General features: G+C 48.5%; 1 protein-coding gene and 1 pseudogene across 2 annotated transcripts in view; both read left to right on the forward strand.

Moving 5' to 3' along the window:
• Nucleotides 1-13,734: 13,734 nt before the first annotated feature.
• On the forward strand, nt 13,735-51,757 carry LOC136472028 (uncharacterized; annotated as a pseudogene).
• Nucleotides 51,758-69,289: 17,532 nt separating this feature from the next.
• The window catches only part of LOC136476378 (5'-3' exoribonuclease 3-like), an 8,453-nt gene continuing 5,653 nt past the window's right edge, over nt 69,290-72,089 (forward strand). Inside the window, exons 1-7 of one of the 2 annotated variants that reach the window (XM_066474194.1) lie at nt 69,290-69,649; nt 70,527-70,629; nt 70,830-70,906; nt 71,031-71,222; nt 71,380-71,499; nt 71,590-71,652; nt 71,973-72,089. The exon at nt 71,973-72,089 is cut by the window's right edge and continues 30 nt beyond it. In XM_066474194.1, coding sequence (XP_066330291.1) covers nt 69,446-69,649; nt 70,527-70,629; nt 70,830-70,906; nt 71,031-71,222; nt 71,380-71,499; nt 71,590-71,652; nt 71,973-72,089 — 876 coding nt within the window. In that variant the 5' untranslated portion in view covers nt 69,290-69,445. The remainder of the gene's footprint in view (nt 69,650-70,526; nt 70,630-70,829; nt 70,907-71,030; nt 71,223-71,379; nt 71,500-71,589; nt 71,653-71,972) is intronic. The other variant, XM_066474195.1, reaches the window with a different exon arrangement.

The raw sequence follows: 72,089 nt of genomic DNA on the forward strand, positions 1-72,089 counted from the left end.
CGGCAGCTGCCAGCGTGGCAGACGTCGTCTGACCGCCTAACAGACGACAAGTCATGACGAAAAAGGGGCTATATCAATGACGAAAATAGATCATCATAGAAAGAATACACTTCTATGACGACAGCCATTTCGTCATAGAACAAATGCACATCTATGACGAAAATAGATGTTTCGTCACGGTAGGTAAAATATGACGCGCATTCAATGACGAATACCATATCGTCACAAATTCGTCATAAAATAATATATGTGACGATTTTGGAGTCTTCAGTGACGAAAGAAGAGCATCATTGATGTACACATCCCTAGTAGTGGTAGTCGTATTAAAGGAAGTCTGTTCGCAAAATAGGGGAATCTATCATGCGTTTTGGCTTCTGTATATTCTGATTCTGCGCCCCCTTCTTGTCAACTGTTGTCTTGGTGAGAGTAGTTCTATGTGGTTGTCCGAGTAGGTGCTCTGCTTCTGGCCTTTCTTGGTTGCTCGACTCTATTGTTTTGACTGAGGTTTCTTCGGCTCTTTCCGTTGTGACTTCCACTTGGTCTAAGTCTTTCGAAAGCGGACTTGCTTTGATTTTGATCTTCCTGTTCATGAGATGTTGCCCTTCCATTATGCGTTTTAAGGACTGTTGATTGGAGAAAATCTCGAAGCTATTCTTGTTTTTCATTGGGATATGAGGTCGCCCTGAGTTCTTCTAGTGCTTCTTGGATCTTATCGTAGGGTGTATTCGCTGCTCGTCCTTCTTCGACCTCTCATTCTGATTTCCTTCTATTGTACTCGGCTAGGTCTAATTTATATTTGATCCAAGTGTCCTTTCGCTGTTTAGCACGGCGTTGACGTCCTTATTTCAATTTGTTCTTTTTTTCTCTCGCTTGCCTCTGACTCTCAGTCTCACCATCGTGCCCCTAGATAAATGGTGATATGTTGGCTTCGGACTCATCTGAAGACCTTACGTCAGGTACTTCCGGAGGGATCAATGGTGATCTAGGACGGCGAATCATGAATACTTCTCTAGTGTGAGTTGCTCTGTCATCGTTGTTGATTTCTATACTATCAGAGCTGTTGATAACTTCAGTAGAGGTTTCAAAGTCATAGATCGAATCTCTTTCTTGGTAGGGTAGAATTGCTGTTGTCATATCATTGACTAGTTGGGTGCCATCATTCTCAGGAACGGTACCTGGCCAGTGAATGATGTAGTCTTGAGATGTTATGGTTAAAACGAGACCTTCCTGGGCTCCCTTCAGTGGCATTCTAAGCATGGGATAAGTGGATCCTTCGGGCCATATCTGATAAGATGTTGCCAAGTTGTGGAATCCAAACGGAAGAGGACCCGACTTCTTTGAAGTACTTTCAGTGAACTCCGAGTAGTATTCTTGATATGTTGACGTCATGTTCTGGAGCTTTGTCAGAAAAGAACTCAGTTTTCTGAAAGAACTCGGATAAGACTTCGTCTCGGAAGCGGGACTTGAGTTCGAATCGGATGCGTGAAGTCGCGGAATCCGAGTTGGAATGGAAATCGCGAGCTGCGCGAATCTTCTAACAAGCGACCTGTCGTTGTCGTCGACTGAAAGAGTCCTGATGATGATCTGAATCTTTGAGGAGACGGCCTTGGAGCTTGCCATCATCGCCCGCCTCACAGATCTATGAACCAAAGATGAAGGTTGATCCCTTCGAGAAGATCATGTTGTCGAGGTCCATCGAGCTCTCGGATGCAAAATCACCAAAAGCCCCTACCTGGAGCGCCAGCTGTTGATGTTTGACCACCGATAGCCTACCACAGGGGTCCCCGGGATAGTATGTTCGGGCTTCAGCGTATGTAGAACTCGATGCTTAACGCAAGAGACAGTCAATTTATCATGGTTTGGACCCTCGATCTTTGATCGAGTAATAGCCCTACGTCCAGTCGGCGTTAGCCTTTGCGTTGATTGATTATTAAGTGTTGTGTTGTACAATTATTGTCTTGAACTCCCGATCTAAGGAGCCCTACCCTCCTTTATATAGTCAGGAGGCCAGAGTCCTAGTCGGTTTACAATGAGGGTTCCTAGTAGGATTACAGAGTAGTACTGCTACTAAGATTATAGGAGAAGAATCCTAATTAGACTAGGTCTTCTCCCTTCCTTGCGGGGTATCCCGTGGGTCCTGCACCGACACCTAGCAAACCTTGTTCGAGCTGGTCATGCACTAGAGCGGCAAACCCACCATCGCGCCGCCGTGTTGTGCCCCATCGGGCGCCATAGCCATGGGCAAGCTTGTGCGAGGCCCTTAGCAGATCAAACCGTAGATTAGCAGTGTTCGCAGTGGTATGGCGAGCATGAGGGTGACCTCCCTGTGGCCTAAGAGCTCACCGACGGCCACCTCCGACGAGTCGGAGCGCCGTCGGGCCGCCATGATTGGTGACGAGCTCACCAGAGTGCCCGTTTCGCGCAATCAGTAGCTGTGATGGGTGCGGGAGTCGAAGGGGAACACGTCGGGACCAACCTCGTCGCCGGTGAGGAAACGACGGTCAACGCCGTGCACCTGCGGCTACGCGCGGGAGCACTGTACACTTGACTGCGGCCCCGCATGTTAGTCACAGAGAGTGGCTGGGGCTGAGTGAAAAATGTTTTCAATCGATTTTATCTTTTTTCAGAAATGTTTAAAAGTGCAGTTTCTTGCTAAATTCATAACTTAATATGAAATTTTGTGTGTAGCCTTGTTATGTTATGCTCTATCATGGAAAAATATTAAATGACCATTTTCAGTAGTTTTTATATGCTTTAAAATTACCTCTTTTAATTAATAAATGGACCTTGCATGATTTTTATAAATAAAAATATTAATCCTATGATCATGAAACTTATAGTGTAAATGATATGTGTTAATATCTACATTCACAAAAAGTTTGGTACTGTTTGATAATCCTAACTTAGTTAATTAATTTAAGTGTTTATAAATGTCTTTCCATGTTTAATAAATATTAAAATGAATTAGGATAAATCATAAAATGACTTTGGTGTATTTTGGAGTTGATTGTAGACCTTGGAACGCCAAACTTCTATTGTTCCTTGGTAACTTAATTCTTTTCTTGATGTACATGTAATCCACTTGTTTTTATAATAAATAAATGGTTAATTAAATGCTTAATTAGTAGATGCATGTATATAAGCCTTGATTGCTCCTTGTATGCAATAGTTGAGTGAGTGGTTATGATTTGTATATGCTTTTCATGTTAATTTCTTGCTAGATCATGTTAGTGTAATCCTTTTTCATGGTAGATAACTAATTAACTTGTTAGTTAATAAATAAAATGGTTTACTCAAATAATTAATTAGTGAATGCATGTGATCAAGGCATGTAAGGATCCTTGCTTGCCCTCATGTCTGAACGTATGTAATGTTAGTTAAATACATTGCCTTGCTTGACTAGTATAATGTGGTAAGTATTGCTTTCATGATAACCACTGATCACATTTGTTAGTTAAATAAATAAAAGTGTTTTACAAGTAATAACCTTAGTTGTACCGTGAAGGAAAGTTGTATTCAACTTTCTTAGATTAGTTTAAGTTCTGCTATGCACTTGTGTCTTTCATCATGCATCATGTCATGCATTCCATCATGTTAAGCAAAGCATCATTTATTACGTATAGTGCTTACGAGAGTGAGAAGGTTCGGGTTGATCAAGTTTCGGAGAAGGTCCATCCATCAGTGGTGTTGGTGCCCAGTCTAACTCATGAGATCCTCTGTGGAACTAACTTTCTCTACAACGCAGGCAATCCTCGATGCATACCACCCTTCTATAGTATTTACAAATCTTTATCACACTTTACGTCTTGTGAAATGTGCATTAACTAATTAGGAGTTGGTTGAATACCGTTGTTGCATGATTACCTTGATAATACAGGTATCCTTAGTTCTACCTGCTAGTAAGTATAGGTCGATACCTTTTATGCTTAGTAATACTTAGATTCCGATAGAAGTCAAATGATGGTTTCATCGTTCGTGGGAATAGGTTTTACCTTGTTCTTCTCGGCTTTAGTTTTGGATCGTGGGAATACCATGATGGTAATAATAATTAAATCGAGATTGGGCAGGACACGATGTTAAGGTAAGTATGGGCAGACAGGTTCGTCTAGCTATGCTCGTCCCACCTATGTCGATTGAGGATCGTACCGTTGTAGGCCACCATGTGGTCGAGACCTTACAGTACTGGCCACATACTCTAGTAAGCTTGATACCTTAGCTATTCCATTATGGGAAAAGACAACTGCGCACCAGGAGTGTGGAGATGGTGAGAGTAGCGTGTACACATCCTGTGTAACCACCAGGAGTGGCACAAGGAGGTGGAGTACTGGGCTCTCAGGTAGCACAGACCAGTTCATGTTTTGGAGGATCCCAGTGAGGGTTGATATATGTAGGTTTGGGTTCAGACCTAGACCTGCATATGTCGTGTGGTAAGAAAACCCTAGCTGGGCCTAGTCGATTTGAATCGTCATGCTCCTCGGTGATGGAGACTCGATCCTCTGACATGCATCGTAGTTAATCAATGGAACATGGTTACTTGTGGAAATGAGATGAGAAGAGATGGGATGATTAATGAAGTGCTTGAGCTAGAATAGGTGCTAAGTGGATACTGATCATGACTTAATACACAGCTAAAAGATTGAAAGTAAGGACCCACTTGTAGTGAGCATTTCTGTAAAAGTAATTCTTGCTTCAAACTTTTCTTTAATCCAGCATGCCCTTGGAGTCTTTTCTTTTAGTCGGGTAAGACTTGTTGAGTACCCTCAAGTACTTAGGGTTTGTTTACCCCTATTGTAGGTTATGACTTGAGCTGCTAATTGAGGTCATGTCGCTGGGCTCGACATGATCTGGCCACCTCTTCTATCTTTAGATGCTTCACCTAAGTTGCTTCCACAGTCTACTCATCTTTTGGAACTTAGTTAAAGATGTTACTTAAATATGTTTTGTAAACTAATGTTATAATTCTTTCGCACTCTAATGTAAGTTATTTTTTACCAAATGTTGTGGCAAGTCCATGTTGATCCTGTATGAGTTGTAAAGTGTGGATGATTCAGGATTCCTCGAGGACACCCGACAGACTACCTGAGTTATCTGGCTCTCATGTGCAATAGTCAGAGGTCTTAAGGACAATGACAGGCGCATGTGGGCCATATAATTAGGGTGGTTCTGCCACAAATATTGAAATTAGTACCGAGGTTTGTGATGAGGCCTACAGAGTAATTGCAGTTCATTTAGAATAGAATTTGATTTTCCTTATTGGGGAGGACAAATCACTGCTTGCATATGACATGAATCGCAGTACCGTTCATGTCCTCCCTGCCTGGGCCATCGGCTATCCTAGAAGTATCTAGAAACTATTATGTATGAGAGGCGGACCTCTCTTTCTTATGTTCCCTTGTTCATGGAGTCATTAGCAGAGCAGTAAAGGTGCATATGTTGTATTTTGTTGTAATTACATCGTGCCTTTGTTCAGGTAGGTAGTTGTTTTGATTCTATATATAGGACAATTTGAGCTTCATAACTAAAGGAATGGTGTGTTGAATATTATTAATTATGCTGCTTTGTGCAGGTAGAGTCTGAGTGCTTTTGAACAATTTTCTTGCATTGTCTAGGAGGAAGAAGAGGGGTTCCATGGTGCATTGCCTACCAATTCGAAGGATACACTAATTATATTAATTTTTGCCTAGCAAGCAGGAGTGCCACATAGGAGGAGCACAGCTACGTCATTTTGTTATGTAAGTCTACAGAGATCATTCCCTTTAGTTTGCAATCTATGTACCGCTTGTGTTAGGACATCAGTTGAGAAAGATATTATGATAAGCGTACATTGTTATTGTAAGAACATGGTTTATGAATGCAATGATTATATCTATATGCTTTGTGTTCAGTAAGCTATTAAGGGTCGTTTATTGTTTTGTTATCACCACCGCCGTTAATGGTGCAAACGTACAACATCGTCGCTATACGTATTATGCGGCAGGGATAAAAGTGTATCATCGCCAAACCGTTTAGTAACCAGATACTGACTAAACGATCATCAAAGGTGGATCACAGTGCAAGGTGACGGTGACCATGACCTTTGTACTGATGGTTCATACGCTGAAGCGACGGTGATGTTTACCTCTATAGACGTCTTGGCCGTCGAAGCGATAGTGAAGCTGCACCGTAGCCAGTCGAGTCGAAGTACAAAGCGACAGTACTGGTGACCACTACACCAGCGGTCAATGTGCCCACATGACGGTGATGATAGCCTCCACACAGGCAAATCGTTTGCCAATGCAGCGGTGTTAGTGTATACCCACAGACGGGTCATGCTCTAATGCGACGGAAGTAAGGACCTTATCATAGATGGATCATAAGCCAATACGGCGGTGTAGTGTACACCGCAGTCGGTCTCAGATTCCGACGGTGATGCCTATGACCATCACTGCCGACAGCTTACTGCCGAGGCTAAAATACGGCTGCGATGGGGGTTACGACGTGGCTATGAAAGGTCCGAGTGTAGTAGTGGAAGCTCCGCTTCCTCTTTTCTTGTGTATGAATGAATGATCAATGGACTCCTCCCTTGCTTATATAGCCTCCTTAGGTTAGTTTGAGGGGGATATTTCTTGGAACCTCGTATGCCACCGCCTTTGCATGTCACCAGAGCACCGCCATTCGAAGCTGTGGTCAAGAGGAGCCAGGGGCGGTGCACCCGCTCCCAGGGTGCGGTCGCACCCTGGTCAACCCGCCTCGCCACCGCCTTTGCGTGGTGGATCCCTGGTTGGGCCTGGGCTGCTCCTTGGGTGGTTTCGGGCTTGGGTTATTTGAGTATAGGTGGGCCTTTTCATTATTCCTTTATGCAGTTCAGCATTACACCTTGTCAGAATGAGCCTTTTTGGTATATTTTTATTGTATTCATGTTTAAGTCCTGCAAAAATATAAATCTCCAAATACATGTTGAATTCGGTTAATAGTAAATGCCTATGTGCATGAGATTGCTAATTTCTCCTCTTTTACACCTAAATTAACGGTAAGAAATGTGATTTAAGGGCCACCAATAGTGCCCATGAACAATAAATTAAACACTTACTTAATCAAGTATACCTTAATTAATAACTAAACTCAAATGCTTAATTAAATATAAGAATAAAGAACAAGAGTTATCATACAAGAAACCACATCCACCCACCATGGATAAATTTATAATTGGATGGAAGCGCCACCCAAGGGACACCTAGTAATCCTAAGAGAAGAGTTCGATCCACAATGAGGTACAAGTTACAACTCAGGGGGTGTCTCTTTATTAAATAGTGTGTCACTAGTCGAAACTGGCCCTGGCTAATCCATTTGGTACTAATAACTGATGTGCTAGCTGCTGCCCGTTCTGGGCTGCAAGGGAGCAGCTCGGCCCTTCTCGGCCATGAGCGGGCGGCCACACGGCCCTGCGTGCCTGGACGTTGGGCTTGTCGGCCTGGGCTTTGTTCCCGTGCGTGTGGTCTGGGCTGCTGGGTACAAGGCCCGCCATCTCCCCATGGCATGGCGTGGTCAACTAGCCTGCCTGCTATCCCGCGCAGACGAGCAGAGGTTTGCTGCTGGTTACGTACTTGATGGTGCTGAGTACTGACCGCTGATTCCTAAATGCAAATTCGTGAATGCAGCTGCTGATTTCTACGTGAGTACAGCTGCTGCCCGCTGCCATGCATGGCCCATGTACGACTTAGAGTATTTATTTTTGCAAAATAATATCTCTCCCATACGAATTCCAAGTACAGCAAATTATCATCGAGCTCTTCGTAACGGTGTACTTAATATATTCAACTGAGACTATTTGTGATAATAACATATTTATATTATTTCCCACATCCGTTTGCACTAAATTTGCATATTTCATATAGTGCCATTTCCAGCATATTTTTTTGGCATGTCCTGCAAAATATTTGGAAACATCAAAACTCGTGAAATTCATTTAATATTAGCCTAGTTTGCTACGATGTATTATTTAAACAAGGCCATTATTTAATATGTTGGGGGTCAGAAATATGTGTATAATAACCGCCAACACAGGTCTGACGATACTAGCTTCCACGCTGGTGAGTAGGACAAGTGGGGAGCATGAGTGGGCACATCGGTGACAATAGCTTGCACGACGGCGAGTGCGTGTTGCAATAGCTGTCTTGGTGGTGAGTGGCGGCTTGCACACTGGTGAGTAACGGTCGTCTCGCCATTGAGGACGAACAACCATCATCGGTGCAGTGATGACCTGGAGCGGCGCTGGGGAACAACAGCGGTAAGGAGGAGAGGGGCAAGGAGTAGGCTCGCCTGGTAACTAAAACGAGGAGCCATGGGAACGGAAATTTGGTCCAAAATTTCCAATCCCGTCGATGAATGCAGTGCACACCAACGATGCAGATTGGGTACAATCGTACAGCCAGTCAGTATCAAACGACGATGTTATCATATTCACCGAAGTATCATACAGTGTTCACCAATGAGGCGCACAAATTCAACTTCTAGCATGCACTCCAATTGAAAGAAGGACGCGCCTCTGAACCTCTATTTTGTCTCATCTCTGAAACTGAAGGACACGCCTTTTCTCTGAACCTGAAGAAGCACCCAGTGGTCCAGATTGCATACTGCCGAACCGTCCTTGTTCCTCCTCCAATAATTGCCTTGGTATTCTTGAGATTAATTTACAAGAACCAGATGTATAAGATCCCGAATCACTTGATGAACCTGTAGAGTAGAGTAGAGAGTCGCAGCCATGGTCGAGCCCCTCAGCGGCGATGATTTGACCGAACCCCTTCGTGTTTGCGATGCCAGTGTCTAAGCGAAGAACAAGAGCAAGGCGATGCCCTGGGAGCCCAAGTGGGCTGGTCGTGATACCCAACGTCGTGAAGCCCCGCGGCGAGTAAGGCAATGGTCCGCCACACTGGGAGGCAGTTCAAGTGCGGGTACAAACCCGCAGCGTTTTATCAACCCAAACCACACCCAAAAAAAACCCTGAGCCTTGTATCATAATCCTCACTATGGGTGTATTTGGTTGCATTTCTCTAGCAAGCCTGGCTAGAAAAATAAGCTAGGCTTGAGATAGCCTGTCCAAGTCAATGCAACCTAGCACTGTTTGGTTGTCATGTGCTAACTAAGCCTGCATAAGCTAGTTTTTGTTTGGTTGTCTGGATTATTTGGCGCTGTTACCTCTTCTCTACCATGGTGACCTTACCTCCATCACCTTCATCTTCTCTGTCCATCTCGTCGCAAAATTCATCCATCAGAACAAGCAGGGACGCCGGTGGTGTCCTCGTCGAACGCTCCAATGCCCGCCCACGAGGCTGCGAAGGAGGAGGACCAGATGCGGGCCCCCGCCAACGACAGCTCCCGCGCCTACATATCTAGGCGGCGGTTGGTCGGAGGCGAGGTGGATGAGCATCCGCCCCTACAGATCTGGGCGGCAGTTGGCCAGAGGCAGTTCGCGTCGACGACGCCGGCGGGTGGCACATCCTCAGAGGCAGCGGCGACCATCGTCGTCGAACGCTTCGCTGGCCGAGAGTAGCATTGCTCCTTGGTCATCCACAGCAGGGACGCTGGCAGTGTCCTCGCCGGAGCCGAGGCAGGCTGGTGTTGTGGCGGCCGGGGAAGTCTAACGATGGGTGGTGGAGTTCGAGGGATCAGGTGTGGCTTCTTTCTTCGAGGCCGAGGGAGGAAGCAGAGAGGCAAGCGGTGTCTCCTACGTGGAGATCAGGGCTGCAGCGGAGCTCTGCTAATGGCGGGCGGTGGCGATTGGAGCGGTGGGTGCGGCAGCTCCGGTGGCGTGGTCATGCGAAAGGCTCCTAGGCGGCGACCAACGCGGTAGAGGAAAAGCACGAATCAGGGAACGATCGCGGATCCATGGACGGAGGTCAGCGGAGTAGAGGTGGAGCGCGAACCCCGAGGCGGCGGCCGGCGCTGTAGAGATGGAGCACGAGGCGGTGGCCGATGGGGTGGAGGCGGAGCGCGAACGAAGAGGCAGGCGAACCGCGATCGAATAGCACGGAGGTGAGCGGAGTCGCTCCTATCGCTTGTACAAGCCAGGCTCCGCTAAAACGAACGGATCGAGCGTTTCCAGGTGGCCTGGCTAAGGGATGGTCGGTGCACTAGTTGGGCCTGGCTAGGGGCCCAAAACAAGCAAACAAACAACAATGAACTACATTCCTAGAGCCTGGCTAAACAGTTAGCCACCCAACCAAACACACCCTATGTTCCTTTCTGTGTAAGCAGTGTGGTACTGAATTCAGAAGCAGCAGCGAGTGTTTGCATGCACATATGGCCCGGATCATTTCGACAAGGCCCATGCACCAAACAAAGACACGCTCTGTTGGCTACGACAAGGCCCATTTGAAGGAGAATATAATTGGTGGAGATTGTGTTATATTGCATTGGGCCTCATGGGCTAATTATATAGAGTACATAGGACTAACACCTCACGTGGTTAGACAATGTGGTACTATTCCTAGTTACTCTAACATCCCCCCGCAGTCACAGCGGGAGCGCCGCAGACGGTGAGACTGGAGAAGAAGCTGAAGCTAACATCCTCTGCAGTCATAACAGTCGATGCGGCTCATATGATGTGGCTGGAGAAGAAGCCGATGACGAGGTAGCCGAGCATGAGGGCGCAATAGCCGTGGTCGAAGAAGCTGTGCTGAAGATGGCCGAGGTCGACGTAGTTGTGGTCGGATTGCCATGTCGATGGAGCTGCAGGCGCGCGAGGGGCGCCATGATGATGACGGAGACGCGTCGGCCACCGCTTCCGCACCGCGCGCCCCTGGGGAGAAATCGATCTCCGCCGGGGGCAGCGCCACCTCTTTAGGCTCTGGATCCTATTGATCCTGCGCCCTCTTCATCGTCGTCAAGCGGCAGATCAGGTCTTCTCGCGGCGCGCGGCGCCCTCTCTGCGCTCGCCGTGGAGGATGCTGGGCGTCGCCCCATCCCGCGCCGCTGTGGTGGTGGCCTGGGCAGATCGACCCCAACACCGCGCCGCCATGGTGGCGGCCGGCCAATCTGCATCATCCTCGTGCGACCTCGCGTGACCGCGACCCGCTGTGCGCCCCCCCCCCGTCCAACTCCGGCAGCTCGTGCCGCGAGCCGGGACGAGCCGCACTGAGGTGCACTGTTGCTGGGGTACACCTGATCCGTTGCAGCTGTATCTTTTTGGTTTGCCCAATCACTGATCGGGATTGAGTCGCCCATCGCCAGTGGTGGAACAGATGCTGAGGTAATTGCCACTGATCGCTCTGATACCATGAAGGAGAATATAATTGGTGGAGATTGTGTTATATTGCATTGGGCCTCATGGGCTGATTATATAGAGTACATAGGACTAACACCTCATGTGGTTAGCCAATGTGGTACTATTCCTAGTTACTCTAACACCATTCACTTCCTTCTCTCTTTTTTTTAAATTTTCCTGCTTTTTTTTGTTGATTGTTGATATGGGATGAGCATACAACACCAAATAGACCATTCCACTTGAGAAATTTAGAGTACTTTGCACTGATATGATTAGTTCTGTTATGGTAGATCGAGTTTTAAAAAACCCATAGGTTTACGAGTTTAGGTACTACACCCTCAAACCTACACCCGCAAATCCACTGGGTCTGGCTTTTTGCCCATTAATACACACATGGGTAGGGAAATTGACCCATGTCCTTGTCCTAATAGAGTAAAAACCCATTAGATTTCGGGTATCGGACACCCATTGCCATCTCTATATGCGGACGGCGATCCGTCGCTGACTACAATCTAACATCGTGCAGGTTGACTTTAGAGAATATCGTTCCGTGGTGATTCCAGATTCAGATCTAGTGATTTGGAATTTTGGACCTTTATTTCTGGTGATGGTTTGGGGAGTGGGGAGGAGACGGAGCGTGGGCGGAAGAGACAAAGCTGGAGCTAGCGCTTGGTATTTCAGCAACATCGCAAGCAGGCTGGCAGGTCCAATTCCACTGAACAAGAATAGTTATAAACTTTAAAGCTAAATTTCCAAACAAACAAATAGTATAAAATTAGCTCTAAACTTTAGCCCATCTTACATTAAAACTTTAGAGTTCAAAAGTGAGCTAAAGTGTTCTAAAGTTTTTAGAGCTCTAAAGTTTAGAAAATGGGATCTAAACAGGCTTAAAGGAACATTGTTGTCTTTTTTTTTAATAATATATGGTGTTACTCTTTTGTTTATTTTCACGTGGGACTCGAATAACTCATCCTTTACCGGTATCATGTTCAAGATAGGTATTACTGGTGCCCCTAAATTACTGCTAGCATTTAAATAAATTGTGAAAATCTACTTTCCGACGTAGGTTTCATTATATTTTCTCATTTCAAAAACTATTTACATCTTTAGTTCTTTAAATTTAAATTAAAGTAACGGTAGTGGCAGTAGGCGGATGGGTCGCACACGTCAAGAGATTGGAGCAGAATAAATCTTGGAGCGGCATGACCTTGTGTCATAAAGTATATGTCTCGTTACAACGCACGCACATTTTTGCTAGTGCAACTAAAAAATAGTAACTAAATATAACCTACACCTAAAATACTAACTAAAATTTCTGACAATCATTAAAACTAAAAATACGGCACATGCAACTAGATGTGCACTTAGAAATCGAGGGTAGACCCTAAACACAAGTTTCTAAATGTAATCGATCTACTTAAATTGCTTTGCATATCTACTGATTCAAATTTTAATTCAAACCCTAACTAGCATGGCTATTCTTCAAATAAACCATGGAAGAGGAAAGGAGAGGGAACATACATTACCCTAGGGTGGGGGAACCTTTGGGTCGACCTCCACAAAACCCTGGCTGCGGAAATGGCCAACGACTAGTGGTGGCAGGTGGGAGACGTGGCTGGGCACTCAGGGCCAAAGAAGGAAGATGCGCTGGGGAGAGGGAGAGGAGCCCACGCGTGGCTCTGTATGCCACTATGTTGCTCCAGATGGGGTGGCACGCTAGAGGCTACGCCAGATGCGTCGCGCCAAGGAAATTGGCGCAACCAAACGGATTATTTTTAAAAATGATTTCCACAAAGATTATTTTTAGAAATTCTTTTAAAAAGGATGAAAAATAAAAAAAATCTCAGTCTTCACAATCAAGCCTCCTAGAACCTGGCTCAGGCCCTATTTGGATACATGTAGATAGTAGTTATCTGCTAATAATTATCTCTTTTGGATCCAAACAGGTATAGATAATAGACTAGCTAATTGTTAGCTAGACCTCTAGATAAGAACTATATCTCTCTAATTGGACCAAATCAGATAATAGCTTCTAATAGGTGGAGAAATAATAGAAATCCCCTTCCTCCTCCCGTCCTCCACGCGCTCCTCCTTCGGCACTAAGCCTCCTAGCCCCCGTCTTGATCTCCACCACCACCGCCGCCGCGTGCACCAGTGGGCTAGCAGTAGCACCAGCGTGAGCTGTGGATCCAGATAGCTATTTAATAATTAGCTGGATACTGGCTAATATAGTTAGCTAGTTAATAATTAGCTAGCTAATATTAGCTAAGAGCTATTGGCCAACTAGTTGTTAGCAACTAATGGATCCAAACATGCTCTCAGACTACCCACTATCACTGCGGAGTGGGGACCTACCACTGTGCCGAATAATGGCTCTAGGTCCCACGATATAAAAGGCGCTGGTGGGGATACAGTCACACCACATCTCCTAGCCTCCTAGGACTCCGATCCACCCACTTTCCAAACCAGGCCACAGCCGAAACCCCTCGATCATGCTACCACCGACCAAACCCAACAACCCCTCCATCACCGCCGGCTTGTCCACGGATGAGGCTGCCGATGCCGACGAAGACTACCTCTACTTCCTCCACCATGTCCACCTTGACAGCGACGCCTACAAGGTCGTGATACCATCCAAGGACGGCGCCTTTCCTCCCGAGATCATCAGGTACGAGCAACCCCTCCCCGATCACAATGCCGGGGTCCCCATTGCGGGCTCTGAATGCGGGGGGCAAAGGGCTCCTCCCCCATCGGAGAACTCTTTGGCCACGAGTGAGGCTGCCCCGCGCGGCGTGAAGCGCAAGGCTCCATATGTGAGCCCCAACCGCGAGGTCTGTAGCACTGCTGCCCCCATGGAAGAGAACACGCCAACGCCGGTGGCGGAACCCGCGTGGTATGACTCACCTATCATTGACGAAGACTACCGCTTCTTCCTCCGGCATGCAAGCATGGTGAACGACAAATTGGTGTTCAAGACAGGGAACTGTTCAATTACTATTGGGGACCATAGCGATGCTGAGGAGGACGATGCCACCGAGGAGGAAGGGGAAGGGGAAGAGGATGATGAAGAAGAAGAGGACAACCTTCCTGCGTCAGGGCAGTCAGGGGAGGGGAGTATTCGTACGGAGGAGGCCATTCCTGCATCAGAGACACAGGACGGTGTTGACATGGATTTGCCAATTCTGAAGGTCTTTGAGCTACTTTAGCAAAATTGTGCTATTTCCATCTCTTGTGAAATTCGTTTTGAACTCCTGATACCAACCCTTTCTTTGCCTTGTGATTTTTGTAACGCATCTTCCTTATATATAAAGGTGAAGGAGGAAGAGGTGAGCAAAGAGGATGATGATTATGTGGGGCCTGGACCAGATGTGAGCAAAGAGGTAACACATTGTCATTCCCATTTGTTGTGAAATGTTTCCATGTTTCAAGCACAGGTTTCCCTGTGTTCGTCACCACTGATTCCATACCATTCTTTTCTTGTCATGTCTATGTGCGTGGTGCCTGGCCTAATAGATGAAGAAGGTGAAAGAAGAAGGAGAGATCGAATACGTTGAATGCTCTAGCCAGGGCAACAACAGATTTGGATGCTTTGGACAAGAAGGAAGCAAGCTCAAGCAAGGGACATCTGGCCATGCCTCTCAATGCTTCGGTGAGAAATCACAACACATGCATGTCATATTATTACTACTATTTGATTTTGTACCCCTACAAGGTATATTTTTTAACAATTGGAGCCGTTAGAGTCGACCCCTCCCCACCATCCCGCGCCGCCCCCACGGTGGCTGGCCTCGGATCCACTCCCACGCAACGCCTGACCTCAAATCCAGCCACCGCGACGCCTTCCCATGCCTCAACAACCCGCCAGCTAACCCTTCTGGCCACTGGGGATCCCACATCCCGAAGCTCGCCATGACCTAGACAAACTCAGCGCCACGCCCCAGGCTTAGATCCATAGTCATACGCTCGATTGAGCTTGATGTCGGCGACGTCCCTACCCTAGAACCATCCTCAGCCGCTCCACGGCGTGTGAGCTTCGCTTTCAACCCCACGCCCTACACCTCACCACCCCCCACACCAGCCACCATCACTCCCACTCCAGCCTCCCCCGCTCAAATCCTGCCTCAAGGAGGTCCCAATGACTATCTCTGTCGTCTATGGGCCTGGCCACGGCGCGGCCACTGACGTGAGTAGACGCCTCCCCCTCGCTTAAGGCGGCGCGCCTTCCTGAGGTTCCAGCAGCAAGATGGTGACTCATGGAGACATATGGGAAGAGAAAGAATGGTCACGCATCCTCCCGAAGCGTTGGCGGCACATGCCCGAATTCAAGTCGTAGGAGGATTCAAGTGGCCCACAAACACGCACGCCTGCACATCCTGCCCTCTCTGAGCTGCTGCGGGGAAGGTGCCTGCGATGCCTCGCCGGTGGCCACCTCACGTCCGATTGCAGGGATCTAGCGAGATGCTTACGCTGCAGGCGTCTCGGCCATAAAGTCCAAGCGTGTCGCATGACCAACCATCGTTGTCGCTCACTGCGCGAGACACCACCACCTCCACCACAGCAGCCCCCTCCCCTGGATATCGCTCCCTTCCTAGAGCTTCCCCGCCATGACAAGGCGCAACCCGGAGACCCGATACTGAGGCCATAGGAAACCTCGACGGTTGAAGCATCCAACGGCGCCATGGAGGACGAGCTAGAGAGGCTATCTTCGTGTGCCGTCGTGGCCCTTTTGTACAGGGACAAGGATGACGTCGCCCCGGAGCACATCAAGAAAGCTTTCTGCTCCCGCCTCGACGTCCAGCCAACCGGCGTCAAGATGATGCGCCATCGACCTGAAGACTTCCTGATCCACTTCAAGTTTCCACACCACCGCGACGTGGCCGTGGCGCTGGAACGGCTGCCGGTGGGGAACCTTGACATCCGACTAAAGCCGTCACAAATTAATGCTGCCCTAAGACGACCACTGCGAGCTACGTCACCATGTCGGCCTCTGCCTCGAGGGGATCCCGGAGCACGCGTGGAACGAGAGCATCGCCAAACTGGCGGTCACGAGGACCAGTGACCTTGACTACGTGGACACACGCTCTTTGCGCCATGACAACACCAGAGCCCTGTGTCTCTAGGCCTGGACTTACAACCCATCCAACATTCTGAAGGTAACATGGCTAAGCCCGACAAGTAGCTCGGCTCATGACGGCGTGTGGTTCCAACCAAAGGACGACGAGGACTCGCATTTAGAGTCATCGTCCACCTCGACCTCATCGAGTCACCACCGGACAACTATATGGCAGGTCCACTACCCGAGAGCTCCCTTGGCGATAAGGCGTCATTGACTGGGGAGCGCGGCTTGCGTGACCGCCATGATCCTACACTGTCACACAGAAGGGCCAAGCGCCGCAGGGACGACAACGACGACGACGTCAAGCGCCGAGGGCGCCATGAGGACAAGGGCCGTGGCTAGGATCCAGGCTCTTTCCATAGTCCCTATTGTGCCCCTGCCAAAGAACGGGAGAGGGACTGCTCGGAGTCATGGCATGGCCGGTGATATGACAGATCATCGACAATGGGCAGACATCGTCGACACGAGGCTCATAAGGAAAACTCGGTGGACATTCCCCAACAGCTTTGCTCTGGGAAATTCAGAAGGGACAGAATCTTAAGGCCACAAGAGCACTGACTGAAGATACAATTCCTACGAACCGTGTCTTGGAACGCATCAACACTTCCCTCACCGATTTTTCGTCTCCCCCTCGAACTGTGGTCAGTGTTCAGGAGGTTGAGGATGCTCTGTTTCAATTGGAGGTTGCATCGTCTGGGAAGAGTGTGCAATCTGCACCTGATGCTGACCGTGTGCCAGGCTCTCCAGGCCAATGCAAGCCTTCAACATGAGTTGCTCTCCTGGCACATCACCAATTGCGCCCTTCGACAACGGAAACCAGTCATCAATAATCATAAAAGAACTTGCATCTGCTGCTGTCACGGCTCAAGAAGCTACAGTGCAGCCTTAGAGGCCTAAGCCGACTCAGCGCAAAGACGACGACCACAACCAAGGCGAGCACGTGCAGGTACCGCGCACCGCCGATAGCGTCGTTATCACCAGCGCCCAAAACACCCGCGATCTGCAGGCTGTTCCGTCTTCGGCGTGACGGGACCGTAGGCGCTGCCGCGAAAGCAGTAGTCCACGGAGCAGTGGAGGACATAGCCGCTCACCACCCTTTTTAGAGCCAAGGCAACACCTGCAGTATCTCCGCATCGCTGCAATCCAAGGGACAAAGACAATTCCAATCTCAACCGGCGTCTCATGGGCTCCTTCAAGGCAGCTATAGACCACTTGCATCTTAAGGAGATCAAACTGAATGGTCGACGCTTCACCTAGAGCAATGAGCAGGATAACCCGACTCTAACCAGGACTGATACACTGCTTTGCACTCCAGAATGGGAGCTCATCTTTCCAGCTTGCTTCCTCCATTCGCTGCCATCCCTCATGTTGGACCATACCCCGCTGGTCCTGCAAGGGGAGCTGGATCACCACCGCGACACTTTGTTCCGCTTCGAAAATTTATGGACTAAGGTCAACGACTTCCATGAGATCATCCAGGATGTATGGAACAAACCCGTCCATTCCTTGCTACCCCTAAAATGCCTGCACATCAAAATGGCACATGCTGCAAAGGGCAATAAGCGTTGGCACAAAGAGAAAATAGGGGACACCAAACTTTAGCTAACTCTAGTCAAAGAAGTTCTGCTGCAACTAGAATTGGCAAAGAATGTAGAGTGCTCACGAGTCAGGAGCTTGACCTGCGTTGGCGCCTCAAAGCCCACAGTGTGGGACTCACGGCCATTGAAAAATCAAGAATTAGGCCAGATCAAGACTCACGTACATCCGTTGTGGAGACGCCAACACGAAGTTCTTCCACATCAGGGACAATGCGCAATGGAGAAAGAATTATATCCATTGTCTCCACACCGACATAGGGATTGTATTGGCTCATCAGGACAAGCAAAAAGTAGTGACAAATTATTTCCAAAACCACATCGGCTCCAAAACTCCAAGGAACACATCCCTCAATTAGCAATCCCTAGGATACACTGCACATGATTTGGGAGAGCTCGAGGTGCCCTTTTCTGAGGAAGAGGTCAAGATCACCATAAAATCCATGCCGTCAGACAAAGCGCTAGGGCCGTATGGTTTTACAGGCGCCTCCTTCAAAGCATGCTGGGAAATCATAAAAGAGGATAGCATGGCCACCTTGCATACCCTGTTTGCTCTAAACTCCCAAGGCTTTGATACGCTTAATTCAGCAAACATTGTCCTCCTCCCAAAAAAGTCATATGATGCAAGGGTCACTGATTTCAGACCCATCAGCCTCATACACAACATTGCAAAAAATTTCTCCAAATTGTTGGCTAACAGGCTATCGCCCTGGCTGAACTCCCTGGTGTCAAATTGCCAAAGCGCTTTCATTAAAAGGAGAAGCATCCACGACAACTTCCTCTACGTCCAGGGCGCAGTACGTAAATTGCACAAGCTAAAATTGACGGCTCTCTTCATGAAGCTTGACATACACAAGGCTTTTGACACCATAAATTGGAGCTATCTACTAGAGGTATTATAGGCATTGGGGTTTGGAACATGTTGGCTCAAATGGGTGTCCATCCTGTTCCGCATGGACGCTTCATGCACACTCCTCAATGGACAAAAAGGACCCAGCTTCAACCATGCGAGAGGCGTTCGACAGGGTTATCCCCTCTCGCCCATGCTCGTTATCTTGGCTATGGACCCTCTACAACGCCTGCTTGACACGACAACCACGCAAGAGATCATAACCTCCATGTATGCAGATGATGCGGCTATCTTTATAAGCCCAAAAGAGGACATCGAAGCTATCAAAACAATCCTATAGGCGTTTGGAAAAATTTCAGGGTTTCACATAAATTTGCAGAAAAAGCTCCATACACACGATCAGATGTGAAGACGCTGACCTCGACTTGGTATTGTCTCCATTTATAGGTACCAGAGGTGCTTTTCCTTGCAAATACCTAGGGCTACAACTACACATCCGATCGCTCTAGAAGGTCCATGTACAGCCGCTCATCGAGCGCATCGGGCAACATCTACCTGGATGGAAAGGGAGATTACTTAATAGAGCTGGATGCCTTGCACTCATCTCCTCAGTCCTATCCACCATGCCTACCTATCATCCCACTGCATTCCCTCTAGAGGCGTGGACAAGAAAAAATAGACAAGATCATGATAACATTCCTTTGGAAAGGGGAGGAAAATGCAAACGGAGGACACTGCCTAGTTATTTGGCCAACGGTCACTCGACCAAAGGATCTTGGGGTTTAAGGGTCTCCATCCTGGATAGGTTTGGCCATGCCCTCAAACTCCGATGTTTATGGCAGGATTGGACTGAAGACTCCAAGCCTTGGGTAGGAATGGACCTACCTTGCAACAATGCCGACCATCTCGTTTTCAACTCCTCAACCACAATCACCTTAGGGGACGGCGCAAAACCCTGCTTTTGGCACAACAACTAGCTCGAAGGTGAAGCTCCCAAATTCCTAGCCCCCAACCTCTTCTAGCTAGCCACACACAAAAAAAGAACAGTGCAGTAGAAACCTTGAAACAACTTTTGGATGCGCTCCTTGAGAAGACATATCACCTCGGCCACTCAAATTGAGGAGTTTCTCTCCATTTGGATTAGGATCTAGGATGTACATCTACATCAAGGTGTTAGAGACTCCACTTGGAAATGGACACTGGATGGCAATTATAGCACTCGCTCAACATACCGGATCCAATTCAGAGGCTCCTTCACAAGATCTCGAACGGATCAAATTTGGAAAGCACTTGCAAAAAATAATGCATTCTCTGTAATGGGCCATGGGAGATCGGAGCGCCCTTGTGCCTAGGTTGTCCCTTTGTTAAGATGGTCTAGAACCAAATTCTAGCATGGTAACACTTTGATGGACTGCTGGGGCAATAGCAAGCTGACCCCATACAGATCACACCTTGGTGGGAGGAGGCCACAAGGAAAGTGCCTAAAGCAGAGCGTAGATGGTTTAATGGCATAGTGATATACACCTTCTAGAACCTCTAGAAAGAAAGGAACAGGCGAATCTTCAACAACAAGGCCGAAACAGTATGGCAGGTAGCGGCGAGAATTGAAGACGACATAGAGGAGAGAAAGCGTGCTTTTGGCTAGGAGTGTTTTCTTCTTTCCTCTGCCCATGAGAAGTGTGTTCCCTTTGCTTGTACATATAAAACTCTTTTAAACCCCTCTCTAAATTGAAAGACAGAGCTCCTACCATTACTTTCAAAAAAATTAACACTGCACATTCTTGGAGCCCCCCAATACAAATAGGGTTTCAACATGCAAGAAATTTGTAACACCCTAAGAATTTATTATAATTTAGTAATTAAATTTGAGCATTTAATTAATTTTTAAGCATTTTAAACTTGGTTAAATAATAATTTTTGGCTAATTAAAATTTACTATAAGATTTAGTAACATGATTGCTGCATTCATGCCGAGGCATTTTGGTTTTTGTCTGAGTGTAGGGTTAGAGTTGAGTGGCTTTGAATTCAAATCTAGTTTGAATTTGGAGCAAGTTTGTAAAAACTAGAAAATGAAAAAGGTTTTTCTTTTCTTTTTCCCACTCTCTCTTTCTAGCCCAATAACAGAGCCAGCCCACCTTCTCTTTTTCTTTTTTTTCCCGCACCCATCCCCTTCCCTCCTCCTATCTCGCGCGCGCGGCCCAGCAGCGCGGCCTGCTCGACAGCCCGCTCCTGAGCCCTTCTCTTCACCGCACGCGTGTGCCCACGTAGCCTAGCTTGGTGCACCGCTCGGCCCAGCAGTGGCCCGCTCGGTGGCCACACCCGCGCAACCGTTGTTGCCCCTATCCTCTCACTACACCATAGGACCCACACGTCAGCCGCTCCCTTCTCCTTCCTTCCTCGTCGGCTGGAGATGGCGTGCTTGCCATCAATGGCGGCTTCACCTGCCGGGCCAACGAACCAGCATGGCAGGCGTTCAAAACCCACGGTGATGCCAGGTGATTGATGCCGCACCTGTTTCCCCTTCTACCACCCCTGCTCACCTACAAAACCCACGGCCGAGCCCCCCTCTCTCCCTTTCCGTTCGCAACTCCGAGCTCGTACTCCCCTCCCGCAAGTTCACCGCTCCGGAGCTCGGTTGCCATCGGGGACGCGCCCAGGAGCTCCGCCGAACCCTACCGTAATAGTAGGTGCCCTCTCCCCCTCATTTTGGTCACAAATTTTACCATTTGGTGCTCACCAGCGGCTTACTCTTCCTCAGTCCGCCACCGCACATCACCGGTCACATTGGAGCCCTCCCGGACGATGAGAACTCCTTCAACATGTTCACGGTATACCCCACGTGCTTCCCGTCCCCTTCGTTTTGTGTTTTGTGCTCTAGAGTGTCGTATCGGTAGGTCCAGTGCCCACCAACCATGGCGCCACCATGGGTCTGTCATTCCAACGAGCTCCCCGCCCTTCATTTATGCGGTGTCAAACTCGCGCTGTTGTGCTCTTCACTCCCGTGCCCTTGGTTTGGTTTGGGGTGGCCGGGATCACCGTTCCGGTGATCACCGGCGAGCTCAGGCCATCGGCGTCCATGGCGCCACCGTCGAAACCCTCTTCCCCGGTGGACTGCTCTGCGCTGACGCGCTGGCACTGTTAGATCACAAGTGGACGGCTCTGATTAGAGCGTACCCCTTCGGGGTCATGAAGGGTCCACTATGACTGTAGACGCAGTGCACCGCGCCCATGTCAGCGTGTCCTCACGCACATGGTGCACCGAGCCAACCAGCACGCGCCACGTGGCCACCCAGTCAGCCAGCGACGTGGTCAACCATGACCGCCGCGCACTTTTGCGCTTTAGCCCCTATGTTTTCCCGAAATCAACCCGCAGTCCAACCATAGTTCAAAATCATTTCTTTTTAGTCCTGTTTTCTTCCGATTTAGCCCCAATATTTCTAAATAATAGTGCGTGTCATCCATAATACATTTAAATTCAGATTTAATTAGTTTAAATTCAAAGTTGAGTTTGAATTATTCACAGAAATGCCACTGAAACTTGTTTTATGCATAACTTTTGCAGTTTAAGTCCGATTAGAATGATTATTTCGCTCATGTGTTCGTAACAGTACATAGATTAGTTTTAGGAGCTTTTCAGTCTATGTTTTTTACTGTTTGTTGTACTATTCTAATAGAAGTATATTTATATGCATGTGATGACTGGAATGGATGCTTGATTGGTGAATTGGAACATGTTTAGAGGGTGATCAGTTCGAGGTCGCTGAGGATCAGTTGGGTGACTAGCAGTACCAAGAAGAAAACTTTGAGGAAGGCAAGTGTAGCAAAGGCCCCTTGTACCTATGAACTCTATAATTCATATATATGCATGTGTTTAAATTTGAATTGCCTTTAAGGATTTTACCTAGATTACTACTTGTACCATATATCCTTGTTACCTATGGTTTGGGATGCATTTTGGATAGTTGCTGCAGCGCTCAACACAAAATAAATGTTAAACATGACTAAAGGATTACGCAACATGGGCTAGAGTACTGGGTTGAGTGCTCTAGTGCCTCTCCATAAGGACTTAATCCTGAAGCGGCCACCCAGGAGGTTTCGTACAACCCTGAGTGTCAAATGACTCTGACTTTAACCTATTAACTAGATTGTACTAGCTCGTCTGTAGCTTTCCATAAGGGCAAGAGGGGGCACTAGTTGGTATGTTGCTTTTTCCTACTAGGGTGTGTACCTTGTTGCGACCATGAGTGTCACTCTTGGAGGAGGGCCACATACGGCTAGACGGCTGAAACCTTAGCAGCTACGACTTGTTAGTGCGACTAGCGAAAGGTTATGTAGTGAAACCCTACTACGCTTCCTTGGTAGAGGCGATGTGGGCTTTACAAACCCTGGCATTGGGAATCACAGCTCGATGGGTAAAGTTGTACAAATTCTGCAGAATTCTTTAACCTATTATAATAGCCGGGCTCACGGATATGAGCGGCATGGATCCTTCATGATTAGTGGTTACTATGGATGGCTAGGAATTGACATAATCTTGATTATTCATTATCACCACTTGGGTTGGGTTTATTCACTAAAGTAGTGACACAAGTTTAATAAAGCTTGACCAACTAAAATTGCTTACCGCAGTCAAACCGTGTCAAGCCTTTGAGCCTCATAGATCCCTTTGTTATACTTGCTAAGCATGGCGCGCTTACACTTGTTTCACATTCAATGAAAATCCCAGATGGGTAACAGATGTCATATATGAGGAGTTCCCGGAAGATGTCCAGGACTACTAGATTGATGTTCACCAGTTGGAGTCCCTGTGGCCATTTAGGCTTGGTTTTCTGCTTTATGTAATAATGTTGCTGATGAGCAAGACTATGTGATAACAATATGATGAGATATGCGATGTAATAAAGTACTTTACTTTGATATTATTACAATTTGAGGGTATATGTGTGTTTGGACATCTTGGGCGCACATATATGAGTACTTGATTTTGCTATGCAAAATTGGGTGCGACAAAATTTCTCTTGTTTATACTTGCACATGATGTGATTGTTAACATGTTCAAAATAGCAATGTGTCTTTTAGTCTTTCCCCATACGTTGACTACTCCTATGACATGTTTATAGTATGTAATTTGTCACAATAGGTTATTTAGCCTTTTAGATAATTGTGATACTATAGCATTCATGCATAGTACTATTATTTTAAGGCTTGAAAGTGATTTATTACTCCATTCCAAATTGTAAGTCATTTTAGTTTTGTCTTAAGTCAAACTTCTTAACTTTGACCAAGTTTATAGAATGCACAGACATCTACATCATCAAACAATATTGATTAGATATACCATGAAATATATTTTGATATGTACTTATTTGAGAAATTGTATATGTATCTACTTGTTCAACATTAGACAAGTTTGATTTACAAAACTAAAGCGACTTAATATTTGAAACAAAGCGAGTACTTACTGTTTTTCTTCATTTAGACAAGGAGCTTAAACCACTATTCAAGGTCACAATCAATGATAGTGTACTAGTGTGATATTACTTGATTATTCTGTTCTATTTTCCCCAATAAGGCAGTGTCGATACGAGACCCACAGGATACCCCGCAAGGGAGAGAGAAGATCTAGTCTAACTAGGATTCTTCCCACGTAATCTTAGTAGTAGTACTATTCAGTAATCCTACTAGGAACTCTCATTGTAAACCGACTAGGACTCTGGCCTCCTAACTATATAAAGGAGGGCAGGGCTCCTGGGGAAGAGGACAACAGAGAACAAAGATTGTACGACGCTTCATAATCAATCCAACGTAGAGGCTAACGCCAGCTGGACGTAGGGCTGTTACTCGATCAACGATCGAGGGTCCGAACCAGGATAAGTCGTTCGTCTCTTGCGTTCACCATCGAGTTCTGCATACGCTGAAGCCCGAACATACTGCCTCGGGTACCCCCGTGGCAGGCTATCGGTGGTAAAACATCGACAGCTGGCGCGCCAGGTAGGGGCTTTCGGTGACTTTGCATCCGAGAGCTCGATGGACCTCGACAACATGATCTTCCCGACGGGATCAACTTTCATCTTCGGCTCATGGATCTGCGAGGCGGACAACTACGGCAAGCTTCAAGGCCATCTCCTCAAAGATCCGGATCATCATGAAGAATTTCCTATTTCGACAACTACGACGGATCAGCTCACCAGAAGATTCACGCAGCTCATAATATCCGATTCAAATCAGATTTCACGGCTACGCGCATCCGACTCGAATTCAAGTTCCGTGTCCAAGGTGAAGTTTTATCCGAGTTCTTTCAAGAAACCAAATTCTTTTTCGGCAGGATTCCAGAGCACAACCCAAAACAACTCGGATTACACTCAGAGTTCTTTCAAGAAGTCGAATTCTTTTCCATTTGGACTCGACAACATGGCAAAATCCTATCAGGGACAGTTCGAAAGATCCTTCAATCTGATGCTTGGGATACCACTGATAGGAGCCCAGGAGTGTCTCGTGCTAACGATAACATCGCAAGACTGTATCATCCACTGGCCAGGTTCCGTTCCTGAAGATAGCGGAACCCAACTAGTCGGCACAACAACAACAGCAATCTTACCCTATCAAGAAGGGGATTCAATCTGTAATCATGAAGCATCTACTGAAATTATCAACAACTGTGACAGCATGGGAAACAACACCTATGACGAAGCAATTCACACGCAGGAGGTGTTCATGGTTCGTCGTCCGCGATCGCCTTTGGACCCACCAGAAGCACCTGACGTCAGGTCATCAGACGAATCTGAATCCAACATATCACCATTTATCCAGGGGTATGATGGTGAGACCGAAAGTCAGAAACAAGCCAGAGAAAGAAGAAACAAATTAAAACAAGGGTGCCAACACCGTGCCAGGCAGCGCAAGGAAGCTTGGGTAAGATATGAGTCTGACCTGGCCGAGTACAATAGAAGAAAATCTGAACAAGAAGTCAGAGAAAGGCGTGCAGCGAATATGCCCTACGATAGGATCCGAGAAGCACTGGAAGAACTTAGAGCGACTACGCATCTCGACGAGAGGCAGGAACAACTTCGGAATTTTTTCCAGCCAGCGATTCAAAAGACGCATGATGGAAGAACATGCTCAAGACCACCTATGAAGTCAACATCTCATGAGCAAGAAGGTCAAAGCAAGAGGAAATCTGCTTTTACAAGACTTGGACCAAGTGGAAGTCACAACAGAGAAAGTAAAAGGGATTATAGCCAAAATCACTGAGTTGAACAACCAAGAAAGACCATAAGCAGAGCACCTGCACAGACAGCCTTGCAGAACTATTCTCACCAAGACAATAGCTGGCAAGAAGGAGGTGCTGAATTAGAATACCAAGAAGCCAGGACGCGCGATAGATTCCCCTGTTTTGCAAGCAGACTAGCTTCAATACGACTACCTCACAAATTCAAACCATCCAATCACTCCAAGTACGATGGCAAGACTGAACCAAGGCAATGGCTCAGAATATACTCGCAATCGATTGAACTAGCCGGTGGAGATGACAACATCAAAACTTTGTTCTTTCCCATGGCCCTCGAAACTATGCCCCTCCAATGGTTCGATAAATTGAACCCAGGGTCGATCAGAAATTGGGAGGACTTGCAAAGAGCTTTCTGTGAAAATTTCGTGGGTATCATCACACACCCGATCACCCACGTAGAACTAAAAGGACTCAAGCAGAAAGGAGGCGAAAGCCTCAGGGATTACTATCGATGATTTGGCGAACTACGTGCTCAAGTACACGATATCACCGAACGAGAAGTAATCGAAGCCTTTTCTCACAGAATCATGGCCAGGTGGCAATTTCAGGACTTCTGCAAAGAAAACCCAAGAAGCAATGAAGAATTCAGATAAACGGTAGAAAAGATGATTACTGCAGAAGAGAAGACGCGAGAAAGGTTCCCAGAAAGGAACAACTGAGACAACTCGGACAAGACAAATCATCGAAACAACAGGCATCAGGAAAGAAAACGTGGACCGGACAACACGGTGGCAACGACTGACAAATCAAAGAAATTTTCAAGGCCAAGGAGATATGACAACATTGAAAGTATGCATTGCATCCTGCACCCAAATGGAAAGCACACCATCGGAAACTGCTACACCTTCAAAGAGCGATACACAAGGATAGACAGCAAAAAGGACACTAAACAGGACGGTCAGAAAAAAGAAGAAGAAAACCCTGAGGACAAAGGATTCCAAAAATCCAGAGGGACGGTAGCAGTGATTTTCGCTGGGGCCTTAGATTCCAGAAGCAAGCATCAAGAAAAGTTAGCTTTACGAACCATCATGGCAGCAGAGCCGGCTACTCCAAGATATCTCAATTGGTCACAATATCCAATCCAATTTTCAAGAGAAGACCAATGGACTAGCGTAGGGAACGCAGGCCATTACCCACTAGTTCTAGACCCAACTATTACCGGTATGACTGTCACCAAAGTACTAATCGACGGGGGAGCTGGACTCAACATCATCTTTTCAGAAACACTAAGGAAGATGGGACTACAACTCGCCGGGATGATCACACCAACAAGCACACCTTTTTACGGAATAGTACCCGGCAAAGCAGCCATGTCGCTCGGACAAATTACTCTACCAGTCACTTTTGGAACACCCTCGAACTACCGTACAGAATTCATCAAATTTGAGGTGGCGGACTTTGAGTCATCATACCACGCAATTCTCGGACGACCGGCACTAGCAAAATTCATGGCGATACCGCATTACCCGTATTTGCTGCTCAAGATGCTAGGACCTAATGGAGTACTTTCCCTTCGAAGTGACTTGAAACGCGCTTTTGACTGCGATGTTCAAGCAATCCAGATTGCAGCCAGAGCACAAGATGACCAAAGTAGAAGAGAAATAGCCACCGTTGCTGCAGAAATAAACCCAGAGGAGCTAGTGATATCGGCTAAAAAGCCCGGCATCCTAGCACCACCAAAAGAAGCCGACGTCAAACAAATCGACCTGGGCACTGGTGATGCCTCAAAAACAGCAATCATCAGCGCACACCTCTCGGCAAAATAGGAATTCGCGCTCACCAACTTTCTTCAGGACAACAAAGATATATTCGCTTGGAAACCGGCCGACATGCTAGGTGTCCCAAGGGAGTTGGCTGAGCACGGAATCGATGTCAATGAAGACTCTAAGCCTGTAAAACAACGGCTACGACGATTCTCACCCGACAAAAAGGCAGCGATTAAAAAGGAAATCACAAAACTAATGGCAGCTGGATTCATCAGAGAAATCCTTCATCCAGACTGGCTAGCAAACCCGGTCCTTGTGTAAAAGAAGAACACGGACGAGTGGCGCATGTGCGTCTACTACATAGATCTCAACAAACATTGCCCAAAAGATCCGTTTGGGCTACCACGCATCGACCAGATAGTTAACTCAATGGCAGGGTCTACACTATTATCCTTTCTCGATTGCTATTCAGGGTATCACCAGATCGCATTAAAAGAACAAGACCAGAGCAAGACGTCTTTCATTACTCCGTTCGGTGCTTACTGTTACAAGACCATGTCGTTTGGACTAAAGAACGCTGGCGCCACATACCAAAGAGCTATCCAAACTTGCCTTGGGGATCAAATCGGTGAAAATGTGGAGGCATACGTGGATGATGTAGTGGTGAAAACAAAGAACCCAGACACTCTGATTGAAGATTTAAAGCAAACCTTCAAAAACTTGAAAAGATGGAGATGGAAGTTGAACCTAAATAAATGTGTATTCGGAGTTCCCTCAGGACAACTACTCGGATTTTTGGTCAGTCAGCGCGGGATTGAAGCCAGCACCAAACAAATTCGAGCTATAACAGAAATGGGCCCACCTAGAAGTATCAAAGATGTGCAGAAACTAACAGGATGCATGGCGGCCCTCAACCATTTCATATCAAGACTCGGCGAAAAGGGGTTACCTTTCTTTAAACTACTAAAGAAGACAGACAAGTTCGAGTGGACAAAAGAGGCCGACGAAGCTTTCAAAAAACTTAAAGAATACCTCACCTCGTCGCCTGTCCTGACACCTCCAAAGAAAGACGAAGATATGATGCTATATATTACGGCGACTTCTACCGTGATCAGCACGGCGATAGTCATAGAAAGAGAAGAACAAGGGCGCGTGTATAAAGTGCAACGTCCCGTATACTACATCAGCGAAGTACTGTCAGAATCCAAAATCCGGTACCCGCATGTACAAAAACTACTCTACGCTCTACTTATCACCTCACACAAGCTTCGCCACTATTTCGAAAGCCACAAGATTACCGTGGTGACAGATTTTCCACTCGGAGACATCCTACACAATAAAGATGCCACATGGCGCATATCTAAGTGGGCAGTCGAGCTTGGTGCTCTCAATATCGATTTTACCCCACGCAAGGCAATCAAATCTCAAGCCCTTGCTGATTTTGTTGCCGAGTGGACAGAGATCCAACAACCTATATCAAATACCATCTTTGACCACTGGAAGATGTATTTTGACGGGTCACTCAAACTAGGCGGAGCCGGTGCAGGCGTTCTCCTCATTTCTCCAGAAGGAAAACAACTCAAGTACGTCCTTCAGATATTATGGCAAGCTACAAATAACGAAGCAGAATATGAAGCCCTCATCCACGGGCTACGAGTGACAATTACCCTTGGAATAAAGAGATTACTCGTATACGGCGATTCAGCAGTAGTCATCAACCAAGTCAACAAAGATTGGGATTGCACCAAAGAAAACATGGGTGCTTATTGTGATGAAATACGGAAACTTGAAAAACATTTCCAAGGATTAGAAATTCTACACGCCCTGCGCGATTCCAACATTGCAGCAGATGTCCTCGCCAAGCTCGGATCAGACAGAGCGAAGGTTCCACCCAGCGTATTCATAGAAGAGCTATCAGTTCCCTCTATCAAATAACCCGGTGAGACAACCCCTGAAATTCAGGCTAAAGGCATTCAGATCTTGGTAATCAACACTTCATGGAGCCAAGTTTTCATCGACTATATCAAAGAAAATAAATTGCCAGCAGATAAAGCAGAAGCCACCCAATTTGTTCGCAGAAGCAAAAACTACGTTCTAGTAGGAGATAGACTTTACAAAAGAGCAGCATCATCAGGAGTACTCCTAAAATGTGTCTCATTTGAAGAAGGCAAAGAGATCCTAGACGAAATACACTCAGGTTGCTGTGGAAATCATGCCGCTTCAAGAACACTGGTTGGCAAAGCATTTCGCATCGGATTCTACTGGCCAACCGCTTTGAAAGACGCAGAAGAACTTGTCAGAAAATGCAAAGGTTGCCAAATGTTTGCAAGACAAGCCCATGTGCCAGCTCACAATCTTATCTGCATCCCACCCGCTTAGCCTTTTTCCTGCTGGGGGCTGGATCAAGTAGGACCTCTGAAGAAAGCAAAAGGCGGCTTCGAGTACATCTTTGTAGCAATCGACAAGTTCACCAAGTGGATTGAATACAAACCACTCGCGAAATACAACGCAGCCAAAGCAGTCGAGTTCATCCAAGACATTATGCACCGCTTTGGCATGCCCAATCGAATCATCACAGATCTAGGCTCCCCCTTCACAGCTATAGAATTCAAAAGCTGGGCACAAGACTGTGGTTTCAGTATAAACTACGCGTCTGTTGCACATCCAGAAGCCAACGGACAAGTAGAAAGGGCTAATGGACTCATACTAGCCAGATTAAAACCAAGGTTATACGAAGAACTAGTGGACTATGGGTCCAAATGGATTGAAGAATTACCTAAAGTAGTATGGGGGCCACGAACTCAAATAAGCAGAGCAACAGGCTACTCACCCTTCTTCCTAGTTTACAGGTCAGAGGCCGTACTACCTGCCGACTTGATCTGGACATCACCAAAGATAGCACAATACGATGAAGGAGAAGCAGAACACACAAGAAGATTAGAACTCGACAGCTCAGAAGAAGTCAGAGTAAACGCTACCCTCCAATCAGCTAGATACCTACAAGGTTTAAGATGACACTACAACAAGAGTACCCATCCTCGATCATTACAAGTCGGAGACTTAGTGCTAAGAAGGATACAAAAAACTGACGGACGACATAAGCTACTCAGTCCATGGGAAGGTCCGTTCATTGTCACAAAAGTCACCGGACCAGGCACATACAAGTTAATAACCGAAGATGGAAGAGAAGTCAACAATACATGGCACATCAGCCAGCTAAGAAGATTCTACGCGTAAAAACAACTCAAGAAAAAACAGATATGCAAGCCACAAGGGACCAACGTTCACAATCGACAAAGGACAATATTCCTCGACAACATATGTATTAGTTTATATTCATGATCAATAAAGATGATATTCATCCACAGCATGTCTTGTCATGACTTTCAACGAGTTGTTTTCCCGAAACAAAAAGCAAAATGGCTGAAAACATGCCTGAGCATCCCGGCCGAGAGCAAAATAGCTGAAAAGACGCTTGAGCCCGCCGATGAGGGTAGCTAAAAGCTAACACCTGAAACAAAAAGCAAAATGGCTGAAAACATGCCTGAGCATCCCGGCCGAGAGCAAAATAGCTGAAAAGACGCTTGAGCCCGCCGATGAGGGTAGCTAAAAGCTAACACCCGAAACAAAAAAGCAAAATGGCGGAAAACATGCCTGAGCATCCCGGCCGAGAGCAAAATAGCTGAAAAGACGCTTGAGCCCGCCGATGAGGGTAGCGAAAAGCTAACACCTAAAACTAGTCGACCGAAATTAAGCTTAAAAAGACCCTCCAGCTCTTCGTTCCGAAAAGCAAGAGGCTCGGGGGCTACATCCAGATAGGAATACTTTTTCCTCAGAAAAGCACAAGCGCCACTCAAGAAAGCACTCGGATGCCGAAGTTTGTCAAGGCAACATTCTATGCCGAGTCGTTTTACATAGCGCAGACGAAAGGTTGTCAACACAAAGATCTACATCTAACAAGTCATAGCGCGGACAAAGCACTCGACGGATCACAAAAGAGGAAGAAAAGAAAAGTACTCGACAAATCGAGGGATTTTGTTAGGATAACGCACAAAGTTGTTTACAGGGCAGAGACGAAAACGGGATAAAGTACTCAGCAAGTCAAGTAACTCCGACCACACCCGGGCAAAGAATACATCAACGAAAATAAAGAATCTTCATTTGAAGAGGAGTGTAATATTACAAGAGGCTGGTCAATTGGATCAGGCATTGTCATTAGGAAGGGAAATATCAATATTAAGATTGTCTACAACCCTACTGGCTAAACCTTCGACCTCAGGCTCCATCCTCTCAACGGCATCAAGGTATTCTTGGCTATCAGCTTTCTCTGCTATCTTGGACAGAGGCGCCTCTGGAGCAAGGACCCGGACCTGGGCCAGCACATTCTTGGTGCGTACTTGAGCGCACTTCTTCGCGAACTCTTGGAAACGAGTCAGAATCCGAGGAATGAACTGAGCCCAAGATTGCCCGTCATCCGCTGGAGTCCGGAGAACATTAGCTACTGAACGAAAGGATTTCCACAAAACGTTCCAATTTTCAGTAGCCATCGCCAGCTTCCCAGACAAGTCTTCAATAGTTTTTTGGGCCTGCACAAGATCTTTATCAGCTCCATGCCTGATCAACTTAGCAAGTGCAAGTTCTTCTTCAGCATGAGTAATTACCTCCTCGGCCTTGTTATGACTTGTACGAACAAGAGTCTTCATTTCATCAATGCCCTCCGAGAGCTTTTTTCCTTCAACTCGGAGAGCTGGATAAGACACCAAACAACAAGTCAGCAGGAGGGAAAGGTTTGAATACTGAAAGAAACAAAGAGAACTCAAAATACCTTTACATTCTTTCTTCATGGCTTCCAAGCTCTTCATGGCCTCCGAGTTCTTTGAAGCCTCTCGGATAGCAGCATCTTTCTGTTTCTCCAACTCCTGGGCAACAGTGTCTCTCTGTTTCTCTACCTCTACCACCCGGGCACGGAGAGCCTTTTCCTCTTTTTGATGCGACTTACGCTCAGTCTCCAACTCGGCCCGGAGGAGGTCAAGGTCAGTCTTCAGAGAACTTACCTCGGAGGACAACTTCTTCTCTGTTTCAGATGAAAAGAAGAAGCCGGTATGGTCACGAGAGAAAGTCTAAACAATTAAAGATAGAGAAAAATAAGGCGTAAGGATGAAGGCAAAACAAATGGCCTAAGAAAGAATCTCAGAAAAACTTACATGAAGCTTCTCCCCGAAAGAAGTCGCAGAGGACGCCAAGCTCCCCCAGGCTACGGTCAGCTCCGATAGCCGATGGGTGGCATCGAACTGTTGCACCACGTCATCGGTAAAAGAGGGACCGCCGGAAGCAAGAGAAGGGGAAGGAGAGGCTGGCTGGGGCGAAGAAGGAACGACCAAAGCAACCTCCCGGGAAGCCGAAGCCAATCCCTCAGAAGGACCCGACACGACGGCCACAGTCACCTCCGGGGCAGCCAAGTCCGCAACTTCGCCAGGTAGCTCCGAGGCCCCCACAGCAACTTCACCAACAGTATGTTGCGAGTCCTGAGGCTCGGAACTCAATGGCACGGCGGAAGGCTGAGAAGAAGTCGACGAAGAAACGAGAGAAGACGAAAGACTAAAAATTGATAAAAGAAATCACCGATGAGAACCAGAAGAAGGAAGACAGAAGCAAAAGGATGAAGCCAGAATCTACTCACCCAGCCACTTTCTTCTTCGCGAAGCCAAAAGAAGGCCTCGCAGGGGGGACCACGACGGCAAAAACGTCCCCGCCACCTAACGACGGGAGCGGGATAGCAGATACCGGAGCCACGGAAGAAGTCGGGGCTGGAGCCGTGGAAGAACTCTGCACTGGAGGAGCGGTAGAGCTCGGTACCGAGGCTACCAAAGAACTCGACATCAGAGCTTCAGAAGAAGTCGGCGCGGGAGCCTCAGAAGAACTCGAACCCGACGTCCGGTTACTTCAAAAAGTTCAAGACTAAAAGTCAAGACAAAGAAGAGAAATTCAATGCAACAGGAATATGAAAACAACTCACCGCCGCATGATGAGGGGTACTTCGTCATCCTTCTCTCCCTCAACCAAGGAAACCAGAGCACCTGCTGAAAAAAGAATAAAAAGTACTCGATTCAAGAGAAAAACAGGAAAACAAAGGAACAAAGAGTATTAAATATGCTCACCTAAGAGCATGCTAGCAACAACTGGAGTACCTGAGGGACTACTTGGTTTGCGAGACTTCTTGGAGACAGGCAGGCCAGATGAAGACCCATCCATTCGCCCCCTCTTCGGGACACTACGAAGACCGCGAGGGACTAGACGAGGAACATATTCTTCATATACATCAACAAATCTAGAAAAAACTCCAGGAAGCGCTGTGGAGGTTGGGAACTTACTAGTTACGAAAGTTCCAGCAAGTTTATCCTCAGTCTCCGCCATGGCAGGGAGAACATCAAGAGGGATCGGCTCAATAAAGTTCCGCCCAAGCTCCTACGAAAAAGGATAAAATAGCAAGACAAGGAAAAGCTAAGCAAAAATGGATGCAGCAAGAGTACATAAAGTACCCAAACAAAGAGATAAACAACTCACAGCTGGGGGCGGGTGGTTGGCAGAGAACTCGGAGACAGCAGGAGGAACAACGCTCACTCCTTTCAACATCTTCTGGAGACGCTCGAGTACCTCCTCATCGATCAGCTCAAGAGCTGGGACCATGCGTGAAGGATCCTCGGCCCCAGAATACTCGAAGCCAAGGTGCTCCTACTCTTTCAAAGGCTGAACTCGACGATGAAGAAAACTCGAAATAATACCGAAACCGGTTAAACCCTGCTGTTTCAGCACGCTAATCCTATCAAGGAATGGCTGGATCACTTGAATCTCAGCAGGTGACTCAAGTTTCTTATCCCATCGGTCATTCACCATAGGACCAGATCCAGAGTGGACGACAAGGGAAGGGATCAAATTGGCAGCATAAAACCAATTGGCACGCCAATCTTTTACAGAATCAACTAGGTCATAGTCAAAGAACTTGCTCTTAAGACCCTGGCGAAACTGAATCCCGCAACCGCCAAGAACGCTGGTTTCTTCGTGGCGGGGTTGGGGTTTCAGGCGAAAGAAGTAACGAAACAGAGAAAGAGAAGGGGGAATTCCAAGGAAAGCTTCGCAAAGATGAACAAAGACAGAAAGGTGAAGAACTGCATTAGGAGCAAGGTGGTTTAGGCAAATCCCAAAATAATCAAGAAATTGGTGAAGAAAAGCGGAGGCGGGAAGACAAAGTCCAGCGCGAATGAATGAGACAAAAAGAACAATCTCACTAGGAACTAGAATAGGAACTCGATGCTCACCTAGAACTCTCCATTCAGCAAAAGCCTAGCCCTGGATCAAGCCATCGCTGACAAGCTCACGAAGCTGCGCTTCGGTGGTTGTCGGAGCCGGCCAAAACTTCTGGGCGGCCCTCATGGCAACAAACTCCTGATTCTCGATCAAGGAGAGTGAAGACTCCTCTCATCCACAAAAGAAGACTAGGACTTACTGGCGGTTTTCTTCTTGCCCATGTACTAACGAAGGCAAAAAGAAATCAGAGGAAAAAGAAAACCTAGATGGCGGCGCTAAGGACGGCGGCAGCAATGGCGACGGCGGATGATTAAGAGCTAGGGTTTGAAGGCAAAAGAAAGGCAGTAAAGAAAAAGAGGACGAAGGGTCTATAAATAAATTTTACAGCATTAGAAACGGCCCACCAGGCCCGATAAAACACCGTGTGAGAACGCAACGGTCCATTTACCGACGCAGCTAAAAACGACGGAGGGCACAAATCCACACAACGGTACAATCCAACGGGCAGATTTCAGACTTATCCATCCAACACTACTGCGGAGCCATCAGATAACTACAAGAACAACTCATCCTCAAAGAAGAAAGGGAGGGTAACTTCTGAAGGAACAAAAGAACCCGGTTCTTGATAAAAGAACTCGGAAATTCCATAAGCAATACAGCAGGAGAAAGCATGGCAACTAAGAAGGCAAGAATCTTTTTTATTACAAATGAAATCAAGAAGTACAAGATTACACATCTTACAAGACCCGACGAACTCGGTACTACAACAAGCAAGGTAGCAAAGAGGAACCCGGATACAGCTAGGCTCTGGAACAACTACGTGTTCCAATTTGCTGCCAGGTAGAACAAACCGCCCTCGGCTACACTGTTTTCTTCAAAGGACGAACACAGTGCATCCAAGACGAAAATCAGCAGCACAGCAGGAAAGCATGGACCAAAGGAGGCTGGCAGGCATCTGTCTACCCAAGCCCGACATGATGCAGGATCAGGTGTTGATCTGCACCGGACAGCCACAGGGCAGACAAAGAGCGCCAGCCAAGAACTGCCGGATGAAGGGACGAAGCCCACATCACAAGACTTCCTCCAACTACCGCCACCAACTTCCTGATGCAACGCCACTGCGGGATTAGTCTACCTCTAACCCCTATCACAAGACTTCCTCCAGCTACGACGAGATACACAACAACTACAAGATACGCCCGGGGGCTGCTCAACTTCACAAACTACCATATCCATGACTACAAAGACTTCAGGCCACACAACAGAATGCTCAATGATTCAAAAACAAGCACCACAGGAGGGTATTTATAGACCAAAAGAGCGGTGCACATGAACCGGGAGCACCGAAGGTAAAGACCTGACAAAGGAAACAGTGAAAAGATAGAACTCAATGAAAAAGGACTCAGGCGTGAAGGAACAGTGACCAAGGACAAGCATATTCGGAAGGATATACCACCACGGTACAACCTGTTAACAAACAGCATTTACACCCAACCAACTCCACACAACTACATCCGACAACAGAAGACTAGCGGAGAGTATGCCAAGGCCATGTAACCGAGTTCTTTCCGAATAAAAGAACCCGGACATAAGCTCAGAGGCTGGATGCCGCGAAACTACAAGGATGATGGTTTAATCCAAGACTAAAGGGCTACTTCAGAAAGATGCCGCAAAACTACTCGGATGATGACATAATCCAAGTCTCGGGGACTACTTCAGAACACAAATTTTCAAACAACATAAAGATTCAAGACCCTCCAACTTTTTGTTCCAAATAGCAAGAGGCTCGGGGGCTACACTCAGTGAGTGCCCTTTTTCTTCGAAAAAGCGCACGTCACCAAAAGACTTCCTCAACGCAGACCACTTCAAGACATTACGACAAAAAGAACCTGGAACGAGCCATATTCGAGTTCTTTTTGATAAAACTTCAACGAACAATCAGAGCAACTTCAAGACAAGATCCTCCAGCTCCTTGTTCCAAATAGCAAGAGGCTCGGGGGCTACAACTAGATGGATGTACTTTTTCTTCAAAAAAGCACTCACCACTCGAAGATCCCAAGAAGTGCTACAAGGTTTCACTCCAGAAAGCACTCGGATGACGTTTGTTCCTACTCAACAAGACCTGAAGGAGCAAAACGAGACTTTCAGAGCTCAACCATGAAGTGCTCGGGGGCTTGTCGATGCGGGACCCACAGGATACCCCATAAGGGAGAGAGAAGATCTAGTCTAACTAGGATTCTTCCCACGTAATCTTAGTAGTAGTACTATTCAGTAATCCTACTAGGAACTCTCATTGTAAACCGACTAGGACTCTGGCCTCCTAACTATATAAAGGAGGGTAGGGCTCCTGGGAAGAGGACAATAGAGAACAAAGATTGTACGACGCTTCATAATCAATCCAACGTAGAGGCTAACGCCGGCTGGACGTAGGGCTGTTACTCGATCAACGATCGAGGGTCCGAACCAGGATAAGTCGTTCGTCTCTTGCGTTCACCATCGAGTTCTACATACGCTGAAGCCCGAACATACTGCCTCGGGTACCCCCGTGGCAGGCTATCGGTGGTAAAACATCGACAGGCAGCTATGATGGTTTTAGTGCTGAGCTAGCTTGATAACACTAATAGCAACTCAAGATGATTATAGGTAATTTTGCTTGCCAACTTATCAAAAAGGTTAGCAAGAAAATTATGAAATCGATATTATGTCAATCCAAAGTTTGAATCATCTTTCATGGTCATGTCAAACTAGACATTTTGTGATAACATGGATGCTTTTCATCATAGCCCATAGAAGCACTAGTTGCGGCCATGGCCCTACAAAGCACCCTCTTGATCCCCTCTTTTTGCATACTACAAAGAGTGATAAGGACAAACACCCATGAAAGGGATGTACATTCATCCATGCTTTGGAGTAATTGGCAGCGGTGGTGGCAACCATGGACAAGAGAATTGGAGGCCGAGTGAGACTACAAGCGAGGTCCCTTCTTCCTTGTTCTTGAGCAATGTCAAAGACGAATGGTAGCAACAACATGGTAGTGGCAACCGGTGACAGGAGACAAGCTTCACTAGTTTGTTTTTTACATTGTGCATCCCTCACCTATAGCAACTTCAAGTTTGAGAAGACATGCTACCAACTTTTGAGGCTAGGGATTTCACTCACAATGTGACTTAGTTGTTACACAACTGCAATATGTACCATCGGATGCATGCACACCTATTTAAATATCCATATATGGAAAACTAATCACAATTAAGTGATGATTAGCCCAACTAGTGTGCCAAGTCGAGTTAGGGAATCTGGTCAAATCCCATTTACTAACTCGATGATTAATTGTAGAATGACGATTGATGCCAACTAAATGATAACTTTATAACATCAGGTCAAAGTGGTTCAATTTTTCATTATTGTGCCCTTCAACTCGTAGTTACAAAGAATTGAAGTCACCTTACACTCCATGAGATGGTACCCATCTTATAGTGCTCATCAGGGATGTTTAAAGTGGACTCACTACCCTCATTGGGCTACTTGCATATAGGCAGGTGTGCCAGATAGGTGTTTGATAGATATTTTTGTTAATAAAATGAGATAGAGCAAGACACACGTAAATGGCAATCTTTATTTGATACATGTTATTTTGAATCCATTCTCATATTTACAGTGATAGAACCTATGGCATGAGGGTCCTACACCTTGTTACTAGAAGGAGCTGAATAAATCAGATGTTGCGAACCTTCTTTGGATAATGTGTACTCAGATATTGAATCAAATACTTTTTTGAGATATACACACTCATAGTGGTTGAAGCCAAACAATACTTTGTCTTCATGACTTCTCTCTAAATGTCATGACCTCCAAATATAGGTTGCTTGAGGGGCCTAACAACTTGACCAATATGCAAGTACATAGGTATGATCTACTCGTGATGGTCTGATGTAGAGTCCAAGAAGGACTTTCCAATGGAGGCAAAATTGATTTAAAAATCCTTGCATATCCCTAGGCACTGATGCTCTGCCCATCAAAGGAACCAAGATGGTGAGACCTCTAGGCTTTGGCTACAAAGAGGCACATGAGTAGACCTGCCCTGAGCAGAAGTGTGCATCACCATGTTGCATCACACGTTATGCATCACCAGTGTTGCACCTTGCCGGTCAAGCCACTACACTCACACCAAGCTTGAACAGCTAGATTCATCAATGGCTCCTACTACATGAGTCAATTTCTTCAACAACTTCTCAGTCACCTTGAACCACGATGAAAGTTGCACAAAGCTAAGTCTGAGGTGAGCATGCCAATCTTTACAGTGAGAGCAAAAAGTTTCTTTCAAGCATGGAGAGGCTCAAGGTGCTCCATTATCAAATTTACCTTTTATATCAACAAAAGCGGAAAGACTTTACCATTGTGACATAGGTGCAAATGACAATTCCCCTATTATACCCCCTTGGCAAACTGATTACGGTTCCTCTAAATGAAGGTGGAAAGAACGACCATCATAGTGTAGCACCAGTTTCCTATTAGCAAGATAATTATGATTTCTCTCATATAATTGGAAATGACTAACCCTTGCTTGGGTATAGCGACTCTTTTTCGGATTGTTGATAAGCAAATATTGCTTATCAACATATGGGATGCGACTGCTTATACACCAACATACGAGGAGATGCCTATAATCCTAGACTAGGCGTAGCGTACTCTAAGTTAGCATAGAATTAGTTCAATTGCAGTTTCCTTTGATGGGATGAGTGCTATGATCCTTGTCGATGATTTCTTTTCATATCAGCATGGAACAAGATGCTTTATGAGAGTTATATTTGTGCTTTCTTGCGGGAGGAAGAAGTCAAGCTATTCATCTATCAAGCATTGTCCACGCATCATATTGATGCCAATATCTAGAACGTACTCTTCACCATGCATAATCACTAATGTCTAGTACCACAATGAGGCTTGGGATTCTAGCCAAATGTCAACATGTGAAGGTCATTACTCCACGGACACAACCCCAAACAACAGGATCAGGTACATGGTGCTAGCACTAATGAGGCAAAGGCGATATATATGAATGTACATTTGATGAACAAAGGCATATATCGATGAGGTGAAGTTATAGATGTGCACACTAACTTAGTGGGCATCCACATCTAGGGTTACTTAGTTATAACTGCACAGGATGGGGGTGCACATTGACTTAGGGGACATCCACATCTAGGGTTACTCGGTTAGCAGCTTAGGGTTTCTGGGTGAGGTGGCTACTGTGTTGGGCTGCTAGTTTATTGTTGGGTAATGGCCCTTCCCTTGCCCTTAGCTCGATGGGCTCACAAGCTGCTCATGAGTCAGTTCAAGTTGGCTCATTTTATGATAAAGAGCTAAAACACTGCTTGGCTCGTTAAGAAAATGCTAGAAGCCGAGCTAAGTGAGCTAAAGAGGTACAAATAGTTTAGTTTGACTTTCCTTTTACCCATCAGTTTTGGTACAAATAGTCTGTACTAATTGGAATTAGGGGGTGGGCGGGTGGGGTGGGGGGATGGGAAGTCCATATACCTTCAAACCCCCAAACTATGTACACAGAAATCTTTTTTTGAAAGTAGTGGCAGGAGCTCTGCCTTTCAATTAAGGAAGGAAAAGAGTTTATACACAACGCTGAAGACTCTTTCCCCACTTAGGCACACACCGACACCAATTCCTAAAGAAAAAACACAAACCGGATATCAAAGGGCGCCTACCCCATGGCGGTTAAAGCTCTCTCTTTCTCATCTCAATCTCTTCTTTAGCCCTTAATGCCACTTGCTCAGCGGTTTGGAACTGTTCTAAAAAATACGACAGCTTCTTTCCTTCCATAGGTTCCACAATATGTAGGTAACCATGCCGTTGAATCTTCGCCTTTGATCTTTTGGAACCTTTTGGACTGCTGCCTACCACCAAGAGATGATTTCCGAGGGGCGACATCATGTTGGATCAGCTACACATCAAAGTGCTCCCAAGTCAAGACTTGGGTCCAAACCGATTTGACCAAAGGGCAAAGCAAGCAAAGGCGTCTCTAGTGGCCTATCGCACATGACACAGTTATCCTGATGTGGCCAATCCCTCATTTGCATGTTCTCTGCCGTGAGAATTTTGTCTAGTATTAGAATCCAAGTGAAAACTTTGCTTTTTATTTTCTACATGCGCTTTCCAAATTAGGTTCGGTCGGTATCTCACATATGATCCTCTGAACTGAATCTGATAAGCCGAACGAGTGGACAATTGACCATCGGCTGTGCACTTCCAGACTATGGAATCTTGCGTCTCCGGCTGCAGTTGTATGTTTTGAATCCTAATCCAAATGAGACGAATTCCTCCACATGTATGGTCGTTGTGATGTTGTCTCGAATTGAATGGATCCAAGCATTGGTATGGAGCTCTTGATGGACTGTTTTATTTTTCCTTTTTGCCAATAGGAAAAGGTGTGGTGCTAGTGGCCTAGGGGCCTCTCTATCGAGCCAATTATGGTGTCAGAACCGCGCTTTAATTTCTTCTTTCCACCCGTGACTACAGTGGAGGCATTGAAGAGAAGTTGATCTGATTCGATTCTAGCCCAAGGCTTGGTGTCGTCCACCCAATGTTGCCACAACCATCGTAGACAGAGGGCTCTACCAAATTTATCTAGATCGGTTACTCCTAACCTCCAATATCTTTTGGCCTGGTCACCGATGGCCATTTAATTTCTAAGCAGTGGCCACCGTTTCCATTTTCATCCCCTTTCCAAAGGAACGATATTCTGATTTTGTCAATCTATTTTTTTGGCCCAAGCCGCCAAGGGGAAGACAGTGAGGTGGTATGTTGGCATTGAAGAGGCGACCTGCCCTGTTTAACATCTGCCCCTTCCAACCTGGTAGCCTATGTCCAATATGCTCAATGAGAGGTTGCACGTGAATTTTTGAAGGGACCGTGTGTGGAGTTTCAACCCAAGGTAGCGGCAGGGGAAGGTTCCTCTAGTCCCAGAGAAAGGGTGGAGCACATGATCAAGGTCCACATCGACACATCTAATTGGGTGGATGGAGCTTTTCTCGAGGTTTATGCATTAACTTCCCAATCCTATTTACTGAACCCGCATAGGTAGCTATAGGGTGGTTTTGACAATGTGCCGTGCGCATCCTAGCTGAGCATCATCACCACTGTTACGAGGGTGCCTCAGTGCATGACCCGTGTAGCCATTCCCTTCGTGCTGGTAGAAGCTTTTGTTTGGAACAAGTAATCTTACTCAGCTATGCACGCTTGCAGCCTTGTTGTGGGTCCTGCCGCTACCATCGATCAGCACTAGTAGCTACCAGGACAGCTACAACATCATCACTCAATTCATCTGCTGTTAATGAGGGATGCTTGGGGTGGACAAATATGGTGGTTTACACCAATTTTGGTTTTCCTGTCTGCATTTCCTTTTATGACATGGTGATCTTAGCTACCAGCATTTTATTGGACCACATTGCTTGATGGCTCTTTCTATCCTGATGATTGTAATCTAGTGTATATCATGTATGTAACAGTTCATGTAGATTATCATTTAGAACGTCAAGTCATGTTATTCTTAACACATTATACTTACTGTGCAAACTCTTTGTAAAAGAATACATTGCAAACACTATTATTGTACCTTTTTTATTTTCCGTTTTGTTATTTGTAGATGTTCTAATATTATTTTTTATCCATTGGGAATTATTTGAGGATGTCTTATAATGTGATCAGTACGGTCATTTGTATTTGTTTACTTTTTTCAGTACAAGGCAGAGGCTATTTCTTACGCTGTATTCTTGTTTCTGCAAATGTTTACACACAGGAATTACAAGGCGTTATATGGCCGCCACATATCAATGAGAGGCCAAATTCAGTTTTTAAAGAAAAGTTGATTGAGTTTCTCATCAAACCATTTACACAGGAAGAATATGATAGGTATTTTGCCCTGGCTACTAAACGCACTCCAGTGGTCAAAGAACGAAGGACCCGTAATAAGGTGGCGTACTATGACTGGATGCATGAGATGAGCAAATCATAGTTTGATAGGTACCCAGGTATGCTTTTTGTATCATGCACACATTATTTTTTCACAATCAACCCCTTGTTCTTTGGCATTTGGCTGTTTTTGAGTGTCATTGTTGTTTTCCTTTCGTAAATATCTTTGTACTGCTTATTGCAAAGTTTCTTGGTATTGTATGATATGTACTGTGTCAATACTGCTTTTGATGCATTTCATGAAACTTCTATGTGCCACAGTTTATAATTATTGTTTTCATTTTGAACCTTAGCTCCAATTGCTGGGCTGTTTTTTGAATTACATATGCCCAAAATAGCTTATTGATGGTTTACTTAAATCTCTTATTGTAGATGTGGACATATTCTTTCCATACCATACCTTAGGTCCATAATTTGTTAAGTTAGCAGTAGCTGTATTAAGGAGGAAAAAATGTTACTTTTAACAGTTGCATTGGTTCATTTCACTCTCATACAATTTTGGAGTCCTAGTACCCCATATTCATCTGAGTGCAAGATATGCTTGGAACTTGGAGCACTTTTTAAGGGATAATCTAGCACCCGGACGTCCGGCGCACCATGTGCGTCCAGACACCCGCTCAAGTGCTCAACCCCCACGCGTCCACTTTCGCCCCCGCCCCACGCGCACGCCCCCAGCGCGCCCCTGGCCCAGTCCGCTAGCCCCTGGCCTAGCTCGCCCCGCAGCCTGCCGCGTCCGCCTTCACACCGCCCCACGCGCACGACGAGCACACCCCAGCGCCCCCCCCCGCCACCCCCCCCCCCCCCCGGCGAGCCACGAGCCCCGGTTTCGCCGGCCCCCGGCTCGCCCCCCGGCCGAACAACATAAAACGCTCGAATAAAAACACTTGCAACAACATGGAACAACTACTGCAACATAAGACTAAAGCAGCTGAAACATTTGGAAACATATTATTGCAACATTTTGTGTGAAGCATATGAAACATCCAGATCAGAACGATTGCAACATACGTCTAGAAACAGGTGAAACACTTTGAACAAATGCTTGCAACATGCCTTTGAAACACTTGCAATATATGCAACATCCCCCGATCTACTTTTGCAACATCTATATGATTCAATTGCAACATACCTCTGAAATATCTTAAACAATTAAAACATGCAATTGCAACACGGCGGGGGGGGGGGGGGGGGGGAGAGATCCTGGTGCGGGGAGCGCCATGGCCGCTGGATCTGAGGACGTTGGGAGCTTCTTGTGGGGGAGGACGCCGGTGTTGGGGGAGGGGCACCGCCGGGGTGGGGGAAGGAGGACCCCGGGTAGGGGAAGGAGCCGCCGGGGTGGGGGGGAGGAGGATGCTGGGGTGCGTGAAGGAGCTGCCGGTGTGGGAGAAGGCACCGCCGGGGTGGGGGAGGAGGATGTCGCGGTGCGGGTGGAGGACACCGGGGTGGGTGAGGGCGCTGCCGCCGGCCAGGGTGGGAGTCGCCGACGCACGCGGTGGAGAGGAGCGGGCCGCTGCCGGCCATGAAGGGAGCGAGCGACGCACACGATGGTGAGGAGCGGACACACGTGATGGAGAGGAGCGGGTCGGCTGGGAGGAAGAGAAATGCGTCAGTTCATTAGATGGGCCATGAGGGGGAGCAGGCCGTGCTGCTCCGCAGGCCCAAGGAGGCGCGTCTGGACGGGACGGTCGCTCGTATCCAATCATCATCGCTTTTTTAATTGAAAATTTGCAGGAGCTCTGCCTTGCAGAAGCAAACAACAGAAGGCTCTGCCCTTGCATGCCCTACGAAGAGACACTGCTGAGAGCACAGCCAGCCTAAGCCAAAGGTCATCCCGCTACTGGTTGCCCAAAGCACGATGTCGTTGTGCGATATCCTCTTTTACCTGCACCACCACCACCAGCCCCGTAGAGCTCTCATTTTCGAGTACTCGCTTCTTTTCTTTCCACAAATTTCACATTAAATCATTAATTAATCTGTTAAAAGCGCTTCTACGCGCCTTTGCCGCGATTTCCCAACACTTGGCAATGGAGGCGTCATTGACTTTAATTTGGAGGTAGAGAGAAAGTTCCCCAATCCAGTACCCTCCAGATGTCATTAGTGAATGGGCATATGATAGGGACAGATGTAGTCCGATTTCCTGTTGCCCATGACAGAGTGCACAAGATGCTTGGTGTGGCCGTCCCCTCCTTGCTAGGTTGTCAGCCGTTAAAACATTGTTTTGAATTAGAGTCCCAGGCAATGAAGTTGCATTTATTTATTTTCCACTTGCTTTCCAAAAGGTTGTGTTACGGCTCAAAAGAACCGGCGAAGGCCCCGTTCGCTTCGCTGAAAAAATAAGCCAAAATATTGTTCCGGCTGATTTGTTGTGAGAGAAAAACACGGTTCCGGCTAAACAAATAAGCTGAAAAAGACAGATTATAAGAGAAGCGAACATGGCCTTAGCGGTGTATTCCCTGTTAGCCATCCATCTCCTAGTGATAGAGTTTGTGACCTCCGGTTGGAGATTACGTCCTGGAGTCATAGCCAAAGGGAAATAATTTCCTCAAGTTGAGTGAGTGATTCTTTCCTGTTGGCTTCTAATCCACGCATTTGTTCCTCAGCTCCTGGCTAACTGGTTTGTTCTTGCACTTAACTAAACCGTAGAAGTTGGGTGCCAGCATTCTTGGGACGTCTCCTTGCAGCCAGCTACTGTGCCAAAATTTGGCCTTGTGGTCATTACCCATCGTCACAGTGGTGCACGCGTTGGACAGCAGACGGTCTGTGGCATCAAAAGGGGTGTCCATGGCTTCGAATCATTAACCCACTCATGCCGAAGCTAACAAGACTTAACGCTCTTCCATCTATAAGTCCGAGATGCCTAGTCCCCCAAGCTTTTTGAACGTTTCACTCTTCCCCAGTTGACGAGGCAGTGGGCACCATTAGCCTTATCTTTCCCTTTCCAAATGAAGGACTTGCAGATCCTGTCAATCTCTTTTCATGGAGCGCTTAAAATTTTTTAGAGTAAAATACACCGGAGGTCCATTAACTTTTGTTGGGTATCATCTAGGTCCATTAACTTTAAAACTGTATTTTTGGGTCCATTAACTTTCGTTGGGGTGTCATCTAGGTCCATCAACTTTTAAACTGTATTTTTTGTCTATGAACTTTTAAAATGGTTCACTGCAGGTCCACGCATGCATGCACGCACGTCGGCTTCGGCCTCCGGTCTTTGCGCGCGTACAGCAGCCACTGCATGGACCTCCGGCGGCGGCGCCACGCATGGATCTCACACGTAGAACGCCACGCGGCAGCACCGCCGCAGGCCGGCCCCGCAGAGGGAGACCAGCCAGGGCCAGCGTCCGTCGCTGTGGGGCAGTGGTTGGCTGTGGCTGCCTTGTGTTGTGCCCGCCCGCCCACGTGGGCCCACGCCGCAAGGCTCAGTGGCTCACCGGCACTGCGGCGGCGTGTGCAGAGGATCGGGCGCTGCAGTAGGCGGGTGGCCACACGCCGACGCCGCTCCCGTGCTCCGTCGCCGAGGCCATGCACATTGCCAGCCTACCCACAGGCCTGCGCACAACAAGAGGCAAGCACACAGGCAGCTGAGCTCGCCACCGTGTGTTCACGTTCAGTTCACCTCCCCCGCTACACGCCACCCAGCCCCTGCTCGCATCATCCCATCGCCCTGAGCCACGGCAGAGCAAGTTGGCTACACCATCGCCACCCGCTGCAGCAAGGCACACACGCCGCCCTGCTCCACTCACCTCTGCCGCGCCATCACTCCTCCTGCACGCTCTATCGCCTCAGCGCCACCGTCGTCGCAAGCAAGCGACGCTCGCAAGCCGATGCCCGCTGTAGTGCTGCCATTGAAGGCGAGTTGTTGTGCTCGCCGGCCAACCCCCCCCCCCTCCTCCGCCCTATAAAAGGCGACGCCGAGGTGCTCTCCTCCACCACCCAGCAGCCCGCTCAGTTTACTCGCTCGCCTGCTCTCGCTTCGCTTTGCCACGCATATACTGTATACGGTCGTATGCATGAGCCAGGCTTGACCGTCGTCGCAGGACGAGGTGAGCAGCTCATGAGCATCCCCTCGCTCTTCCCTCCCTCCCTATGGTCTTCGCCCTGCTTCCCTCCGTCCAACCCGAGCTACCCACGAGCTCAACCATGGCGTCGTCCATGCATGAAGCAAGAAGAGCACTCGTGACCCTTGCTAGCTTCTCTCTCCCCCTTCCCATGCATGTGTGTAGCCTGCGCACAAGGCGGTGACGTCCCTGTGCGGGGAACTCGCGCCGGTTGTTGAGCACGTGAGCGATGGCGGCTGCCGTGGGGTTGCCCACAGGCGAGACAGGCTGGATTTGGGCGTGGCCGTAGACAACGCTGTCGTGTCGGCGTCCGACAACCGCTCCTCCCCAGCAGAGCCACCTGTAGCATCGCGAGCTCCACGACGAGACCTGCTGCGCCACCTAACTCGCGTGGCGACGTTGCGGCCACGGCCGGCCTCTGGGGTGGCTGCGCCAGCGCTGAGGAGACCCGAGCTGGAGGCGGCCATGATCCGTGTGACCAGCCACGACAAGCGGTAAAAATGGCACCTTTGGGTCTCGCTCTGCTACTGATGTTGCTGGAGCAGGAAGCTGAAGCTGACGCTTCCTTTAGACGACGGCGAGAAGGGGTACGCGGACGCCATGAGCTGTGGCGGCGGCTAGGGCCTTGGCGCGCATGACGGCCATCTCCCGCTCCGCGGCGTCGTCCTCGGGCACGCCGTGGAGGAAGCGGCAGGAGGAGCCGTTCTTGCAGTACCCACACGCGTAGTACATGCAGGGCCTCCACGACACGGTCGCCTCAGTGTCGCTGAGCGAGAAGCTCCGGCGGTGGGTGCCGGCACCGCCCGCAGGGGACCAGACGTCGTAGTCGTCGGCGTAGAACGCGTCGGCGCCGCTGTCGTACCCGAGCTGGTCGGCGGCAAAGGGCGATTAGTGGTGCTGGTGGTGGCGGCGCCGGGGCTCGGGAGGCCCCAGGGCGGGCCAGTCTGTAGCGGGCCGAGCACAGGCAACGGTGGGGACACGGGCTGGCCGATGAGCTCGGCACGCACGGTGGCGACCAAGGCGTGGAGCAGATGCTACGGGCCGAAGGCGAGGCGGATGAGCTCCTTGTCGCTGTTGTCCTGGATGAGCAGCAGGCCCATCATCTTGGAGCCATTCTCCGGGTCCAGCGTCCTCATCCACCTGCAAAGGCCTGCACTGCATCTCATCCTCATCCACCTGCAGCATCGCGAGCTCCATGACAGGCCTCTAGGGTGGCTGCGCCGACGTTGAGGAGACCCGAGCTGGAGGCGGCTGTGATCCGCGTGACCAGCCACGATGAGCGGTCCGTGCACGAGCGACGGTGGCGAGTGCAGGCATGGCTCCACCAACACAAAGATAGGAGGCCAAAGCCAACGTGCATGCATGCATGCATGGACCTGCAGTGAACCATTTTAAAAGTTCATGGACCAAAATGTAGTTTCAAAGTTGATGGACCTAGATGACACCAAACGAAAGTTAATGGACCCAAAAATGCAGTTTCAAAGTTGATGGACCTAGATGACACCAAACGAAAGTTAATGGACCAAAAAATGCAGTTTCAAAGTTGATGGACCTAGATGACACCACAACAAAAGTTAATGGACCTCCCGTGCATTTTACTCAATTTTTTATGTATGACGTTTGAAATGGTTTCTTGTGCAGTACTACTTATATCAATGATGAGTTGTGTTGGTTTCTCAATTGTTTGTTTTAACTTACCTGATATGCTATGTTTTCTCTCCAACTAGCCTGATACGCATTTGATTACGGTACTAACTGACACCTCTTTGTTTCTTGAATTTCAGATCTTGCTGAGCAATTCAGTCTAGCCGTCTGGTAGAAGTCCTTTCCGCCTCACCCAGCCCCCTGTGTTGCTCTTGCCTGGCGCGACATGGGGCGGCAACAACCCCACCCACCGGTGCAGGCTTCCTCACTCTTTCCCCTCCCCTCGCCACCGCCGGAGCTGGCTGCAGGAGTCTCGATGGCCGCAAGAATGGTGGTGGCGAGGCCTTTCCTCAGCAATATCGGGCTCAAGCGATGGGTGGCGACCTGGCCGGAGGCAGAGACGGTCCGCGATGGCCGGATCCAGCCTCTCCAAGGCGAGGGCCCTCAGATCCAGTCTAGAGGATGCCACGGGCGCCTCCTAGCGACGGGATCCGCGCGGTCCCCATCTCCGGTGGAGGCAGCAGTCCGGGCGCTGCCCGGAAGACGCCAGCGGCGGCCGGGGAGGCTACCTTCCCCGGTGGCCAGATCCGGCTATCCTGGGGGTGGTGGTCCTAGCTGCCGTAGCTGCGTGGAGGCAGGCGGTGCCGACGGCCAGATCCGCGTGGTGCTCCAACGTCTGGCGGCGGCTGCGGTCCTGGTGCCGAAGACGGGCACTGGGGCACAGCGGGATGTGCTCCGGCGACTGCGGCCCGGTGTGCGAGGCCGGATCTACGTAGGCGAGGTAGGGCCATGGCGGTGGCTATGTGTGGTTGCGGTGACTGCAACGGGCCATGGTGGCAGGGACCAAGCTTGACGGCCATGACATGATGTGGCTGCCGTCGGAGGCGCCGGGCTGCCTGTGTGTAGGCACGGAGGGCGCGGAGGCGGTAGTGCGGGGGGAGCGGAGGTGGCGGCCAAATGGTGGTGCGACCAGCTACGTGCGTCGTCAGACATCGTGGTGGTGTGGGCGGCTGCTCTGGCTGTGTGATGTCGTCGTCGTGGTGGTGTGGATGGTGACGTCCTGCTCGTTTTTCGCGTCTGCAGCATCATGGTGGTGAGGCGGATGTCGGTCGAGCGGGGCACACTAGCCTCTTACAGTTCGGTGGCAGCGACAATGAAGGCATCCTCCGTTTCTCCTATGACCTGGGGCTGTCGGCCCTGTCGGCGGGCTCAGCAGGGAAGGCTGCCGCAGCGAGCACGGGGCGCCCACTGTCACGCATGGGGATGAGGCACCATGGCGAAAGCTCTGCCCATTCTTTGGGTCGATGACGACCACGCCTTCGGGCGTTGTTCACTTCCTTGGAAGCGTCTATCGAAAGGCCCTCTCCCCTGTGCGGCGTGTTTCTTCTAGGGTGTATAACCTTGACCTTCTAGTCAGGCGACAACGGCGTCGGTGGAGTCGTGCCCCTCCTTGGAGGCGTCGCTTGGAAGATTGTGCCCTGTTAGGTTGTGGTGGCGGCCAGTGCCATGGCAAGGAAGGTGGAGACCTAGCTGAGGATTCGAGGTACCGGTGTCCATGATGGTGGAAGGCAGCCAGGATGAGTGTGTTGACGCAGTGAATGGAGGGCTTCACATCTGTATGCTAGTGGAGGGGATCACGAAGATGGCGAGGAGGCCGGCGTGTGTGGCGCCCATGGAGTTGGCGTGGAGGCCGACGTGGGAGGTGGTGGCCAGCAGATGTGTTGCCAAGGTGACCTGCGTGGAGTGGCGGCGGGCGGTCCCGCTCAGCGGCGATTGTCCCGGTGCAAGGAGGCGCTCTGATGGTTGCTGGAGTTGGCGTGTAGCACTTCTACCTTCGGTGGGGTAGCTAGATTGCTGGAAGCAACAGGGTGCGCGCATGGATCTCATTGTCGGGGTTGACTTGGTGAGCGCCAGAGGCAGCCGCTCACGATTGGATCGACAGCTTGCAGCAGACTACGGCGGCTAGCCCTACTTGGCAGTGGCTAGTCCGGCATGGGACAACGTCTTTAGAGGCGGCGCAAACGGATTCGATTGCAGGATGGCTACACGGCTTGCAGCGGCCTGTGATGACTAGCTCTGCTTCGCAGCGGGCTACCTCGGTGTGGGACTTTGTCAGCAATGACGGCGTGAGCTGTGACGACGATGTTTCGTCTTGGCGTCTTCGTCGTCCGGGGGGCGGCGATACAATGTGGTGACCGGCTGACGGTGGTTTGGAGGCGGTGCGGTGTGCGGCTTCTTAAGTTCCGGCTCTGTTTGGTTCGTGTCGATGCCCCAATCCGACCGCCCAGAGTTTGTTTTTTCTCTTTGAGTTTGAGTTTGGCGCGTGTTGAGGTCCCAATCCAACTGGCCTGAGTTTTTTCTCTTTGTTGTTGTCGTGGTGGTGGTGGTTGTTTGACTCCTTAGAGAGTCTTTGTTGCTCTGTTGTATTTACCCAGTCTAGGTTTCTCTTTTTTAATATAGTCGGCAGCTCTCCCGCCTGATTCGTTTCAAAAAGTCTCCAATGCAATAACTATCCAAATGGCTTGGCTCTTTTGCGTGGGCTTTTCTTCTGGTTGCAGGTAACCACATACCATTTCTTTGTTGTTAATAATCTGGACAAAACTAAGTGTTCGTTGGCACACATCTGAAACTCATAGCTCCATCTCTTCTCTTGTTAAAGCAAGTAACAACTGTGTTTCAGAAGCGTACTCTTGATAGAATTAAAACAGAAGGTTTATTTTTCCAGTGGAGACAGTAAGTTTGCCTATGTAGCTCAGCATAGCACAGATCAGGCTGGGAAAAATATCTACCATGAATTCATGATTAACCAGTTTATTTGCACCATTAATGTGTAATCTCTAATTTAAACTAGTGCATGCTACTCAGCAACATTCATGATTAATCTGTATGCTTTTGTAGAACATTGCGCAAGAAGACCAGTTCATGCCATGGAGCGATGAATTTAAAAAGTACAGGGTTGTTACTCTCATGGAATGATGGGAGAGGGTTTACCCATACTAGCCATTACTCCATCCAGTTCAGAAAGTCGTTTGGTAAGTTAGCGTGGTCACCTCTGTGCAACTTTGACCAGTGATACTCATGGGGTCTTCGGTGATATCTATTAGCAGAAACTATGGAAACTGTGGTATTGTGTGACCCAATTTGAGTGCCCTAGAAACAGAAGGGGTGTCTAAACTGGAGCAAACCCTTATTTTGCCCAGACACTTATGTGGCTATTACTGTGCAGGGGTGACAAAATGCTGCCAACAGAATCGGTATGACTTTGCATCTGTGTAATATGAACTCTGGAATGCTCTGGTTCATATCTGGAACTGCAGAGTATACATCTTGCTCAGTAATTGAATGGAGAGAAACCACTCTCTTAAGGGTGTTGGATAAGTACATTCTATTTTGTTTATGGCATCTGGTTGCCGTTGAACTTGATCCAAGGCTTGCCCATGCTGAGATTGAGGACTCTGACCGTACGAATTTCAGACATCAAGAGATTCAATTCAAATTTAGGGCTTGTTTGGAACATGGGACTTCTTCCCTCTTCCTGCGTTTTCCCCGTGAAGTTGAACTGACTCCTGTGAGATTCCTGTGAAAATCCTACGTTCCAAACAGGGCCTTATCTTTCGGTGTCGGAGTGGGAGCAACTACACAGGTTACAGTACCTAGTGTTTGGTTCAGGGGATCACCTAGGATGGGCTGGGGCGATCCTGAGATCACCTGTGTTTGTATAAGGGGCAGCTGGGGCGGGTCTGTCCCTGAGGGGAATATACCCCTTAGATTTGGGGCACCCTCGTCTGACAAAATTGAGGGGACGGGGTCGTCCCTGGTACACGGCGTGGGGGCTTCCGTCTTCGTAGCTCTGGGGCGCAGGGGAGCGGCCGACAAGCTCTGGAAGTTGGGCGGAGCAGAAGATCCGGGTGGAGCAGGGAGGGGCAGCGCTGATGAGCTCGTGGATCCGAGCGCTAGGAAGGGGTGGCGCCGATGAGCAGAAGGGGCAGCAGCGCCTAGGGCGGGCGGCTACGGGGCGGGAAAGAAGATAAGGTTGTCTTGTGGGGCCCACGGCTGACATGTGGGACCCACAAAAATGTAGCTGTTAAAATTCCTTCCATCCTCCATCCCTTCAACCCTCCTACCAAACAGAAACCGTCCCATCCTCTTAACCAATCGGATAATAGGGACCATCCCATTCCTAAAAACTGGGTTGGGTCCATCCCATCCCACTATGTCCCCGAACCAAACGCTACCGTAGTGTTGTAATATTCCTGTCCCCTTGAACAACTCATAGAAGCCGCATTCCAAATGGGCCTATGAGAAAATAAATAAGCATAATTAGATCGCGCTTTCAACATTTCCATTCCCAACTAAACAAACAAGAAATAGACCACGTTACCTATCCCTGCAGCATCTATGGTAGCAACGACGTAGGTTCCCATCACTGCAAGAAATCTACCAAGCTGTCTTCTGGCCACAGCGACAGAAAATTTCTAGCTGGGATGCAAAGGGGCCGTCACGGTATGGTATGGGCAGCCCCCTCCCGTTGTATCATGGAGCGTTGGAAGATGGTGTCATCCTTCTCACCAAGCCGGCCTCGGGTGCTGCGGACCATGGCGATGAGTTGGATCTAGAACCCGCCATCAAGCACTCTGGGTTCAATCTTGCATGCTCTGAGTATTAATAAGGTCGCACCGGGTCTTTGTCCGCGCTATTTAATTTCATTCCCGCCAACCAGTCCTAAAAAACCCTCCCCGTCCCGCCAATGAGGTCATTGTCAGCGTCGGTTCATGGTATTATCCAACTGAGAAGAAGGACCATTTTGGTCGTTTTGTGCTGACATAGAGTACATGTGCGCCACATTCAAAACCAACACATATAACAATCTCAGGAGTGAAAGCCCTAGTTTGGTTTTGGATAATTGATGAAACCTAGGGACTAATCCTTGTTCTAAGAGTGTAGACATGAAAGGATGGTCCTATGCTAAGTGATGGGGTTAGATGATGGTCATGGTGATGGTGAAGCCAAAGTTGAAGGTCAAGTGCTCCAACTTGGAAAAGAAGAAAGAGAAAAACAAAAACCAAGGAGATCAAGGCAAAGGTATCAATTAGGCTTTTGTTTTTGGCACTCAAGACACCATAGAGGGTGTGAGTGTATTTAGGATCGATAGTTGTACTATGAAGACGGGAATTCTACGGCTAAGCGGTTTATCGAGTGCCACTTGGTGACATGATTCTTGCATATGCATTAGGGACCTAGTGTGCTAACATTTAACCCTTGAAAAATACTTGGAAAAATGCTAACACATGAGCACACAAGTTTTACACTTTGTGGTTAGCAACTTGGAACCAACGGTGAAGAGGTTGAGGACTTAGAAAAATAAAAGGAGAAGAAAGTCCTTGACCGGACTTTGGCGCCGGGGTGGCTGGACTCACCTAGGGCGCGTCCAGTCAGTGTTGAGGTGCGGTCGAGGAGGCCAAGTCTCAACCGAACTCAGCAGAGGAGGCGTGACCAACCACGCAGGGCCTGCGTCTGGTTGGGGTGTGACGTACGCTGACACAAGCACTCACACGAGGAAGAACAGAGCGGACACTGGGGCGCGTCTGGTCACCATTGACCTGACGCATCCAGCCCAAGAAAACCAGCTCTGGATGCTTACTGGAGTTGACCTGACCCCGAGGTGGCATGGCATTTGGTTGGCGAGTGGTGCGTCTGGTCATGGCAAGAAGGAAGCGTGGGAGCGCACGAGCGAACGCTGGGCGACCACGTCTGATCTCGCCTAGTAGCGTCCAGTCAACACTTAGCCGTTGCACTGAGTCACTTGACCGTTGAAATCGAGCAGCGCACGTTTGAAGTGGGGGACATGTGGCGATGATCCTACGACCGGACGTTGGGTTTGCTGTGTTCAGTCAATACGACCGGTGCGTTCGGTCGACGTGCAAAGAGAAAAACAAAAACCAAGGAGATCAAGGCAAAGGTATCAATTAGGCTTTTGTTTTTGGCACTCAAGACATCATAGAGGGTGTGAGTGTATTTAGGATCGATAGTTGTACTATGAAGACGGGAATTCTACGGCTAAGCGGTTTATCGAGTGCCACTTGGTGACATGATTCTTGCATATGCATTAGGGACCTAGTGTGCTAACATTTAACCCTTGAAATATACTTGGAAAAATGCTAACACATGAGCACACAAGTTTTACACTTTGTGGTTAGCAACTTGGAACCAACGGTGAAGAGGTTGAGGACTTAGAAAAATAAAAGGAGAAGAAAGTCCTTGACCGGACTTTGGCGCCGGGGTGGCTGGACTCACCTAGGGTGCGTCCAGTCAGTGTTGAGGTGCGGTCGAGGAGGCCAAGTCTCAACCGAACTCAGCAGAGGAGGCGTGACCAACCACGCAGGGCCTGCGTCTGGTTGGGGTGTGACGTACGCTGACACAAGCACTCACACGAGGAAGAACAGAGCAGACACTGGGGCGCGTCTGGTCACCATTGACCTGACGCATCCAGCCCAAGAAAACCAGCTCTGGATGCTTACTGGAGTTGACCTGACCCCGAGGTGGCATGGCATTTGGTTGGCGAGTGGTGCGTCTGGTCATGGCAAGAAGGAAGCGTGGGAGCGCACGAGCGAACGCTGGGCGACCACGTCTGATCTCGCCTAGTAGCGTCCAGTCAACACTTAGCCGTTGCACTGAGTCACTTGACCGTTGAAATCGAGCAGCGCACGTTTGAAGTGGGGGACATGTGGCGATGATCCTACGACCGGACGTTGGGTTTGCTGTGTTCAGTCAATACGACCGGTGCGTTCGGTCGACGTGCATAGACACCCCTTTGAGCATAACGGCTCTCGTTTGGGGGTCTATAAATGGGTTTTGGCTGGCTTGGGGCTCATTCTCTTGGTACTTTGACATATTTGACATCCTTGTGAGCCTAAGCAAACACCTCCCACTCATCTCCATCATTGATTCATCATCATAGTGAGATTAGGAGTGATTCCAAGTGCATTTGCTTGAGTGATTGCATCTAGTGGCACTTGGGAATCGTTGTGGCTGTAGAGTTCTTGTTACTCTTGGTGGTTGTCGCCACCTAGATGGCTTGGAGCAGCGGAGGAGCATCGACATGAGTTGGTGATTGTTCGTGGCCGTCTTCGGTGATTGTGAGGGGTCTTGTACCTTCCCCGGCGGAGCGTCCAAAGGTAACTCTAGTGGATTGCTCATGTCATTGAGTTACCTCACTTGTGGGTAGGTTCTTGCGGCGCCCAAGTGTTGGGCTAGGTTTGTGAAACACCTATTAGCCGCCAAACCACCAATTGTTGGTCGACACAACGGAGACTAGCGTGCCGGCGAGCACGTGAACCTCGGGAGAAAAATCATGTGTCATTCTTGTGATTGGATTTCTCCCAGTGATTGGTTGGCTTCATATTGTGATTGATTCATTCCTCGACATGGCGGTATAATCACCCTACTCACTCCTTTACATTCCTTGCAAACTAGTTGTCAAGTTCTTTAGTCTAGTTAGTCTTTGAGAGCTTGTTAGTTGGTTAGTGTGGCTCTTTAGTTAGTCTTGAGAGCACACTAGCTTAGTGAGTAGTTACCTAACTTGTTGAGTGCCTAGTGACCATAGAAACTAGAATTATTGGATATGTGACTTGCAACCATTGTAGAGCTAGAGCAAAATTGCATTACGTCGTTTGTTGTACTAATCAATTGCTCTAGTGCTTTGTAAAGTTTTTAAATAGGCTATTCACCCCCCCTCAAGCCATATTAGGACCTTTCAAGGAGGCAAACATTTTGTTAAGATTTCAAGCAAAATAAGAGTTCAAACATGACTCAGTACTCCTACATTTGAATGCAAAGATATCAATTTAGAGTGGTAGTACATCAAAACTTAATTAACATCAAAGCATCCCACATTTCTAGAATGTGGGATACGTTGAAAATTGTTAAGGTATTCGATGGGTACATGTGACCCCCAAAGTCAGAGGTAGTGAACTGAAGTGAAGATGACATTGTCTTCGTCCATGTCAACACTAAACCTAGAAAGTGTGTCTACTTGCTGTCCAAAGCTAAAAAGCACAAAAATTTCTCCACAAATAGGGGTCTTCAACGATTGTAGTGAAATTTTATGCAACAAGCAACAACTTGAACAATCAAACCCTCGCTCTTGGTGAATATGACCACTACCACGTAAAAGCTTTTCCTAGGCGGTCATGTACATTTTTCGGAGATGGGCGGGCATCACGTCCGCCTCTAACACTACGTCTACGTTTATCATCATTTTCGTAGGTGGTCACTATGTCCGTCTGCGTGTTAATCAACTTTTTCATATGCGGTCACTGTGCCTACCTACAAAAATAGATTAAAAAATAAAAAAGGAATAAGCCCACTAGCAAGCCCATTCCCAAGGCCATCGGCAAGCCCGATGGCTCCCAAGACCGCCATGGTCACCGAGTGCTACAAACCCACTGTCGTCGATCCCCGCGCATGCAGATTTGACTTGCTATTGCCTACAGCGCACGGACCTGAGCTGTTGTTGCCTCTACACACGTGGATATGCTAGCGTCTTCATCCCGAGCCATTGGAGTTGCTAGAACCGTCACTTGAGGGTCGCGCCGCCACTAGAGGCCGAAGCGAGGTGAGAAGGAGAGAGACAAGTGAGAAGGAGAATGAGAGAGATGGGTGAGGAGAAGTGCACATGAGGTGAGAAGTGCATGGGTGTTAGGGTTTCATTTTCATTTATATACTAGACAGCTAAATGGGCTAAGTTGGGCCTACAGATGGACACTGAGTTGGGCTCAATTAACATAGGTGGCCCACATAAGGCGTCTCCCTCCAAAGAGCCAAACCTCTTAGGAGGCCCACCTCTGTTAATGGATTTTGGGAGATGGCTACTTTTGAGCACCCCCGTAAATCCATTTATGGGACGGGCATTTGACCGCCTCTATAAATAAATGGACCGCATTAAAAATCCTAAGGTATTTTAGGAGACAGTTATTTGTGACCGCCTGCATTAATAAAATGGCATGTCTCCTAAAATCAAATTTATAGGCAAAGGGAAAGCATGGGTTACAGAGGATGAAAAGGAGAAGATCGAGAGAGAGAGAAGAAGGCTTCCAAGGTTGTCGGATCCTTCCTCTCCTTCATGCGGGTCCCACCGATCATGTAGATGTCAACAGGGATGGCTCCATGTCGTGGCTATGTTCGTCACTAGCGCCATGCGCAGGCATCATCTTTCGGTCATGGCGTTCCACTATGTCCTGGCGGATGTCGTGGTGAACTGACGCGCCTGTCGACGTCCGTACGAAAATTAGGTAGAACAGCACCGGCATGTCCGACACTGTTCTTTATGTGAATCCCGAGGTATGGCCCATCATGGCCACGAGTTACATTGAGGTGTGCCAGCCTCTTCCCTAGCATCAGAGTTTTGACCTAGGCCCATACACTTGGACCTGGAGTGGTTGGCGGTGGTATGGGTCCTCGTCGGACGAGATGGAACCCGCGTCCTCGAGGTCGGGCGAGATGGAGCCCACGACCTTGGGCGAGACGGAGCCTGTAACCAAGGGGTCGGGCGAGATGAAACCCGCGTCCTTAGGGTCAGGAGAGATGGAGCCCACACCCAAGGGGTCGAGCGAGACAGAGCCTGGGGCCTCAAGGTCGGGTGAGATGGAGCCCGCGTCCTCAAGGTCAGGCGAGACAGAGCCCGAGGTCGAGCGAGATGGAAACCACATCCTTGGGTCAGGCAAGACGGAGCCCATGGCCTTGAGGTTAGGTGAGACAGAGCCCACAGCCTTGGGGTCGGGTGAGACCTTTTTGTACATCTTGATCCATCCGAGGAAGTCAGCATGAGCGCTAACTTCCTTGCTTTGGGTATTCCTAATATCGATACCCAACAGTAGCTCCCAAGCCAACGGAGGAGTAGAATACTCCTTTGGAGGCTTTTCCGTACGGGAGGACTCTAAGGGCCTTGGCCTTTGTTTTGTAGCCCACGGCGTGTCCTGGTAGGATAGCGATTCCCTTTTGTGGCGACCGGCTTCTTAGGAGCATGTAACTATAGGATTCGAGAGGTTGAAAAGATTTTTCTTGATTCCTGTCCACTAGGATCCGATCGGTCCACCGACATACTATGACCGTGCGTTCAGTCTCCTTGCAAGTCCAACTTCCCTCGAGCCCCCACGCGTAGCAGGGGTACGATCGAGGGTCAGCTCATCTTTGTGATCGTTATCCCTCAAACATTTTTTTGATAAAACGGAGGGGTTGAGTCGTGCCACATTTTTCCTCAGTGGACGAAACATGGTGCTCGGTGAGCTGTTAACGGGCTAGTCCAAGTGGGCCCTGGCTTCCCGTTCGTGGTGGTCCGGCATGGGTTAGCTGGTGACCAACTCCAGACTCTTGGCGGCCAATCTATATAGTTCTTAGGTCCGTTCAGCCGGTCCCAAGGGCTCGTTGTCTTTCTTCGAGGAAAAACCATGGACTAGGAATCGACCAAGACTCAAACGTGGGACGAGATGCCCATGGCACTCATGCGCCTGGGTACTGGCCGCTAGTGGGCCTAGCCCTTTCCACCCCTTGCTCTAAGGGTGCCCCGGAGTGGCTATGAACCCATCGGCGTGCCAGCCTTCGAACTCCTGGTCCTGAATGGGCCGTAGGAGCATTTTTAGCTCTGTATCCCTCCTTACCTATGATGGTTCTTGGCCCATTGACCGGGGGAACTGTCTTTCGGTGTGTCCTTTGAGGGCATGGCTAGAGATAGCGTGCACATGATCTTCGGAGGAAGGTGACATGACGTGGCACAGCGGGCGCGTGAACCTTGGCGGATGGTTCACCTTCTCCCCCTGCTCTGTCCTATAAATAGTGGCCTCCCCTTCACATTTTTGCACACCAAAACCATAGCCTTACCTTCTTCATTTCTCCGCCACCGCCGTTTGGATCTACCGTGCTTACTAATCTGCCGTCGGAGCCCTAGATCTGTAGCTTCCACTTCTCTACCACTACAATGAGGGAAGCGGCATCAATGTTCGTCGAAAGAAGAGGAGGAAGAAGAAAAGGAGGAGGAGGAGGACGTCTCCATGTCGCCCATCCCATGGGGTGATCTGGCCACCGGGGATGAGGACCCACCTTCGCTGTAGGTGGGGCCCTTCCTATAGCATGCCATGGGGCAGGAGGGGGAGGACGCGCCCCTAGAGCCGGTAGAAATAGGTGGCTCTACTTCGTCTAAGCCCTCAACGGTGGCCTTAGAACCGGTGGAATTAGGCCGCCTCGCCTTGTTTGGGCCTTCGACGGCGGCCCCGGAGCCATCGGAAATAGGTCGCCCCGCTCCATCCGAGCCCTCGGCATCGCCTCCAGAGTCAACAGGAGGCAGCCATTCTGATTCGTCCGAGCTGAGGGAGGGCTCGAAGCGGCAAAGTGTTGACGAGGAGCAACCAAGGTCGAGCAAGCTGGCCCCTAAGCGTCCTCGCATGATGGCGTTAGGGTGAGTCAAGAGTTTTTTTGTCCTTTTGTCCTAATGAATTTTTGCCATGAACTGACCGCCATGTCACTTGCAGCGTCAGAGGACATGGGGCTCTCCTATGGCTCGCTCTGAAAAAGATCCTCCTCTAGTAAATGTGCTAGGAGCTGGCTAGCGCCGTGCCAATGGTGAACATGAGTGGTGTTGGGCAGCCATGGTCTTGACTAGGAGGCGCAGCCGATGGTTTGCGTACATGGGAGAGCAGGCCAAGGAGGGCATGTCTAGGGTGCCCGTGGTAGGAGCGACACGGCCGATTGTGTCCTCGATGTTGCGAGTGGAGGTAGCACGGCCGGAGCCATCGTCTATGCTGGTGGCCATGTCCACAGTGGGGCGGATGGAAGGGGGCACACTCAAGACATCCTTCGCAGATGTGGCGATAGGGCAAGCCTCTGTGTCCATGTCACGTGCCCCCTCTATCGCTAGAGGAGCTGTCACCGCAAGAGAGGTCGGCACTGCTTGAGGTCGATGTAGGGACATCCCGGTCTCTGGTCTGAGTGGCTGCCCTCAATGAAGCAGCAGAGGAGAGGGAATTGGGGAGTGTCCACATGGAGGTTGGGGACACAGTTTGTGACCTGACCACCATACTGAGCTCGATGCGCGACATTGTTGCCCTAGTTGGCCAGGTATGATATGACCGTGCTTCTGACCCTCATGTTCTCTTTCCGTGCCTCTAAGTCTTGTCTTCTTTATAGATCCTTATGGCCCACAGCTGGGAAAAGTCCTAGTTCCTTGCTGAGGAGACACGATAGAGTAAGGGGCTGGCCACATAGCTCGCTGCCACCCCGTCAGGAGGTGGCTAGGCTTGCCCCTGCCACTCGGGAGGTGGCCGACCTCTGAGTTAGGGAGAAGGACACTCACAACAACGCCCACGAGGCCGAGGAGAAGCATGCGGACATCGTGGAGGCCGAGCGGCTACAAAAGGAGCGGGGTGATTTTCTCTAGGTCGTAGAGGAGCTCCACACGAGGATTGACCTGGCTCACTAGGAGCGCGTCGACGCTCAACAACGGATCGACCACCTCGAGGATGAGCTTCAGGGGAGAGGGACCGTATGGTTGTAGCTAAGGGCGTGGCCACCAGGCATGCCATGAAGGTCGGTCAGTGCCAAGAAGAGGTCTAGCACCTCGAAGCCGAGGTGACCCGACAGCGTGATGAGGTGCACAGGCTTCGGGCGGATGTGAATGGTAAGTCTCCGGTTTCCCTTGTTGTCTTTCAACATGGTCGGTACGTGACTTGGGTAGGTCTCGATGACAAGCTTAGGGTAGAGTGGTGAAGAGCCGTGGCCTAGAAAAGGAGCTCTACGAGGTGAAGGACACCCTCCAGAAGGAGAGCGATGAACAGGACAACCTGTGCATCGTTGTCCAGCTAGTCTATGATGAGCTCGAGCTAGCCCCAGAGTAGGAGACAAGCTCATTCACGTTTTGCACCACCGGATCATGGACCAGGCACGTGATATGGCAAGGGGGAACGCTTTTCTTTGGCATTCACCGATCATTCACGATCACCCATTCTCATTACGAGAACATCGATCTGGTGATGATGAGCCAAGGCTTTGCGCCTGTCTATGCCGACGCCGAGCTAGATGACATCGAGAAGGAGGTGTCCCCCTGGTGCATGACTGTTCTGCCAAGATAGAAGATGAAATCATCCCCCCGAGGGGTTAGTTTAGTCAAATAGGTCAGGTGGCGCATTTGTAATAAGCGGACAAGTTCCAACCCTTCTGTTTTGTTTAAATAAGCTTGTTCTTTCATTTTGGTTGAACAAATTTGTTCTTTCTCCCTTTTTATGTGTAAAAAGGGTTAAAGTGCTCTAACCCTTCCTATTGTTAAGACTATAGAGCTTGAGCTGTGGGCGAAAAACTCTGATCACGCTGGTAAGCAAGAGTGCCGAAGCCGCTGGGGTGTAGGTTTCTTGTAGTCCGACCAGTTTTACTCAGCGTTCATTTCCGCAAACCTTGCCTCTAGGTTTTTAATGTGAGAAAGGGTCAGGCACAATGACTGTTTCAGAAAGGATATATATACCCATATCAGCCCCTGAGTGAGGCCTGACCCCTTGCCGTTGCCTAGGTCAAGTTTCACTATAGATCGAGGAGACGATAGTGAAACTGCTAAGAGAAAGCATTTTTTGTTTCAGAAACGTTATTCTTAGTTTTTGTACGTACCCCTCCCTAGGATCTGAGCCATGGTCCTCTGACCATGCATTCAGTCTCCTTGCGAGTCCAACTTCCCTCGAGCCCCCACGCATTGCAGCGGTCTGGTCGAGGGGTCAGCTCGTCTTTGTGATCGTCATCCCTCAAGCGTTTTTTTCCAATAAAACAGAGAGGCTGAGCTGTGCCATGTTTTTCCTCGATGGACAAAACATGGTGCTCGGTGAGCTGTTAATGGGCTAGTTCGAGTGGGGCCCCGGTATCCTATTCGTGGGGGGTTCGGCATGGGTCAACTAGTGACCGACTCTAGATTCTCAGTGGCCAATCCATATAGTTCTCTGGTCCGTTCAACCGGTCCCAAGGGCTCATTGCCTTTCTTCAAAGAAAAACCATGGACTAAGAACCGACCAAGACTCGAACGTGGGCTAGGATGCCCGCAGCACTCGTGTGCCTGTGTACTGGCTACTAGTGGGCCCATCCCTTTCCACCCCTCACTCTAAGGGTACCCTAGAGCGGTTGTGAACCCATCGAAGGGCCAGCCTTCGAACTCCTAGGCCTGAATGGGCTGTAGGAGTGTTTTCAGCTCTGTATCCCTCCTTACCTATGATGGTTCTCGTGCCTATCTACACCGACGCCGAGCTGGACAACATCGAGAAGGAGGTGGCCCCTCTGGCATAGGACTTTCCTACCGAAAATAGAGGATGAGATCATCCCCCCAAGAAATTAGTTAGTAGATAAGCCAGGCTATGAACTTGTAATAAGTGGACAAGCTCTTAAATTTCGTTATGGCCAAAAAGATTTTTAGCTCTTCTCCCCTTTTTGTATAAAAAAGGTTAATGCGTTCTGACCCTTTCCATCGTTAAGGCTGTAAAGCTCGGGATGCGGGTGAAAAAACTCTGATCACGCTGGTGAGCAAAAACGTCATAGCCACTGGGGCATATGTTTCTTACAGTCTGACTAGTTTTACTCAACGTTCATTTCAGCAACCCTTGCTTCTAGATCTTAACGTGAGAAAGGATCAGGCGTAGAGAATATCTACCGAATAGATATACCCTTTAATGTGTTCTGACTCTTTCTGTTGTTAAGGCTAAAAAGCTTGGGGTACGGGCAAAAAATTCTAATCACGCTGGTTTGCAAAAATGTCATAGCCACTGGGGCGTAGGTTTCTTGCAGTTCGACCAGTTATACTCAACGTTCATTTCCGCAACCTTTGCTTCTAGATCTTAACGTGAGAAAGGGTTGGGCACAGAGAATGTCTACCGATAGTTATACTCTTTAATGCATTCTAACTCTTTTCATAGTTAAGGCTAAAAAGCTCGGGGTGTGGGCAAAAAACTCTGATCACGCTGGTGAGCAAAAATACCATAGCTGTTGGGTTGTAGGTTTCTTGTGGTCTGACCAGTTTTACTTAGTGTTTGTTTCCTCAACCCTTGCTTCTAGATCTTAATGTGAGAAAGCGTCAGGCATAGAGAATGTATACTAGATAGATATGCTCTTATCAGCCCCCGAGTGAGGCCTGACCCCTCGCTGTTGCTGGGGTCGGGTGTCACTAAAGATCGAGGAGTCGATAGCGAAACTAATAAGAGAAAGCGTGCGTAGATTAAGGGTAAAAGCGACATAGTTGTTTGATGTTCCAGGTGTCGATGAAGACTTCGTCGTCGATGGTCTTGAGGCACCTAACGATGTACGGTTCCTCCCACAGCGGAGAGAGCTTATGGTGGTTCTTGTTGCTCTGGATGAGGCAGAGCACCAGGTCCCCAACGTTGAAGGTCTGACCCCGCACTCGACGGCTATGGTAACGGCGCAACACTTGCTGGTACTTGGCCAAGTGGAGGAGGGCAACATCACGCGCTTCATCTAGCTAGTCTATGGCATCCTCGAGGGACGCCTCGGCTCCCTATTCACCGTACGCCCTGACCCTCAGCGCTCCATAATCAAGGTCGGTCGAGAGGATAGCCTTAGAACCGTAGACCATGAAGAATGACATGTAGCCAGTGGCCCGATTGAGGGTCATCCTCAGACTCTAGAGCACCGCGGGAAGCTCCACGACCCATCGTCTGTTAAACTTGTTCAACCGGTTGAAGATCCTAGGCTTGAGGCCTTATAGGACCATGCCGTTCGCACGCTCGACCTACTCGTTCGTGCGAGGGTGCGCCACGGTAGCCCAATCGATGTGGATGTGGTATTCATCATAGAATCAGAGGAACTTTTCCCCATGAACTACGTGCTATTGTCCGTGATAATGGAGTTCAGGACTCCAAAGCAATGGATGATGTCAAGGAAGAACAACACGGCTTGCTCGGACTTGATTGTGGAGATCGGTCGAGCCTTTATCCAGTTTGTAAACTTGCCTACGGCGATAAGCAAGTGCGTATAGCCCCCGGGCACCCTCTTGAGAGGTCCGACCAGATCAAGCCCCCAGACCACGAACGGCCACGTGATGGGGATCGTTTGGAGTGCTTGGGCTGGTAGGTGGGTCTGTTGAGCGTGGTTCGGGCGCTTTTTCGACGACCTCCTCCCTGATGGCCGCAAGCTCTTTGGAGGCGACAATTGCCGTAGCGTGTTCACAACACTCAACCTCGCACTCGTAGGTGCGCTGGAAGGAGGTGCCAATGGTGATAACCCCGCATGGACTTGGCATCTTCAACTTTAGATAGGTGTAGTTGGGGACGGCCATGAACTTCGCATAACATGGACGTCCCAAGATGTCATGGTAGGTCCCATGGAACTCGACCACCTCGAAGGTAAGGGTCTTCGTCCTATAATTGGTTGGATTCTCAAAGGTGACGGGCAGATTGATCTTTCTTGCTTTCCAGGCACGATGCCGTGGAAAGGTGCCCCAGTCGGTCGGATGCGTAATCGGTCAATGATGTTGAGGCCGCTGCCTCCGTCCATCAGCACCTTGGTGAGCCACTTCATGCCGATGATCAGGTCGACCACGAGCGGGTATCTTCTCGGCTACGGGATGCTTTTTGGGTGGTCGGTCTGATCAAAGGTTATGGTGGGCTCCGAGCATCGGAGGAAGGAAGGCGTGGCCTGCTTGGTCGTATAGACCTCACGGTGCGCAAGCTTCTGGCGACGGCTAGAGTCGTAGGCCGCCGACCCTCCGAAGATAATGAGGCAACCATCCAACGTTAGAAATCCGCTCGGTGTCGTCTATGGCCAGCTTGAGCTCCTTCCTATGCTCCACCTTGTTGGAGCCTTTGGACAAGAACCACTTCATGAGGACGCAGTGCTTGTATAGGTGCTTGGTGGGGAAAGCATGGTTCAGATATGGCCCTTCGAGTAGCTTCTCAAAGTGGTTTGGGGTACCCTCGGCGGGCTTTCGACCCCCCTTGCGGTCGGTAGTGGCCACGAGTGAGCCCTCGCGACACTGCTTGTTCCTTTTCTTTTTGGGGCGGTTGGAGGCGCCTTCGTCGGCATCCTTGTCCCGCTTTGCCTTGACCTTGGGTTGACCGAAAATTACCCCGACCACTTCCTCACCCGAGGCAAGGCTGGTGGCGATATCGAGGAACTCCTTGGTGGTTCATGGGCCCTTATGTCCCAACTTGTGAACCAGAGACTCGCAGGTAGTCCTGGACAGGAAAGCTCCTATGACGTCGGCATTGGCGACGTCGGGCAGCTCGTTGCACTATCGAGAGAAGCACCAGATGTACCATGAAGAGTCTCCCTCATGGATGCTTTCGATGTATCCCTCGGGGGTACCTGCCATGAAATATTCTTTCGAGGGGTGATGGTTCCCCCTGCTGGAGTCATAGTCAGAGTACGACTCCAATTCTCCCACAAGAAGGTCGTGGAAAGATTCTGCGACGTATTCGATCATCCCTATGAACTCATCATTCATAGGGGATGGGGGCGTGCGCTGCGCCACAAGGTGGCCAACGGTCTCTATGGCATGGTGCAGACCGAACGGGAGCGCTGTCGAGGTGCTTCGGATGAGGTATTCTAGGGAGAGCATCTCTCCTCCAGCAAGCTGCGTCATGACATTGGCAAACAAGAAAAAGAGGTGGCATAGGTCCTTCTAGGATGGTCGGGGTCCCAAGAAGGCACTGAGCTAGCGCTCTAGCCTTTCGTAATCGAAGCCGAGGAGCTGGTCACTCCTAGGGGCATGGGCCTCTGGTGCGTGCAGCTGTAGCTCCTCAAGCACCTCGGTGACCGCGTCGAGGCTAGCAGAGTGGAGAGGCTGGACGGCGGCGGGAACCTGCGCCAACTCACTCTCCATCGTAATGATGAAGTACAGGTTTCCAAAGCGCACATGCATGCCCGGGACCTAGCTGATGCCGTAACTAGCCATCCGAGGCCTGATGTGGATGTCGAGACGCGCAAAAAGCCCCTACCTAGCATGGCAACTGTCGGTGTTTTCGGACCACCGATGAGTAAATTTGTATTTGCGTCTCTGGCTCGGATGGTGTGCTCGAAGGATACAAATGTTTATACTAGTTCAGGCGAAACGTCCCTACGTCTAGTTCGCTGCTGCTTGTGTTACCGGCACTTGGTTTAGAGTAGGGGTTACAAATAGGCGAGAGAGGGAGAGGATCCCAAGTCTCTATTGGAAGAAGTGAACAGGTGCTGAGAGCTCGCTTGCTGCTCAACCGTGTGCTTGTGTTGTGCTCTTATGTTTGGATCCCCGGTAGGGGCGCCCTGCTTCCCCTTTTATATGTGAAGGGAAAGCGCGGGTTATAGAGGAGGAAAAGGAGAAGAACGAGAGAGAGAAGAAGGCTTCCAGGGTTGTCAGGTCCTTCTTCTCCTTCATGCTGTCTCGCACGATCCTATAGATGTCAACAAGGATGGCTCCATGTCGCGGCCCTGTTCGTCACTGGCGTCATGCACAGGTGTCAACTGCCGGTCATGGCGTTCCACTCCGTCCCGACGAACATCGTGGTGAACTGACGCGCTTGTCAACGTCCATACGAAGATTAGGCAAAACAACACTAGCACGTCCGACACTGTTCTTTTATCTGAATCCCTAGGTATGGCCCATCATGACCACGGGTAACATCGAGGCGTGCCAGCCTCTTCCCTGGCGTTAGAGTTTTGACCCAGGCCCATATGCTTGGACCTGGAGTGGTTGGTGGTGGTATGGGTCCCCATTAGACGACATGAAACCCGCGTCCTCGAGGTCGGGCGAGACGGAGCCCGCGACATTGGGCGAGACAGAACCCGCGTCCTTAGGGTCGGGCGAGACGGAGCCCGCGACCTCGAGGTCGGGCGAGATAAAGCCCGCGTCCTCGAGGTCAGGCGAGACGGAGCCCGAGGTCAGGCGAGATAGAAACTGCATCCTTAGGGTCCGCGAGACGGAGCCCGCACCCAAGGGGTCAGGCGAGACGGAGCCCGCGGCCTTGAGGTCGAGCGAGACGGAGCCCATGGCCTTTGGGTCGGGCGAGACCTTTTAGTACGTCTCGAGCCATCCGGGAAAGTCAGCATGAGCGCTAACTTTTTTGCTTTGGGTATCCCTAATATCGATACCCGACAAAGGGGAACCACCGGGTAGGGAGAACTAAGCACTTCGCTATGTGGTTTTCTTGGGAGGAACCGCTGCCGACAGGGGCTGAGGGGAGTATCGAAAGGGCCAGACAATTCTAGGTATCAACGACACGGACGGTCGAGATTTATCACGAGGAGGATGGACGGCCGTGGATAAATTTAATAGTGTCCGTATTAAATGGGCCATTGCTACGCTAAACTTACAATATTATACGACACTCGTCAACGGTTGAACAATTAAATAGCAAACACACTAAATGAAACATACTCCCTCCATTCTCTTTTAAAAGGCGCATACGAGCTAAATAACTCAATTCTAAGACGTATTCCGACATGTTTGCTAGTAAATAAATAGAAAAATTCTAATCTATCTATATACTCTTATAAAACTAAAGCCCACTAGATGATTTTTCTCTTCATGCAAGGTGTCCACATCATTTCCCACTAAGTTACCCCACTAGTTGTTCTATCTTTTCATGCAAGATGTCCACATCATTCTTCACTAAGCCCATGTGTCATCTCTTATTAATTACAAAAACTGTCTACATCATCTCTATCTTGTGCAATACTTTGAATCGGTCCACATCATCTCTATCATGTGCAATACTTTGAATCTTTAATCTATTAACATACAAGTCATCTACATACGCTATTTGTTTATCACCTATTCCTCTATAATGTAACCAAATATTCTTACAGATTTTTACAAAATATGATACAATAAAATAACATTCAAGTCCAATTCATATATATATACACACACACAATATACAGAATATCATATAGCAATGCTACGTACATAATAGATTTATTTTTAATCTATTGACATACAAGTCATCTATATACGCTATTTTTTTATTTCCTGTTCCTGTATAATGTAACCAAATATTCTTACCGATTTTTACCAAATCTGATACAATAAAATAACATTTAAGTCAAATTCATATATATATATACACAATATACAGAATATCATATAGCAATGCTACGCATATAATAGATTTATTTTTAAGAAAATCCGGTGGCAACGCGCGGTATGCTTCTAGTACACAAAGAAAGCAAAACGGAGGGTCCAATATAGGTCTCCGTATCGAGACACGAAGAAAATCCCGTGGCAACGCGCGGTATGCTTCTAGTACACAAAGAAAGCAAAACGGAGGGTCCAATAGATTTATTTTTATTTCTAGTAAAACACGAAGAAAACAAAACGGACGGCCCCGTATCGAGAAGAGAGAAGGGCCCGTATAGGGCTCATCCGGGCCTCTCAACTACTGGGGAAAACCTAGGTCGTGCCAGTTTTAGCCACATCCAGAATCCAGCACATACTCTCTTTGGCCCACGGACCGACCCCGTTCTCGTCTCGTCAACGTCGCAATCCACACCGCCTCTCCTCTCCTCTGAGCGAGATATTTGTGCCGCGCCGCAAAAAGGGATATTTCCCCCCGGTCCTCTCGCTCCGCCGCCCCGTGCGCGCCCCCGCCCCCGCTTCGCGCCCGCCAGCTGCCCGCGACCACCGCATCTAGGGTTAGGGTTCCTGCGGAGTCGGCGGAGATGGGCGTGCCGGCGTTCTACCGGTGGCTGGCGGAGAAGTACCCGATGGTGGTGGTGGACGTGGTGGAGGAGGAGCCCGTCGAGATCGAGGGCGTCCGTGTCCCCGTCGACACCTCCAAGCCCAACCCCAACGGCCTCGAGTTCGACAACCTCTACCTCGACATGAACGGCATCATACACCCTTGCTTCCACCCAGAGGACAGGGTACGTAATAATCACTAAATAATTAACAGGCTGCGCTGCCTGCCTTCCTCCTCTCTGCCCTCCACCTCCAGATCCGTCGTAGCGTAGGAGCTGGCAGCTTGTCTCTGGTTTCGGATGGTGCAATTCGACGCCTTATGTTGTTGGATCTGTGCTTGGCTTTGACGGTTTGTGAGAGCTGTGAGCTGCTGACGGGAAGATTAGAAGTTTTATTTGATAGAATTTGGTGACCTTGAGCTTGTGCTCTACTGGTAAGCCGGTTATACTACAGAAAATGGGACTGCAAAATTGCCCCCCTCCCGTCTCGTCTACACATGTCTGTACGGAACCGCTCTTCAGTTCTTCAAGTTAATCATGTGGTTTTCAATATTCGAGCTCAGTCTTATTTTGCCTATTGACCTGCACTCGAAATGGTGTGGACTGCGTATTTACCACTTTACGAGGAGCTGAGGCTATTTTCATTAGAGCTTCTAGTATGATGCAACTACTGCTTCTTAAGATGCTTAATGCGCAACATCATTAAGCATTCATCCAAGGCCTCAAGATCCCAACACAAGAATCTGTTTTGGTTGGGGCTTAGATAAGTGAACTCTAACAGGCTAAGATCATATATAGCACCTCACAAGATTTGAAGCTATGATGAAGTTACTCTTCTGTCCTCTATGTGGACCAAAACCACTACGTTTTCTTTTCCCTAGGATCAATGCTTTAGGCACCTGCATTTGACAGGACTCTAGAAGGCTGTGTCAGCTGTTACTCTGTATGCTGTTGTTCTGTCTGTAGTTTTAGAGGAAGCATTTTACTTTTCTTCTATTCAGACCATTGTATTTTTTCTGTTACCTGTATTGACTGTAATTCTGTCTGGTATTTTCTTCTACAGCCCTCCCCAACAACATTTGCTGAGGTTTTCCAGTGCATGTTTGATTACATCGATAGACTCTTCATCATGGTTCGGCCTAGGAAGCTTATGTACATGGCTATCGGTATGTCCTCCATGAACCTTTATGCAGATTACACAGTTCTTATTACTTTATCGTCCATCTATTCTAGTGTTCTAGAAATTAGAGTTCGTATGGTCATATATATTAGTAACAGTTAGGAACACATATGATAGTTACTCTTTTAAGGTGTTGTGTTAGAGTTTGTGCCACTGCATATATGCTGATTATACAGTGGTTTACAGATGGTGTGGCTCCACGTGCTAAAATGAACCAACAACGTTCTAGACGATTCAGAGCTGCAAAAGATGCAGCTGATGCGGTCAGTATTCTATTGGAATTATCATCCTCTGTTCAGTGTATGATCATACGCTGTCATTTCAATATTGGTTTTGAAACAGTATCAACCATTTGTAGTTCATTGCTCAGTATTGTCCTATCTCCAGGCTGCAGAGGAAGAACGGTTGCGTGAAGAGTTTGAGAGGGAAGGAAGAAGGCTTCCTGCAAAACAGCAATCACAGACTTGTGATTCTAATGTTATTACTCCAGGAACCGAGTTTATGGCGGTTCTTTCAGTTGCTTTACAGTACTACATCCATCAAAGACTGAATTATGATCCTGGATGGAAAAAAATTAAAGTAAGTGCTATCTGTTGCCAATTTAGACTTCAATTTTTGGATCTCCTGTTTTGTTATTAGTACGTTGCATCATATTTTATTCTAGTTAAAAAAAATTACACACTGGAAAAAGTTAATAATGAAGAAATGGATATGTTCTGATCAAATCATTTTGAAGGTTATTCTATCTGATGCCAATGTTCCTGGTGAAGGGGAACATAAAATAATGTCGTATATTCGTGGTCAACGGAATCTCCCCGGATTTAATCCAAACACCCGCCATTGCTTGTATGGCCTGGTACGTTTTTCAAATGAAGTTCTATACTTTCAGTTGGACTTTATTTCTTCAGTTCTGCTAATGCATAGGCTTGCATGTTTACACATGCAGGATGCAGACCTCATAATGTTAGCTTTAGCAACTCATGAAGTACACTTTTCTATATTGAGAGAGGTAAGCCTTCCTTAGCGAATTTGAAATTAATGCTTTTCTTCATTAAAAAATTCGGTCATCTGATTTCTGCTGTCTATGTTACTTTTTAAATTTGTTAAGCAAACCATTAGTTTTACCTTCTAGCCTCCTAGGTCGAGTTTGTTTTTGTTCAGGCAATCTTGTACAGTTTGTAACGTTAGTGTGAGTGGGTGTGGATGTGTATTTGTAAGGGTTTCTTACACTTTTTCTTAATATGATGATACGCAGCTCTCTTGTTCACTTTATTTTTAACATTTTCTTGTAAAATGTTCAGTTAAAGATTATGCATTTTATGTTTGCAGGTAGTTTTTACACCTGGACAGCAGGACAAGTGCTTCTTATGTGGTCAGGTGGGACATCTAGCCGCTAATTGTGAAGGAAAGGCAAAAAGAAAAGCTGGGGAATATGATGAGAAAGGT

This window comes from Miscanthus floridulus, chromosome 8 (assembly GCF_019320115.1).
Source record: "Miscanthus floridulus cultivar M001 chromosome 8, ASM1932011v1, whole genome shotgun sequence".
Classification (NCBI taxonomy): domain Eukaryota; kingdom Viridiplantae; phylum Streptophyta; class Magnoliopsida; order Poales; family Poaceae; genus Miscanthus; species Miscanthus floridulus.